The sequence below is a fragment of the Alnus glutinosa genome, chromosome 5 (assembly GCF_958979055.1).
Source record: "Alnus glutinosa chromosome 5, dhAlnGlut1.1, whole genome shotgun sequence".
Taxonomy (NCBI): Eukaryota; Viridiplantae; Streptophyta; class Magnoliopsida; order Fagales; family Betulaceae; genus Alnus; species Alnus glutinosa.
The window spans coordinates 22,454,193-22,517,653 of record NC_084890.1 but is presented as its reverse complement, the minus strand read 5'-3'; the positions used below and the strand labels follow the sequence as shown (position 1 = coordinate 22,517,653).

The 63,461-nt window shown below is 35.3% G+C and overlaps 5 protein-coding genes across 9 annotated transcripts; all 5 read right to left on the bottom strand.

The window, feature by feature from the left end:
- Positions 1-7,052: 7,052 nt before the first annotated feature.
- LOC133868072 (disease resistance protein RUN1-like) lies at positions 7,053-17,499 on the bottom strand. 4 transcript variants are annotated; one of them, XM_062304878.1, is made up of 13 exons: positions 17,146-17,499; positions 16,936-17,048; positions 15,751-15,847; positions 15,114-15,477; positions 13,429-13,602; positions 13,092-13,356; positions 11,891-12,249; positions 10,618-11,351; positions 9,728-9,872; positions 9,376-9,590; positions 8,372-9,262; positions 7,465-8,235; positions 7,053-7,345 (listed from the first exon to the last, which is right to left on the bottom strand). In XM_062304878.1, exons 1-12 carry the CDS (start codon positions 17,245-17,247, stop codon positions 7,702-7,704), a joined length of 3,993 nt encoding a protein of 1,330 aa, XP_062160862.1. In that variant the 5' UTR covers positions 17,248-17,499; the 3' UTR covers positions 7,053-7,345; positions 7,465-7,701. The 4 variants fall into 4 exon arrangements, with proteins under 4 accessions (XP_062160862.1, XP_062160861.1, XP_062160859.1 ...); XM_062304877.1 differs by having other exon boundaries at positions 13,092-13,602; positions 15,751-15,825; positions 16,935-17,048; XM_062304875.1 differs by having other exon boundaries at positions 13,092-13,602.
- A 3,368-nt stretch (positions 17,500-20,867) lies between these two features.
- LOC133869097 (protein FAR-RED IMPAIRED RESPONSE 1-like) lies at positions 20,868-23,691 on the bottom strand. Its single transcript, XM_062306067.1, has 5 exons — positions 23,586-23,691; positions 22,767-23,476; positions 21,282-22,544; positions 21,053-21,166; positions 20,868-20,927 (listed from the first exon to the last, which is right to left on the bottom strand). The coding sequence occupies exons 1-5, from the start codon at positions 23,689-23,691 to the stop codon at positions 20,868-20,870; spliced, it is 2,253 nt and encodes a 750-aa protein (XP_062162051.1).
- Positions 23,692-24,791: 1,100 nt separating this feature from the next.
- LOC133869096 (proline-rich receptor-like protein kinase PERK9) lies at positions 24,792-26,639 on the bottom strand. Its single transcript, XM_062306066.1, has 2 exons — positions 26,460-26,639; positions 24,792-25,430 (listed from the first exon to the last, which is right to left on the bottom strand). Exons 1-2 carry the CDS (start codon positions 26,637-26,639, stop codon positions 24,792-24,794), a joined length of 819 nt encoding a protein of 272 aa, XP_062162050.1.
- A 2,586-nt stretch (positions 26,640-29,225) lies between these two features.
- Positions 29,226-30,676, bottom strand: LOC133869095 (uncharacterized). Its single transcript, XM_062306065.1, has 5 exons — positions 30,448-30,676; positions 30,263-30,355; positions 30,067-30,168; positions 29,411-29,966; positions 29,226-29,281 (listed from the first exon to the last, which is right to left on the bottom strand). The coding sequence occupies exons 2-5, from the start codon at positions 30,338-30,340 to the stop codon at positions 29,226-29,228; spliced, it is 792 nt and encodes a 263-aa protein (XP_062162049.1). The 5' UTR covers positions 30,341-30,355; positions 30,448-30,676.
- Positions 30,677-49,977: 19,301 nt separating this feature from the next.
- On the bottom strand, positions 49,978-59,043 carry LOC133868073 (disease resistance protein RUN1-like). Of its 2 annotated transcripts, XM_062304880.1 has the most exons (9): positions 58,646-59,043; positions 58,430-58,543; positions 57,344-57,439; positions 56,693-57,056; positions 54,656-55,160; positions 52,700-53,792; positions 51,817-52,089; positions 50,811-51,701; positions 49,978-50,696 (listed from the first exon to the last, which is right to left on the bottom strand). In XM_062304880.1, exons 1-9 carry the CDS (start codon positions 58,778-58,780, stop codon positions 50,193-50,195), a joined length of 3,975 nt encoding a protein of 1,324 aa, XP_062160864.1. In that variant the 5' UTR covers positions 58,781-59,043; the 3' UTR covers positions 49,978-50,192. The 2 variants fall into 2 exon arrangements, with proteins under 2 accessions (XP_062160864.1, XP_062160865.1); XM_062304881.1 differs by lacking the exon at positions 51,817-52,089.
- Positions 59,044-63,461: the final 4,418 nt, after the last annotated feature.

Sequence of the window (63,461 nt, the reverse complement as noted above, 5' to 3'; positions counted from 1 at the left end):
TGCCAAAGGGAGAGTTTGTTAGGTTTTTAGTTATTGGTGAATTCGGTGTCAAAATTTAATTGGTTTATTCAAGAAATGAAAGTGCCAAGTAAAAAAGAATATTGTAGAGTATTCTTCAAGAAAAGGAAAGAGCCAAGATAGAAAGAATATTGCAGAATATTCTTCAAGAAAAGGAAAGAGTTGAATGGTCAAAATATTGTAGAATATATTAATCAAGAAAGTAAAGATCTGTGATGTGGAAAATATTCTGCATAATTAATTGTTCCTAGTTGGTTCTTATTCTGCTGACAAAAAGATTCCTTATCTATGCATTGCTTAATCAGGGACACAGTATTTCAAAAGATATTTAGATATTATTGCAGAATTTATTCTTCAACATGGAAAGGACTAGACAAGGCAAGATCTGCAATATATTACTCAAAAAAGGAAGGTTTCTGGTACATGGAAGATTCTGAAGACTTCACAACTCAGAAAAGGTGATTTTCCCTAGTGACCGTCCGGACAGCCAGAGGAAGCGTACTGACGCTCACTAGCGTTCGAAGAAGTGTCCAAACACTTCAGCAGACACCAACCACAGGGAACACATGTACACACAAATGTCCGGACAGCCCAGCGGACACCTAGACTTAAGAGCTCCAGTTCGATGAGGAGTCTGAACAACAAACTGAAGGCTGCAAACAGAGAAGACAGCATGCAACCGTTCGGATGCTAGGGCTATGTCGCCCGGACTCGCTACTGAAGACTTTTGAAGAAAATTGTGTTATTTGAAGTTGGTTGCTACTTGACGTCTAGACGCCCACTTACCTAGTCCGGACGCCGCCTAGTGAAATCTGTATTAGTGTTAATTTAGGGTTTTTGAAGTCTATTTAAAGAGGCTTTTAGGCTATTGTTTTGTAAGGAGTATCATATAAACTCTAGTGTGCTAAGAGAATGGTTTAGGCAGAGATTGTGAGATCAGCTAACTCTCTTAGAGTATCTCTTTGTGTGTGATTTTTGATCAACTTGAAGTCTAGTTTAGGGAGGAGCCCTATGCTAAAGGAGTCCATTGAATACCCCTTCAGACAGAAGGTCCGGTTGGGAAGCTTTCACATATAGGTACATGTTAGAGTTAGAGGTACGATTACTGCATCGAGTTATGTGTGTACTACTGCCTTGAAACTAGCTTTGTTTTTTTGAAAGTAGATTTCCTGATTAAGCAGTGCACAGATAAGGAATCTTTTTGTCAGCAGAATAAGAACCAATTAGGAACAATTAATTATGCAAAATATTTTTCACATCACAGATCTTTCTTTTCTTGATTAATATATTCTACAAAATTTTGACCATTTAGTCCTTTCCTTTTCTTGAAGAATATTCTGCAATATTCTTTATTTCTCGGCTCTTTCATTTCTTGAGGAATACTCTACAAATATTTTTTCTTACTTGGTTCTTTCCTTTCTTGAATAAATCAATTAAGTTTTGACACCAAATTTGCCAATAATTAAAAACTCAACACTAACAATCACATGCAATCCATGTTGGCTGGAAATTAAAGAAGAGTTAGAACCACAAGAAGAAGCACAAAATAGACCTAATTTGATTGCATGAGTCTTTAGAGCAAAATTAGAAGAATTGAAGATTGAGTTATTCAAGAAACAAATATTTGGTGCAGTTGCCGCATATGTATATGTAATTGAACATAAAAAAAATAATAATAATAATAAAAGGGATAATTACACTTAACCCTCCTGATTTATCCACGGTGTGGCGATTTACCCCCCAATGTACCAAAATTGGTATATGACCCCCCCAAACTTGCCAACGTGTGGCAAAATCAACCTTCCATCCAATCGACCGTTCGTTTGGACGAAAAGTCGGTCACGTGCAAGTCACGTGACTTGGGGAGGGTCTCTGTCTTAAACGGTCACGTGACTTGCACGTGACCGATTTTCTGTCCAAACGAACGGTCGATTGGACGGAAGGTTGATTTTGCCACACGTTGGCAAGTTCGGGGCGGTCATGTACCAATTTTGGTACATTGTGGGGTAAATCGCCACACCGTGAATAAATCAGGGGGGTTAAGTGTAATTATCCCATAATAAAATAAAAAAAAATATATAAAAAAAAGGATAAAAATTTCTTATAAACTGGTTTGTATGAAATTTCCTACAATCCACATATAAAAAAAATATGTGTCCTTAAAACATGTGAGAAACACGTATTTTTTTTTTATTAATGCTATTAAAAAAGCATGTAAGAAGCACATGCTATTTAAATAACAAGTGTTTTTCACATGACAAAGTATATATGCCAATCTTATAAGTGGGTTGTAGGAAATTTCTTACAAGTCGGTTTGTAGAAAATTTATGTCCAAAAAAAAAAAGGACTTCCTCATGCTCATTTCTTGATCATATTAAAAAGGGACTAGAAAATAATTGCACCGGAAAGCTTTGATGATATTGTATTAGCTGGGTTACCAAATACACATGAAAACTAACAACTGTACTCAACTTCTGTAAAGCACATGATGCACATATGGTCCTTGTGGTACACTTACTCCAAATAACATATGTATGAAAAAAGATGAAAGCTGCAAGAATTATCATCCAAAACAATTTTGTGATGAAATATAAACGGTGAGATAATGGAGCAAGTGCTAAAGCTAGAGGACACAATTTAGACAACCGTTGGGTTGTACTAACACTACAAAAAAAATTGTTTTTCGCCACTTGCAGTTCGCCACGTGTACGGTCACTGTACACGTGCGAACTGTTGGCCGCGTGCAAGTGGCCACGTAAATACACGCGGTGGATCCAATTGACACTAACTGCACAATTGGCCGCGTGTATTTTAATACGCGCGGCCAATTAGCAGCGTGTATTAAAATACGCGCGGCCAATTGGCCGCGTGTATTATTATACACGTGGCAATATTTTTTTTTTTTTTTTTAAAAAAAATAATTTTTTATTTAATTTAAATCTGTATTTAATTATTTTTTAAATAATTGATTGTATTTTTAATTTAATTCTTTACTTTTAGAGGAAAAAAAATATAATAACTGAAAAAAAAAAAAAAAATTGAAGTGGAAAACACGTACGAGCAAGTTCAGTAGGGAGAGAGAGAGAGAGAGAGAGCGAGAGAGAGAGAGAGAGAGAGAGAGAGAGAGAGAGAGACAGAGAGAAATAGAGAGAGACAGAGAGATACAGAGAGAGAGAGAGTGAGAGAGAGAGATACAGAGAGACAGAGAGAGAGAGAGAGAGAGAGACAGAGAGAGAGAGAGAGAGATACAGAGAGAGATAGCGATACAGAGAGAGAGAGAACACACTGTGAGAGAGAGAGAGCGAGAGACAGAGACAGAGAGAGAGAGAGAGAGAGCGAGAGACAGAGAGAGAGAGATACAGAGAGAGAGAGAGAGCGATACAGAGAGAGAGAGAACACACCGTGAGAGAGAGAGAGCGAGAGAGAGAGACAGAGAGAGAGAGCGAGAGACAGAGAGAGAGAGCGATACAGAGGAGAGAGAGAGAGAGCGGTATAGAGAGAACACACCGTGAGAGAGCGAGAGAGAGAAATAGAGATAGAGAGAGAGCGATACCGAGAGACAGAGAGATACAGAGGGGAGAGAGAGAGCGAGAGACAGAGAGATACAGAGGAGACAGAGAGAGCGATACGAGAGACAGAGAGATACAGAGGAGAGAGAGAGAGCGAGAGACAGAGAGATACAGAGGAGAGAGAGAGAGCGGTACCGAGAGAGAGAACATCAGAATATGCATGTATTTAATGAATTTTTTTTTTTACATTTGAAACTACTGTGCAGTGGCGCGCGGGAATTGTCCCGCCCGCCACTGCTATCTTCACAAATTCTGGCCGCGTGGCCTAAAGCCACGCGGCCAGTTATCTTATACGTATATATACATAATAAAATTTACTTTTATTAATATATATTTAATAAAAACAATTAGCCACGTGTATTTAATACACGTGGCCATATACAAAACTTAATAAAATTTGTTTTTATTAATATATATTTGATAAAAACAATTGGCCACGTGTAAAAAATACACGCGGCCAACTGTGATGCGCATACTTCTAGCCACGTGTACTGTATACACGTGGCTAATTGGACGCGTGTCTACAGTAACAGGTACTGTAGACACGCGGCCAATTGTAGAGTTTTTTGTAGTGTAAAAAATCCTTGTCTCCTTGCAAATTTAGACACCTATTGGTGGTGACTCAGCCTGAGTCACCTTCGCGTGGGTCTGGTTGTGACTCACTTTGGGTCACAAGGTGACTTAATAGTGGGCACCTTGCCATGGGTCAGCAGACCGACAGCTGTAGGTCTGGTGACCCACAGCGAGGTCTTCTGACCCAAAACGGGTCACCATCAGACCCTACCGTTGGTATGGTGTTGATCCACGTGGGTCACCTATGCTGGGTCACAAGGTGACCCAGTCATGGATCACCAGACCCACAGTGGGGTCTAGTGGTGACCCATATATGATGGGTCACAAGGTAACCTAGTATGGGTCTTTTTTTTTTTTTTTTTTCTTTTTTTAAAAATAAAAAAGTGTAAATTTGAAAGTAAGGGTAAGTTTAGAATTGTATGAAACTGAGGCATAAAGATTATTTCACCCATTTCGTGAAGCTGCTTCGTTACATGGACTATTACAAACAGACAATTAATAGTTTAGATAAATGTTTGGAAGAAGCATTTTCATATCAAATGCTTTAAAGTCTAAGGCGTTTATCTGCCACAATATTAGTCTACTGTAATCCTAGCAATCCTAGAACATTATGGGAACAATTCGAGGAGAGCATGTCTAAGGATTTCAAGAAGTCAAAGGGCCTTATACCAGCTGTTAGAACTAAAGTATTGCAAAGTATTGCTTCTACACTTGAATCCATGGCAAGAGATATAAATACTTATCGTTTGGTTGACTACAAAATTACTTTTTATAAAACTTCCAACTACAATGATAATTCCATTCATAGATGATATGACCTCTTTGAATGCTTTGATAGATATCGTATTTCTAAACATTAATGAATATCCAAACAATTTGGACATTATGATAAATCAAGCTATATATTAACACCCAAAAATGATTGTGTTGATGAAATAAATAATTTGCTCACAAATTGATTTCCAGGAGAAATTACCCAATATTGTAGTTTTGATAAAACTATGCATGCTATAAACCACTAAACATCATCTTTATATATAGTATTTACTTCACTGGCAATCAACAAATGCTTAAACAAAATCCAAACACAACCGTGGCATGTAAATGATGCTAAATTTTAACACTTTTTACAGGGGAAATCAAGTTTGACTTCGACCCATAGGGTCGGAAGTCAATGGGTGGGTATTTTTTTTTTCCATATTTTCTTACCTTTGTATCAGCTAATATAAGCCTATGATATTTATCAAGGCTGTGGCCGTGGATTACAGTGCGTGTCATTGGGCTTGTTTGGCAAAGAACAGAACAGAGTAGTGAGTTGTTAGTTTTGAAATTAGTAAAAAGTAATGGTGTGATATAAAATAAAAAAATTTGTATAAAAAAGTGAAAAAAAATTTGTATTGTAGTTAATTTTTTTATTTGAATAGTAATAAAAAATTATTGATGTGATATAAAAAGTGAAAAAAGTGTGAATGTTTTGATGTTGATTGTTATTAAAAAATGTAAAAAAATAAAATAAAAAATTGTGAATAGTGTCAGCAACTATTATGTAATGTTATGTAGGTTATCAAACAAGCCTTATCTTCTCAGTAACAAATCCTTTGAGCTTCCATTCTCTAGTCTTTGGAGTAATCTCTTTTAAGGAATTGTAAAGTGTTCACATTTTATTTTGCTAGACATAGAGAAAAAAAAAATGGATGAGTTATATTACTCGTTACAATTTTAAAATAACAATATGCATTTTTGATGAAACATTGTGAATAAATATGAAAGAGAATGGGGTACTATAAAGAAAAGAAACCTTATAGATAAATTTAAAAATATTGAAGAAACAATGAATATAAAAAAGAGAATAAAAAGGATGTTAAATGTAATGTACATAATATTTATAACTTCCAAGATCTTAATTATCATTATTTTCACAATAAATAGAATAAAAAAAACATACCATAACCTATAGCAATAAAAGTCTTCTTCAAAGCTCAAACACTAGGAAATAGTTTCTCTCACTTAACCCTCTTAAGATAAACAAAGCTGATGGATATTGTACATATTTATAGGGTAGAAAGAGGACCGGTTTCCTTTTTTTTTTTTTTTATCACCATTAATTCTACTTCCTATCAAAGTTAGAATTAATTAATAAAAAACATTAACTTCTCGTAGTTAATTAACCAACACTTCATTAAGGTGTATTAATTAACCATTAACCAACAATTAATTAAGGAGGATTAATTAACCAACATTAAGATCGAGTCTAATAAGTTGTCTTATGTGCCAGGTCATGTGGGACATTAAATTCTTACAAAGGAAATTACTCTATCAGATATGTTTGGAATGTCATCACTTTCCTTATATGTTTAGGTAACAATTATTATTTTTTTATTATTTTTCAAAAACATGTTTGGATGTTTTTTAAAATTTAAATTCTACTAAGATTTTATCCAACTTATTTATTTGTTTATTTAATTTTTTTTTTTTTAAAAATTGTCTCAGGTTTTTTAAACCATTTCAACATAATTTCAAAAAAAAAGTTCTCGGTATTCACAGTTTTGAATATAATACAAAAAAATTCGCACACCCAAACGAACCCTTAATTTACTTTCATAAATAACATTATTTAGTTAACAGATAAAGCCCTTCAGAGCACCGGTCCACCGGTAGTTTCAATAACTACATAGAAATGCTATATACCATATTTTTATTCTACAATTATTTTACAATACTGATGTGACAGTCTTAATCAATCCTTAATATTTTTTTTAACAATGACTGATTCAAGGGTTGGTCGGAACTGTCACATTAGCATTATAAAATAGTTGTAAAATAAAAATGTATTTTTTAGCATTATTCTAAGTACACATAATCTAAGATATCTCACCACGACGACCGAAAAAATTCGAACACACTCCAAATCTCCATACATAATCTTGGAGTCCTTCATGTCTCAACTATACAACATGAGTAATGCTAAAAAGACGCATGTCTTCCTTAAACTCGCTCAAAATTGATATGACTTTTACATCAACAAAATGAACAGCAAAAGTTGCCATCAGCACCAATTACAAGATCCTTATGTCTCACATGCAAACGTCTTGTCGTTACACAATTTGAAATCACCCAACAAATGCTCAGGAAAAAAGAAGAAAAAATCACCAACACATTGCTTATATGAGTCAACTATTGAATCCCTGAAAAAAAAGAAGAAAAAAAAGAAGAAGAAAATTGAAATCATGAAATCCTTCTTATAATGTGACATTAAGAAACTTGATAATTTATATATGAGAATTACGTCATAAATTAAACTCACCGAGGCTACTTCACATCTGGCTATGACCACCTCAATCCAAGCTTCGCTATATATTCAGCATCGGCTTCCACTTCTTGATGTTTTGGCCCATGGGCGGTACAAGGGTAGATAGAGAGGGATGGTTTGGAAAAGAAATCGTGGTTTGAGGGGTAATATCCTTATTTCTACTACTGCAACGTACGTAGCCACTAAAACTAAAAGACAACAACTAAACTTCTTCTTCATCGTAACATATTCTTACGTTACTTTTGGCTCGTCAACTACTACATGAACTCCGCACTTCTTCACGTCAACATTTTGCCAATGTCCGCATCTCACCTCAATTTCTTCTCCACTTTCCATCACCAATTCATTAAATATGAGTCCACTTTCCAGCTCATATTTATTTCTTATGAGTGGCGTCAGAAATAGAAACAAATGATATTTTTCTCCTTTTTTTCTTTGTGGAACAGAGTAGAATCGATCCATAATAGAAACAGAGGAGTCCTCATCCTCAAAAGCGGCATTATGATTTGGCAGAAGCAATTTAGAGTTGCCTCTAGTTTTATTTCGGATGTTCACGCCAAGATGGTAACGATAATATCTTATATCAAAGGTTGCATTAAAAGAACAAACAACACAAATAAGCAACCGAAGGAATTGACCCTTTGAAATTGAAGGTACATGGAAGGATACTGAAACCCCATGTCCCCTGTGGCTGAACCAATTTGGAACCTCACTACCAGGGAGGAAAATGACACGAGACTCATCATCGCCCATGGTTAACGGACACTATTAAAAAAAAAAAAATGTTCAGAACATAAAATGTGAGAGAGAGAGAGAGAGAGAGAGAGAGAGAGAGAGAGAGAGAGAGAGAGAGAGAGAGAGAGAGAGAGAGAGAGAGAGAGAGAGAGAGAGAGATAGGAACCTGGAGATGACTCATAAAATTATATGCTTGATTGTGAATAGCAGAAATTTCCCGATTCTCCGAGCCTTGAATCTCAGTCAATTTGTGGCAATTACGAAGGTACAAATATAGTCCACTCTTGCGGTTTGATGAAACTGAGAGTCGTTCCATTGACGTACAATTGCTTGCATCCAACATAGCTACACTTGAGAAGAGTCCTGAAATTGATTGAAGAGTCGTACACTCTTGTAACTGGAAATTGAACAATTTCGAAAGGCGACCGATGCCATCAGGTAGGTTACGAAAATTGTTTCTTGATAAATCTAAAAACTTGAGTGAAGACAAACTCTCAAAATCAACAGGAAACATATCTTCAGATAAATTACGCCCAGAGAGATTTAGTTTTGTCAAAGAACGTAATCCAGAAATAGAAGGTGGTAGAAAACATAATGGGTTCAAGCTTTTTGGTGACATCAATGATAAGAGAAGTGACAACCAAGATTTTGAGGATTGTTCTTTAGGTCTAGATAATGATGCAATCTCAAGATTCTTCAAAAGACCAAAGGAGGATGGTAATTGCTTAATAGCAATTCCATCTGCAAGTAGCTCTGTTAAAGCAATCATACTCCCTACTTGATCCGGTAACTTGTCAACTTGTAAGCAGCCAGACAAATCTAGAGTTTTGAGAGATCTTAAGTTAGAAATGCTACTTGGAAGATTCATAAGACTCTTGCATCCGTTTAAATTCAGCAAAACAAGGTTTTTCAAACATCCAATGGACACGTGAATCTCAACCAAACTTGTGCAACCTTCAAGTATTAGTGTCTCCAGTTGTGGCATTTCAAAGAAGTTTGGTGATTTGGTGAGATATTTGGAATGGCTAAGATTAAGGACCTTCAACTTGTTGAGTATCTGTGAAAAAAAAAATAGAGAATAAATAAAGAAATGAAAAGTTCTTGTTAATTACCCATTTAACATTAATAGAGAGAAAGAGAGAGCAAAAAGTTTTGTAAGATTTGTTATACTTTGTTCTTCTTCCAAACTTGTTTGAGATTACTATACTGCATGTCAAGAATAACAAGGTTTTCTAGATGAAAATTTTGTGGTAGAAATTGCAAATGGCACTTATGCCACCGAAGCCATCTTAGCTTTTCAGAGAGATGCTCATAAGATCCTTTGAGATGAACACAGGGACGGAGGGAGGGGGGCGCTAACAGGGGCCATAGCCACCCCCAATTTCCTAAAAAAAAAATAAAATTATGAGGTGAGAAGAAAAAAATTCCTAAAAAATTAAAAAATATAAGGTAAAAAATAAAAATTAAGCCTATTGGCCCCTACCAAATTTTTTTTTTTTTTTTTTTTGCCATTGGCCCTTACCCATAAGAACTTCTGGCTCCGTCCCTGGATGAACATAATCGATTTGAAGTAATCTCAAACTCTTCATATTGGTAAATGCTTCAGTTTTGATGTGAATATCTTTGCCAAATACTTTTAAGATTAGACCCTCAACTGTTTCAATTCCCTAGCAAAATAGACAATTGGATTAGCAATGAACATGCTCATTGTCAATCTTTGTAAAGTGATCGGAAGAATGTAATTGTATTATCTGAATGAATGTACTTAATACAAGAATGAAGAGAAATTACATATATATAGACAGAGAACTCAAGCTAAACTAAATCCTAACTGTAGACTAAGCTGTGATAACTAGATAACTAAGATGATAGAATAACTAAACTAAATAACAACCCAGCTATACAAAGAACAGAGAAAAAAAGAGCTTTATATCCTTGATACTCATCTTGCATAAAACTAGAACAACTTTGACCTTAGAATAGGCGTATATACTCTCAAAGTAATTTTTTTTTTTTTTTTTTTTTTTTGACCTTAGTATAGGCGTATATACCCTCATTGTAATTTTCTTTTTTCTTTTTTTTTTTTTTGAAAAAAAAAAAAAATTCTAAATTGATTTAGACATTATTAGAATTATCTAAAACGTGATTCCATACCTTTTAAATAATGTTAAGTACTAGTTCCTGACTTAAGTTAGAGAATATTTGGATTTAAAATCATTCAATAATAACTATGATGTATGATTCGCAGAAAGGCAAAATGCTCATATATATATATATATACCTACATAAGACATGTTATGTGCCTGCGTATGTAAATTTCTTTATATATATATATATACACCTACATAAGACATATGTTATGTGCCTGTGTATGGAAATTTGTTTATATATATAAATACATATGCCTCTTACCGTATGTTCATGTAATACATTTGATGCATCCTCATGAAACCACAATCTACTACGTTTTCCTGGCAAATTCGGTGACTCTCCATGAATAATCTCCCTTCCCATATCTCGAATAAGACTATGCATCCTCAAAATCTTTTTGTCATCAATTGTCACAAGTGACTTCTGAATGAGAATAGGGATGCCAATCTTTGGAAAGAAATTACAACCATCAAGTATTTTCATAACATATTTTTCATCCATGTCAACAAAGAAACATGCAATATCAAGGAATATGCCCTTTGTATACTCGTCCAATGAATCAAAACTTATTCGAAGTACATTTTGAATCTTGTCATAAGGAGTTATTTCTAATTTTTTCAATTCACTTTCCCATTCAACTACGCTTCTATCTTTAAGAAAAGAACCCAAAAGCACAAGAACTAATGGAATACCTCCAGCGTAACGAATTGCTTTAATTGAAAGCTCTGAGTAATCTTCTTTTGGATTGATCATTTCGAAAGCATGCCAACGGAACAGTTGAAGAGACTCCCAATCATCCAATTCTCTGACCTTATATTTCTTATCTGCTCTCAATGGACTTAACACGTGTTCATCTCTGGTAGTTATAATGATTCTACTACCCGGACCAAGCCATTCCTTTTCAACTAACGAGTGTAGTTTTTCAAAGTCATCTACATCATCAACAACAACAAGAACTTTTTTTCCACAAATTCTTTCCGTAATTATACTAATTCCTCTATCTAGAGTTGGCAATTCGGGTTCACGGGTCGGGTTCGGGTCAACCCGACTGACCCGATTATATAAACGTGTCAACCCGAACCCGAACCGATTATTAATCGGGTTGTGACACGTGACCCGAACACGACCCGATTAATAATCGGGTAACCCGAACACGACCCGACAAACCCGACTAAAAAACGCGTCACCCGTTTACCCGACCCGACCCGACCCGACACGGCATCAATTTCACTGTTTTCACATGTTTCAACCTTCAATTTTTTTTTTTTTTAAATCGGGTTATAATCGTGTTGGCGGGTCAACCCGGGTAATCGGGTTATAATCGTGTTGGCGGGTAATCGTGTTATCGGGTCAACCCGTGCAATCGGGTCATAATCGGGTTGGCGGGTCAACCCGCGGGTTGACCCACCAAACACGATTATAATCGGGTCAACCCGATTATGACCCGAACCCGATTATAACAAACCCAAACCCGGTTTTTTCGTGTCGTGTTCGTGTCGGGTTCGCGGGTCGTGTCAAAAATTGCCAACCCTACCTCTATCACCATTATCAATCTTCAAATTCATTTTCAAGATATCATTAAGAAATTGTTCTTGTAAATGAACTAAGCCATCAGACTTTTCTAAGCTTTCTTTAAAGTTTGAAAGAAAACTACTTCCTTCAAATGCAGCACATATTTCATTATAGACAGCTTTTGCTAGGGTTGTTTTGCCAATACCACCCATTCCGTAAATGCCCACAACGCGAACGTCAGTTGTTCCAAGATTTAATAAATCTTTAATATCATTAACACGAGACATTATTCCGATTTCGTGTTTGGCAACATGCAAGGGAGCTGGGTTAACTTTACACAAAATTTCTTCAAGAATCTGTTTGATGAATTTTGATTCATACCTGAGAACAATAAGATAAGCCCAATGATCTATAATAATAATATTAAAAAAAAATATGACTCTTCAATACCATAAGGATATTATCATCTCAATCATTTAAAACTAATATGTCATGACAACAATTACATTTAATCAAATTTTGTGATAATTATGATTTAAATATATTTCTATGTAATTTCTTCTCTTGTTGACATGCCATGAAGCAATTTTTTTATTTATTTTTTTTTTCCTAGCAAAAAAGCCATTAACGGCTTCTTGCAAAGAATGGCTACAATATCATTCATCTGATCAAGTGAACGATATTTTATCTAAAAAGCAATCCTAGACTTGATAATTCAACAAAAAAAGTTTGTCTCTAGATAGCATGAACTCGATATCTAGAGTCTGTTTTAAATTACCACTTATCTGAAAAATGATTGTTGTTATATAGGAAATGATTAATTTATATTCGAACACTCTCCCTCACGTATGGGTTCAAATTCTCCCTTAATTAGTGACCCAACTCGTGGAATATTTAATTAAAATGAGAAGTGAATGACAGAGACAAAGTTCGAATTTATAACCTTTGAATCTGATACCATATTAAATCACAACTTATTATAAAATTTTAAATTGTTAAGAAATAGTTAATTTAATTATTTAATTATTTAATTTATATTCGAATAGTGGTCACCAAACAGAAAACCTTCAACTTTTTCAACTCAAAACTAATTTTGTTCAATCCATTTAGTATATGTTACTTTTTATAAATTTTTGCCTAAAATTTAGAAGCAAATATAAAGACCAAAAAAAGAAAAGAAAAAAGAAATGCATGAAAAAATACAAGAGTCTATAGCATAATACCCATTTGCAAGACTCTCGAGATCCCAGCCAGAACAATTTGCAGCTTCAGTAAGAGCTTCCCTCCACCTCTGCACCATCTTCATATCGGTTTGAAACTGCTCTTCATGCATAGCAAAGGCTTCCGCAAAAGTTTCGGTTTGTTTTCGAACATCCGAGGGTTTCACTTGATAAAATATGGGAAGAAGAGTGTGGCCTATGGTATTCTTATTCTCACACTGCACGATCTCCACAAGCTCATTAAGACACCACTTGGAAGAAGCATAGCCTTGAGAGAAAATTACAATGAAAATCTTTGATCCTCGAATCGCGTTGTGAAGTTCGGTTGAGATGTTCTCACCTCTTGGAAGTTCCTCGTCATCTCGAAATGTGCGAATTCCTTGTTGCACTAAAGCGGAATAAAGGTGATCAGTGAAGTTCTTACGAGTGTCTTCACCTTTAAAACTCAAGAAAACGTCATAATTGCAATGAGGTCTGGAAAATGAGGTGCTTGTTGTGGATGGGTTTGATTGGACTGCAAAAAGATACAAATCATGTGAGAAACAGTAGGGGTAGAGCCTGGATAATGCATGGGTGCAATCAATATATATATATATATATATATATTTTTTTTTTTTTTCTAAATTGAAAAATGAGAAAGACTTGCTAAACATGATACTAAATATGCAAATTATTTTTATAGATCATTCATTTAGTTTCTTTTTCAACTATATATATATATATATATTATTTTTTTTAAATGGCTTTCACTTCCACTGTGGCCAAGAACCAAACCAGTAGAAATGAAAGATTTCTTTCAGTCTCTCAAATGGGTCTTTTTGTTTCTCTCTCTCTCCATGTGAATCGAGGATGAAGAAGACTCCACTATATTTGAATTTCACTAGAGTTCTCTGTTAAATTTTGTAAGGGCATCTAGATCACACCAGTATGCCAAATAAATTACTCAATCAAAATGCTATTATACCCGCTCACGCACAAAAAAAATAAAAAAGACTAGAACTAAAACAAAACACATTAGAAAATATTTGACCACTCAGTCTTGTCAAGCCCAAGTAATTTATGATTTAACTGTTTAAGTTAAGGCTGTTTATTGGTCATATCTGCAACTACATCTGCATAATGTGATTACTAACCGTATTAGTGTGGTTATTGCGATTATTATCCTATTTGAATACCAGGTAATAAGCCTTTTAAGCATATTTTAGTCTTTTGGGCATTCTTTGGATCTCTATTAGAGCATGTTTTAAACAATTTTGAAAATAATTTGAACTTATTTTTAGTGTTTTTGCATCATTATACAATGAACCATGCCTCAGTCATCAACATACCCATGTTTATTGGGGTTATACTTTCAGGCTCAATGTGCCCTCCGAAGTTATTAAAGTAGTTAACAGAAAAAAAAAAATAAAAAAAAAATAAATGATTGAGAAATAAAGAAAGAGAAAAAGAGAATAATCTATCAATCATAGAAGAAACCCATTTTTTTTTTTTTGATAAGTGAAGAAACCCAATTATTAACACGACGAATGATTTACTGATCATAATAAGTCTTTCCAACGAGCTTGAAACCCTCTAATGTTCATTCACATTGGTGAGTGCATAGTGCATGGTTGTAGCATTAAGTCTGACCAGCACACGAAGCAAATAAATCCGATTAAATAAGAGTAGGTCCCAAACAGTTGTTATAAACAAACTAATAATCCAAAACAATTTCTATCTTATTTTGATATTAAACACCAAAATGACGTCTTTTTGGTGATTTTATTAAATACATATAAGGTATGTATTATACATACCTTAAATTTGCTATCCGCATCCGCATATGCAAATAATGGTTTTTACTAACCGCATCCACATATGTAGATAGTAAATAATTGCGAATAATATTCACCCGCATGTATAGCTAGCCCTACTTTAAGTCACATTTTCTGAGCTAATTCAGCCATAACACAGAAATACCTACATATGCATATGCATACACCTAACCATTTCTATTTGATCAGTGGAGTGCGGGAAAAACAATACCTTCTTTGTTTGGGTCTTCGACGACTAGAATCTTGGGAGCCTGGTTTTGGTCTTGGTCTCGCACTAGTGATTTGTCCACCATAAATTGAGGTGGATCGTCAGAGTCACTTGTAAAGTCAAGAACAATTCCTTTGGAAGGGTTAGGGTTGTTAGGGTTTATACTTTTGATGTTTGGTGGATGAGAAGACATTTTTATCATATAAGAACCATGATAAGGTTGGTAAGGAAGCGGAAGGGATGCTTGGGTGAAAGTGGAGGTTTCATTTGAAACAACAGTGGAAGCCATGACAGTTGGAAGTGGATGGTTGTGTTTACCTTGATACCGTGTTATGAGTATAGACATGTTATCACAGCATCTCTGCACCTACTTGCAAAAGATTAAAAGAACATGTATCAAAATTTAATACAAGGAACGAATGAAAACCCAGGAGAAGCAAAGTGAAATACTATAACAATAGAGAAATGATACACTTATTTCTTCTATACATTTATTGCACATCTTCATATAACCAAGTTTCAAATTCACTATTGAATTTGTGGGACCTAATGTGAGTCCCATACATCCAAAGGTAGATTTAAAAATTAGATGTATAGATGTAAAAATATCATTTCTCATAACAATAACATGTATGTGTACCTCTTTCCAAGCTGGGCATGCTGGAGCCTTGATGCACCTATAATGGTCTCGTGGAAAAGGATTTCGTGCACCAACCTTATGCAACCCATCGTTCAACCATATATAGCAAAAAATTCGATTAAATTAGATTCATGTGATTGTTGAGCTCATAAAAAATTGAGAGAAAACTATACTTATAAATATCCTTGATCCTTCATTACTTTTGAAAAAAAGTGTCTAATTAAACTTTAAAAAATGTCAATTTAGGATATCCATCTTTCAATTTTTTTCAATTTCAAACCCCTGTTAGAATTTTCCGTTAAATATTATCAAAATTTTCAAAATACTCCTGTATTTATTTATTTTTTTTAAAAAATTATAAAATTGTGAGAACTTCACTTATAACCCCTAAACTTTCACCATTTTTGAAAGAAGGTACCTAAACTTTAAAACGTCTCAATTTAGAGTATTCATTTTTAAGAAAGTTTCAATCTTAGGCATCCGTTAGAATTTTTCGTTAAATCTTGTCAAAATTTCTCAAAATACCATTCATTTTTTTAGGAAAAAAAAAAGAAAAAGAAAATTGCTAGGATTTAGGTATTGATTAGAATTTAACTGAATTTGCAAAAATACCCATGTCTGAATCTTTGAAAAAATTTTATAACTTTTAAAAAAAAAAAAAAAATACATGTAATTTGATAGGATTTAACGAAAAATTCTAACGGAAGACTAAAATTCAAACTTTCTAAAAAAATAGATACCCTTAATTGAGATGTTTTAAAGTTTAAGTACATTCTTTCAAAATGAGTGAACGTTCAGGGTTATAAATGAAGTTCTCCCCATAAAATTTTCAAAGATTCAGACATCAATATTTTTGTAAATTCCATTAAATTTTGACTAACACCTAAATGTTAACAATTTTTTTTTTCTTTTAAAAAAAAATGGTATTTTGAAAATTTTGACAGAATTTAATGGAAAATTCTAGTGGAATGTTGAAATTAAAAAAAATTGAAAGATGAATATTCTAAATTGACACTTTTTAAAGAGTACATTTTTTCAAAATAATGAAAAATGAAGGATTATAAGTGAAGATCTAAAAAAAAAAAAAAAATTATATATGACCATTACTTCATAAATTAAACACAATAGAAGCAAAGTGAAATATTATAACCATATTTAAATTCAGTTTTGGCATTTTATTGTACCTGTTTACTAACTGGGCTATCTGGAGTTGCTGCTTTGTAACTATAATAGTATTGGGCATCAATATCACTTGGACCAAGCGTGTCCTCCAAAGCCCATTGGCACCCATCGTTCAACTATATATAGCAATTTTTTTTGATTAAATCAGAATCATGTGATTGTTGAGGTCATCAAAAATTTATATATGAGAATTACGTCATAAATTAAACTCACCGAGGCTACTTCACATCTGGCTATGACCACCTCAAACCAAGTTGCCCTCTTGGCTGGAAAGATACGATTGCCTGAAGTTGATTCTGGCTCCAGCGTCCACATGATGTTTGTAAAAGAAATCGTGGTTTGAGGGGTAATATTAGGGGAGAATTGAGAAATGTACGTGAGGATGTCAACCAAATGGGTTTAACGCTCAGTTTCTGGGTTTTGATGGCCGAGACTTGGATTACGATTTCTGAGTAATGAAACGAAAATACAGAGATTTTTGTGTTGAGAGAGAGGGAGAGAGAAAGGATGGCGATGGAGATGAATAAAGCATCAAGCAAGGAGTGTTTTATATATATAATATTGCATTAATATCGATTGGCTTTGTCTTTCGGTGGTAATGATTGATTGCGTGGCAGCAAAAGTTGCCGTCCGTTACGTAGTTTGAGTGACAGCTACAACTGCTCTCATGCTCTTTCTGCGAAATTTCTCTCTTTTAGTTGTCAATCCCGTTTCTGGGTTCGACAAAAGATTTCTGCGTTGCGAGAGCTTCTACGCATGCGCAACGCATCCGTCCCTCTTCAGTCTTTTTTCCACGTGTCATTGTTTTTTCCTTTTTTTTTAAACAAACAAAAGAAGCAATCAAAACAAAGGGGTGTTGCCATTTACGTTCAAATTTCCGCCATTTTCCAAATCTCCCCTCTCCACCGTGCCCTCCCCCACCGACCGGAAATCCGACGCCGACGCCGACGCCGCTCGCTCTCTCTCGGAGTCCCTCGAAACCAGCAGACCGGCCCACCGGCCGGAAATCCGAATCCGACGCCCTTGCCAACGAACGCCGACGCGGCTCGCTCTCCCATCCGACACCCAGCTCTCTCTCCGTCGGACCCAGCACAGACCGGCCGCCCAGGTCTGACGCCGACGTCGAACCCAGCAGACCGGCCCACCGTTTCTCTTCCAGCTCTCTCACAGACCGACACCGGACCAGCAGACCGGGTTTCTTGACGACCCACCGATCGGCCGTCCCAGATCTCTCTCTCGAACCTAGAGGACCGGCCCACCGACGACCCACCCGCCTAGCTCTGTCGGACCCAGCATAGACCGGCCGCCCAGATCTGACGCCGACGTCGCAGTCTCTGTCGAGCCCAGCAGACCGGCCCACCAATTCTCTCCCAGCTCTCTCACAGACCGGCACCGGATCTCCGACGTTGCCCAGATCGACCGGGTTTCTCGACGACCCACCCGCGCGGACCCAGCTCTCTCACAGACCAGGAGCCGGCGACCACCATATTCTCTCTCTACGGTATCTTTTAAAGGGACCAAAGCCATGCTTTGTGGCAATGACCGTGCGCAGGACCAAATGCAAGTGTTGCCATTGTAGACTGAAGCTGCACAGATAATGACTGATTTTTTTTTTTAACAAAGATTTCATTTTGTGGTTGTATAAAGTGATTGAGCAGTTTTCCAAGCATGGAACATTATACCTCATTTATTCTGTTAGCTAAACACATTTTAATTTGATTTTATAATTTTGGTTATTCTGTTAGCTAAACATACTTAGGATTTAGGAATGAAAAATTCATTCGGTGAATGTTTGCTTCATTCATGTTAGCCCCAATATGTGCATTCCAATGATTATGATGACTTTGGGAGTGAAATTGAGATGCTTGAACAAGGACTTAAATTAGTAGTCAAGTTGGTATTTTAGTGGCATCCGAGTTTCTTTTTCTTTTTCCTTTGTTTTTCAACATTTCATTACCGTATGGGTCGGCAATGCCCTCTAAATTGTCATGTGATGCAACCTTCCTACCAACACCATAATAGAGTATAGAAGTGGGAAAATAAAATTGCATTGACAATTGACATTTTGGAAGCAAAGATGGATATGCATTCCCGTATCTGCATCTCTTGTGGACTTCCAAGACACACATCACATTACATAAAAAAAAAAAAAACCATAGATAATGACTCGACCCATGGACATATACAATGACTAAAACAAGCTGCTGGTCCCATATTATTGAGACCCTTTTTTCTGGAAGTTGAATTGGTCAGCATTTGGCTCTCCTCACTTCCTCAGTCCCTACTGCTTGATGACCAAAGACTGGTCTCTGCAGAAAAAAAACACTCGGTTGTTGTGCATGCCACAGCAGCTCCCATGTGTAACACAACTGCTATGCCAGTTGTCAAAGATTGCATGCCTACATTATCAACCATTGAAGATCAGCCACCAGTCAACATTAATTCAGCAGGTCAACCAACAAGGCAGTCGACTATTAAAGGAAATCAACATAACAAATATTCTATGCAAGGCAAATATTACCCAGATCAGTAGCTCAATATCTGCCCTGCCCTGCATTGATCACTCAATCATGATACCGTATTGTAAAGAAGAACAACAAAGCTATACCAAGACAATAACAAAAGCAGTGGAAGTTACATTGACAGTTACTAAGTTGTCCAATTCCTCTCACCTCTGTTATAACAAGTAAAACTCCAATTAGAAGGCAAAGAATACCACTGCAGATGCTACCCCATAGTCCATCAGCCACCCAATCAGGACACTATAATAAATACAATAATAGAAAACATAGTAGCAGAACACTATAATAAATACAATAATAGAAAACTGCCGGGTACCTTATAATTTCGAACAGCACAGTTGGGAAACTTGTAAAGAGATATAATATTATAAGGGTAGTTTGAATAGATGATCTCCTGCCTATTTGGTTCAAGAACAACAAAAACCTGTTGAAGAAAGATACATTACAAGACTTCTAGGCACCAAAAAAGTAGAAGACAGACTTCATATTGATTTATGATTTCATGAGGTTGTATCATCTGTTAGTTTATGCACTGGATGTTAGTTTCCAATTCAACTTTCAAACATTTCTAACCATTCAGTGAGAGTGCTATTAGCTTTTGTGTGACATGTTCTGTGTCTACTTAATTAATTGACAAAGAATGGGCATGAGAACCAGAGGATTTTGACAAGTCTTAACAACTAAATTATCCTTTGCCAAAATATAGGTACATACATATAGTTTGAACAAAGTCAGTGAAAGATGAGCTTAAAAAATTAGGGAAAAAGGATAGAATCCTCACAATCATTAGCCATTTCAGAGACAAACAAGGCATGCAGGCATACAGACCAATACAATATTGAAAGCATCTCATAAGGTAAAAAATCTACAAAGTCTAAGCTTCAGTCACACTACATCTTATCATTTCATGATTTATAGAACTGGATACAGAGGCTTTAAGGAACATTCCAAGAAGCACTCCACTCATGTTTGTTTAACAAAGATCAAGATTTGATGTCAAAGACAAGTAGATAGGATACCTCGTTTTCTTACAGAACTGGATACAGAGGCTTTAAGGAACATTTCATGGAGGAGGAAAGATCTTCCAGATTTCTTCAGTTTTATCCAACTTAGCCAATTCTAATGGCTACAAAAACTCACCTATAGTTTCAAGTGAGCATAAGATTTACTTGTGGTTTGAAAATTCTTTGAAAATAAATACAAGACATGGAAGGGGGGAAAAATTAACAATTAACTACTAACTTCTATTTTACTTACAAAGGAAGGGGGAAAAGGAAAATTGGACCACAACATCACCAAAAAAATTCCAGCAAGAATATCACCTGAAATAGCATGCAAGTACACCTTAGAAAATAGCAATAAAAACGACCAAATTTGAAGAAAATGATAAAAAACCAAATACTTACCAAATACTTATGTCAAGTAAATGAAATCTCCTTCAACAGGACATGATGGCTGTGAATTCCCAAAAGTCTGAAACAAAAACTTTGTATGATTAACATATTCGTCAACATGTACAAATCAACATACACATCTACGAACATATATATATATATATATATATATATATATATATATATATATTTTTCTCTCCATACCTGTGCAACAACACTACTTTGAGTTCCAATTACTTGGTCACGCTGAAAATCAGTTACAAAAGTGAATGGATCTTCACTTGTGTCTAGTTCATCTACTAGTGATCTTTGGCATGTCTTCAATAAACAAAAATATGGAATAACATGTTACATATAATATTAAAATTACAAATCAAATATGTGAACATAATTTGTAATGCGCATCAACATCGGCTTTCAAATATTTTAATACCTTTTTTTTTTTCCTCTGCCGTTTGGGATTTGTGGCACTCTTGTTTGATGATTTTGACTTTTTGACCGCTTTTTCAACTGCGGACTCCTTTCTGTTTGATGGTTTTCTCCCTTTAGTATGAGCCACTAGAGGACTACACACCTCTACTCCATCGCCGGTCATAGATGCACTTGGGAGCAATTTTGCACTTGGAAGTGATTGGGAATGTGGACTTTGTTCACATCTTGGACCACTAAATTTTGTAGTTAGCATATCAACATAATTTTCCACTTCCGTGCAATGGTCCACGTTTGGTGCTACGATTGCGGCTAACTTCAACATTTTTTTGCTCAGTTCAGCATATCGATCTGCATTAGGGTTGCCACTCAAAGGATCATAACTACTTTTAATTAACTTATATGGCCGCTCCAAATCCTTCCTCCATCGATTTAGAAAATATTTCTCAGGCAACAATTCCACATCTTCACATATAGTCAATACAGCCATGACATGTCTGCACAAAATTCCTCTTGATTCAAACAGATGACAACTACAGTTCACTTCGCATGAAGACCCATTATAGTAAACAGTAAAGCTTACTTTCTTCATGTAGGAATCACTAATTTCAACCCGTTCGATCACTTGATAGGTATTAATTCCACCTTCACTTTCTAAACGAGAGCAACCGCAATACATAATCTCTGAAATCTCTTTTTGAACTTCTTTGAACTTTGCATGGGTGTACATTTTCTGAAATTGCTTCTCAAAATGATACCTGCTTACACATGAAATCGTGGTATGAAAAGAATCAAAATCAGCAACATTCTCAACCTCAACCTTCCTACGCAAAGCGTTATCGTATTCATCCACAAATTCTTTCAATGAAGTAGACGAGTGCACATAACCATCAAAAAATGCATTCATACTCTCACTACGTTGTGTGGTAGTCATGCCGGCCCAAAATACACCATTCAAATATGCCGGTACCCAGAAATTCCGCTCGCTATATAAATCATGTAGCCATGCATTCTCCTCCAAATTATAACACTCAAGTACACTCTTCTGCCAATTAGCATCAAACTCGTCACATGTTTGAGAATTATACACACAATTTCGTATGGCATTCTTAATGGCTTTGTATTGTGAATTTGATCCAAATTTTTCTGGAAGTTTTTTTAGTATGTGCCATAAACAAAATCTGTGTCGAGTGACAGGAAAAACCTCTTTAATTGCATTTTTCATAGCCCTGTCTTGATCTGTAATAATTGCCATTGGAGCACGGCCCTTCATGCATTTTAACCATGCCTCAAACAACCAAATAAATATCGTTGTATCTTCACTTGAAATTAATGCTGCTCCAAAAAGAATTGACTGGCCATGATGATTTACTCCCACAAAAGGGGCAAATGGCATTTGGTATTTGTTGGTTAAATATGTTGTGTCAAATGTAACCACATCACCAAAATCTTCATATGATGCCCTACTTCGTGCATCAGCCCAAAATACATTTTTTAGTCTAAACTCATCATCCACGTCCATTTCAAAATAGAAATCACTATCCACTTTCTGCATTCTATCAAAGTAGTCACGGAGTGCTGTAGCACCTCCTGTGCCAAGGCGAAGACGTCTTGAGTTCGCAATATAATTGCGACATTCTTTCTCTCCAAATGTAAGATTCTCGTATCCCCCCGCTTCAACGGCTAACGAGTTATAGATCTTATTTGTACGAATTCCAGCTCTATCATCTATATCAAGCTTTCTCTTTGTAGCAAGATCCAACTTCTTGTGGCATCTAATATATCTCGCTTTACCTGGGCTTAAATTGTGATTATGCCCTAGCTTTACATTTGTCACATACCACATTGTATCCACCAATGTTGCACTCAAAGTAGCCTTACACCCCGTTTTGCTTGTTTTCATAGGCTTACAAAGGTTATTGCTTGAGCTGGATGATGCGTTGCCTTGACGAGCACATGCTAAAGTGATGTAATGTACATCTCCATTTTTATACTTTTTCTTCTTCTTCTGCACCACACCAAATCCCTCTTGCTTTGCATAATTTCTATAATGTTCAAGAAGTTCCTCTATGGAGCCAAATAACATACCCTCCTTAGGTTCCTCAACATTTTTATCTTTATCTATGAACTTGTGCTTGGAACCACAATTGACCAAACTATCATCTTTCAACTGTTTATCAGTCACAATTTCATTTCCATCTGCATCAAAACAAATGAAACATAGTGTAAAGAACTTAGCTATGAATAATAACATTTATTTTAAGATATGTTATAGAAATTAAAAGTAAGCATGAAACAACCAACATACCATTTTGAGGGTCCATTTGGATGGGCACAACATCATCAACTTGTTCGTGTGTCAACGAACATTCATTTTCGCATAGTGAAATCAAGGGCAGTTGTGGTAAGTCCATGGTAAAAGTTTCTACAACAAATAAATATTCATATTAGTGCAACAATTTTTAAGTGCTTGAGGGCCATACCCTAAACAATGGTGACAAATGTCACCATTAGCTGTTTGACATATCCCATTCTCCTCTCATGTAAATGTAATTTGTCATAGTATTGTTACATTTTAAGCTAAAATTCAGCTTCTATTAGCATTCTTTTTTTAGATGAATAAGCATATTATTAACAACTAAACCATCAAAGCAAAGTTACACAACTACAAACTCAACAAAACAATCAGCCAACTACAGAAAAACAAGCAACTGCAGCTAAACTATCTACAACAACTCACAACTACATAGCTGCATGATGATATAAGTCCTTGGAAATCAACTTTTAACAGATAATTCTACTGCAATATCAACAATTGAAAGTATATAATAAGGTGTATATTCTATTACAAAGATTTCTATTTCGATAAAATCAAACAAACAAGTAAAACACAAAAGCTACATGTTTGCACCTTTGTCACAGCAAGATATATTTGTCCGGTAATTCCCTATGCTCATTTAATTTGAAGACTATAACCCATAGACCTCTTTGCTAAACATAATATGCCTATTAGGGTCATTCAATCAAACACAATCATGCAGCCAATCACTCATGCATATCTTCTATTAAAGGCAACTTACCAAAGCTCAAAACAGCAAGCTTTTCATTGACTTGCTCTTCACGCTCACTGCACCTCAGACATGGACCGCATATATTGGAATTGCAGCATCTAAGGAAAGTCTGAAATAGACTTTCCCTCTAGACTTAGTCCGGTATAATTTTGTTTCTATTCTAAAAGATATTACCTTCTATGGCAGCATGTACAACTAGTATATAAGACCATGTAACTCATTCAATAAAATTAATATACACATTTCCGGTATTCAAAAATTCTACAAGCAGCATGTACAACTAGTATATAAGACCATGTAACTCATTCAATAAAATTAATATACACATTTCCGGTATTCAAAAATTCTACAAGCAGCATGTACAACTAGTATATAAGACCATGTAACTCATTCAATAAAATTAATATACACATTTCCAGTATTCAAAAATTCTTACAGCTCTGTCAGAGAGCTGGGAGAGAAATGGTGGGCTGACGCCGGTGCCGGTCTGGGTGGTCTGCTGGTCTGGTGCCGGTGGTCTGACGGCGGTGCCGGTCTGGGTGGTCTGCTGGTCCGGTGCCGGTCTCACAGGCGAGCTGGGTGGTCCCTGGGTTTCGAGGGAAATAGAAAGGGGGGTGGGTGGTCTGCTGGTCCGGTGCCGGTGGTCTGACGCCAATGCCGGTCTGGGTGGTCTGCTGGTCTGGTGCCGGTGGTCTGACGGCGGTGCCAGTCTGGGTGGTCTGCTGGTCCGGTGCCGGTCTCACAGGCGAGCTGGGTGGTCCCTGGGTTTCGAGGGAAACAGAAAGGGGGGTGGGTGGTCTGCTGGTCCGGTGCCGCTGGTCTGACGGCGGTGCCGGTCTGGGTGGTCTGCTGGTCCGTGCCGGTGGTCTGACGGCGGTGCCGGTCTGGGTGGTCTGCTGGTCCGTGCCGGTGGTCTGACGGCGGTGCAGGTCTGGGTGGTCTGCTGGTCCGGTGCCGGTCTCACAGGAGAGCTGGGTGGTCTGCTGGTCGGGTGCCGGTCTCACAGGAGAGCTGGGTGGTCTGCTGGGTTTCGAGGGAAACAGAAAGGGGGGAGAATTTTTGGAGGGAAATGGTTTTGGTTCCTGAAACCCGTGATATTGGTTTCAAATATTTTTTAATAAAATGCCACTGCCACGTGGAAAAGTGGCTGATGGAAGACGGACAAAAGGCTTCTCTATAGCATTTCCCATTCAGTAGAAGACCTCGAAACTCATGAGGAGATTGCTTAATTAATTAATTAATTAATGGAAAACCTTGTGATGGCCAAGTTATCTTCTGGACAAGCATGATGATGGCCACGTCCTTTAATCTTTTGTTTTTTCGAGTGGTCCCGCACGACAAGCTTTATGGCCTTCTTGTCCCCATGTTCACTAATTTGTTTCATTATCTTTTAATTAGGTAGAATTTAGGTATGTTTGGTAAGCAGTTGTCTTGTAGAATATTTGTTTGAATAGTAGTAAGAAGTGGTTGATGTAATATAAAATTTGAGAATATTTTATAAAAAAGTGAAAAAGTTTTGTTTTGTAATGAGTTTTTTTTTTCTTTGAATAATAATAAAAAATGACTGATGTAATACAAAAAGTACAAAAAAGTTGAAATATTTTTAATTTGATGGGCAAAAAGACAATTATGAGTAATTAGCAATAGCTTGCCAAACAGATCTAACTCTCATCTAACTTTCAACGGCCACAAAATTGTCGGTGTTTAAGAATTTTTATTCATTATTCGTAGTTTTCTAGACTTCTTGGCTGGAGCTCCATTGAAAATTAACTAAGTAGTCCAGGAGCACATTTTTTTTTTTTTTTTTAATGATTTAAAACCTTTATAGAACAAAAACATCATTCTACAACTCATTCCAGTAAAAACTGGATGCACCATAAGTAAAAACCAACTCTTAAGTCAATAAGATATTCTCAACAATACTTCTTTTGGGAATGAAAGAACCCTAATTAAGACTTATAACCTCATCCAAACCAGGTAGAAGCCGATTAGCCAAAATCTTTGTGATGCACTTGTATATATATGAAGTTGCAACAAGAAATTGGTCTATATCCACTCATAGAAGTAGGATTCTTCTTTTTAGGCACTAGATTGATAATAGTAGAGTTCACTTCCCTAAGAAGATTTCCAATCTCAAAAAACTCAAGGATAGCCTCCACAACCCCATTCTCAACAATCAGCCAGGCCTTATGAAAAAACTCGGCAGAAAAACCATTTGGCCCAGGAACCTTATTCCTATTCATAGAGAAAATAGTCTTCTTAATTTCTGCCCTAGTAACTGCAGTCCTCATCCCCTCAGTGCAGGCAGAGGAAATTTTTTTCTGGATTAGGGAAGAAACTTGAGCTACTTTCTCACTTGAGAATGAATGATTGGAAGTGCCAAGAAGGGCCTAATAGAAGCTGATAGCAATCTGCTTAATCTGATTGAAATCTTGCACCAAATTGCATCTCTCATCTCTTAAGCTCTTGACAAGATTGCTAGGATTTCTGATCTTCACTAGCTTATGGAAATAGGCAGTGTTCCTGATGTGGTCGTTTTGTGTACAAAAATATCAATAATAAAATTCAATCATAGATTTAATAAATTATTTATTTGGAGATATATAAGAAATGCACAAATATTATTTGGATACCTTATAACACAACTATAAACCACCGTTTTTTTTATTAAAAAAAATCTATAAAACCATACCTTAACCCATTTATATAGTTTCTTGAATTTTTTTTTATTAATAATAATAATAAACTTTTTTAAACAAATGAACTAAAAGTGATCGATAGTTGTGCCATGGAGGAAATCTCCCGTCCCTGATTTTGTTTTAGAGTCTTTGTACCTCTAATCATTTGACATTTCAGTCTCATATTTATAAGAATGGCTCTTTGTTTTAAAAAACACTCTCAAAATCCCTCTTACTCAACTTTTCCTGTCAGACAAACAAAGGCTTGATTGATTGCAACCAAAACGCCCCCAACTACCTTTGCATTTACACATATACATAAATATATTCACAAAATTTAAATAACTCTTGATGGGTAGATCAAATTAAATTAATATTAAACAAATAAAAATACAGTCATAAAATACTATTTCAAATAAATTTAGTCACCCTAGAAAAAAATTTATATCTTAATTTTTAGTTAATATTGTTCAACCTAGCTAGCTACTTTTTATTAATCATTAGTGAATATATATGCAAGTACGAAATTCCTGCAAAGTTTTGACTCATTTAACAAAGTAAGACACTAAAACCATTTAAAACATTCAATTTGGGTTATTATGCAAGTAATATTATTGTTTTTTAATTTTTATATCATTATTTAACAATTTTTCTTTAGTACTGGACCACTAGTAATTATTATTTTCATTGAAATATTTGGACTTAAGAATGTTTTAAGTTCTTTAAAGTCAAAACGACACAACTTCTGATCATTTGCCTTGTTTGGAAGCCAACTCAATTAACTTAATTATATCCAAACCCACAATTTCAAAAACCCATAGATGTTTGAGTGTACGTTGATCCGTTTAACTCAAAATTATTTTGGGTTTCAATTCTTGCAAATTGTACTCTAATATTGGAGTCCAAGTCTTTTTTTTTTTTTTTTTTTGTAAGTTGGAAACAAATAGCATGCAAAGTTGAAACTCGAAGCTACACATGAATTTAAAACTTGAACATTTAATATTGGGCTCAACTCAAATATAGCATCCTTATCTCATTATTTCCGGCATGATGTAATGCATGAGGAAAGCCTGCATTCTTCTCCTCACGATCAACGGCATTGAATCAGTCATTATTGTATCCTACACGAAATTGCAACTTATTATTATTATTATTATTTTCATTTCTGTCTAGACTTACAAGGAGTGGTTCAAAAAAATAAAAAATATCAAAGTTCAAAAGTTGAGTGGCAAATCTTCGCAAAAGATAGTGAAGAAAACTATACTGGTCTGGGCCCAGAAGCAATAGATATTTTTAGAGCCATTGCACTGAAATTAATTATTAATTATTGGTCTTGCTTCTTGGCCTAGACCAGTATAATTTTCTACCTTATCTTTTTCGAAGATTTGCCACTAAACTTTTGAACTTTGATATTTTTAATTTGTTTGAGCCACCTTCCGTAAGTCTATACGGAAATAAAAATAAACAGTTACTATTAAAAAATAAATAAAGAAATAAATAAAAAAAAGCATTTCGTGACGTGTATATGGGTCAGCACTACAAAAATTGAAGTGTTTTGTGACTAACTTTTAGTGGCCTTTTAGGGTGTCTGAAAGGCTACTAAACATTAGTGGCGTGTGATTAAAAGTCAGTATTTTTAACTTTGTGGCATGTCATTGACTGACGCGCCATAAATTAGTGGCATGTCAAACAGACATGCTACTATTATATATAGTGGCATATCAGACAGACACAATATATAGTAGCGTGTCAAACAGACACGCCACTAATTAAGGTGTTTTTTTTTTAAAACAATAAAAATTTTGCAATCCTAAAAACCCTGCAATCCGAAATTCTGTATTGATCTACTACAATTCTATCAATCCATGATAATCACAATTGCAACAATTTGAATTTTTATCAATAATCACAACTACAAATTCATATATATATATATATATATATATATATATATATATATATGACATAGATTCATAACAATCAAACTAAAACTTACAACAAACAAAATATACAATCAATCTTTGTCCTAGATAGATACCAAAAAGTCATTCCAAAAGTTTCAATAAACATATGTCATAAATTCATAACAATCAAAACAAAGGTTTCAACAAACAAAATATACAATCAATCTTTGTCATAGATTGATAACAAAACCGGAACATATTTGCCAACTAAAATAAACATAAATGTTACCCAATATCAATCGTTAGCAAGATTTTCATGATCGGGTAACTGCACAGCATTTTCCGTAGGATCTACGAATGATAAAACAAATATAGTTAGCAAACAATATGATCGAATCATATCAAGTCCTAAGCATTCAACAAAGTGTGAATTTAAACAGACGTAATCATACCACGAAAAAAAAATCCATTAATTATTACCTGATCTACTATCAACAGATGATAAATTCATATGATGTGCGGAATTTTTGTCTGGCACTGCGTTATCATTAGAGACTCCGGGCACAGATACTGATTGGCGCCACAATGACTCGATTTGGCTAAAACGGGACATAATCTGAGATTGTGCTGCCAACACCTCATCCATTTGTAACTTGTGTCGTGCCTGCTCACCCTCAAGTACTCTCTCGATCTCAGAAGCTTGTCGTGCCCGCTCAGCCTCGAGTGCTCTATCCATCTCAGAAGTGTGTCGTGCCCGCTCAACCTCGAGTGCTCTCCCCATCTCAAAAGCAAGCATTTCTTGCGGAAAGACGGCCTGCCCTTGATTTTGTGAAAGTGGCTGTGATGGTGTATGGTATGAGCGTATGGACCCCACACATGCCAAATATTTGGCCCAACCTGCCCAAACTCTGCCGGCGTACTCCGGCTTATTGCCGAGCGCTTGGGCATATTCATCGTCATGTCTCCAGCGTATCGTTCCTTGTGTTATGCTTGACGATTCAGCAGTGTCAGTTGGCATTAGCATCACCATCCTCTCCTACATGTTGTATTAAATGTTAGTGCGTCAAACTAATGTGCATCGTAAATAAGTAATCACACATATAAGTAAAACAATATATGAAAGGTGAATAGCATACACATCTCTCTTTTACTATATCATTTGGATAGCTTCCATCCTTCCTCGTGTGATTTTTTATGTACGATTGTGCTCGCGTAGGAGGAGTGTCATCCTTGACAGTCTGCCAAAAGAATAAAACATTATAACACATGTTTATATATATATATATATAAAATGTTTACATTTATATGTACGAGATAAATTGGTGCACATACTTCTTCGTGTGACAACCTCGCATAACTTTTGGTCCCTATGCAATGAGGAGTATTTTGCAATGCTCGTAATTGCTTCATATGGTCAGCATACTCTTACACAATTAACATTCTTATTATGTAAACACTAACACAACTAAATGAAATTAATGAAACTACACAAAATAGTAATATAATTCATGACTGACCTGATACTCCTCGTCACACTATTTATTCAACAACGCATCCAAGTCCTCGGGGTGGTAGTCGGAGAGTCTTCTGGCCCCTACTCTTGCTCGTACCATCTTAGGAGTATCGCCCCGTTGAATGCCTAATTTAACTTTTGTGTTGTGTCTCCAATTCTTAAGCTTTACAACCATATCCCGAAATGCATCTCGTTTTACTTTTTGTAAATCATAACTTGGCGGGATGTAAAAGTCCACCTACACAAGTTGGAAGTTGATAAATAAAAATTAAAAAAAGAAAAAAGAAAAAAAAGAAGAGCTTGGCAGTATGTAAAGGTCCACTTACCATTAGGGCTTCCCATATATCCTCCTTTGTACAAGCCGGTACATGCGCCCAGTCATCCCATAAATGCACATAGTTCCCGCTCCTTATTAGCTTCCCGGTTTGTCGTCTAAATTTATTGGCGCTAAATCCTACAGGTTTCCAGCTTGGATTATAATCCATCACGACCCTCTTCCCCCCGGGGATCTCCCATGCCTTGTGCGGGTCTGTAATGGTCATAACTTCAAAACAAGTGCTGCCATCCAGATTAGTACCTATAACATTAATAGATATCGATGTTAATTATTTCGAAATGATACAAAACAATAAATACGTATATATCCTTTAAATTTATAAAAATATGTACTTATCGTCCGGATTTGATATGCGCCCAACACTTGTGTAGCAAGCTCATCCTCGGGCTGTGCATCATTCAGGCCCTCCGGAGCTTGTGTCTCACTATAGTTTGAAAGATGTGTCTCGGTATCATGAGAACCCAATATGCTGTACTCAAATAGCCGTGCCACGTGACCAGGGGAATACGCCTCTAACTGGCTCACCGTCTGCTGCATATGAGGCAGATGATCAAATGTATTATCTTGCATGTTGTACTGGTATCCTGAGTGATCATCTGTGAATACTGGTCTGTACCCTGCCTCTGTGTGCGTAGGGTCGCTCTCTATGTGCGTAGGGTCGCTAGATCTCGATCCTTGGCCGCTATTCTGCTTCATAACACTTGGGATTCTATAACTCATTGTACCCTGCAAAATACATCACGTATTTATACATTATATATCAACCATATGCACCATAGTATTTAAATGAGTCACATATTTAACAATCACCAATCAATGTAGAGATAAATAATTTAAAATTTCAAATATATATATATATACATATATATTTTTAACACATACGCTGGGATCGGATCTATGTTGGGTCGGATGTGATCGAAGTCATCTTGTAGATCATGGTCATTATTACTGGTAAATAGGAGAGGCTCGCACTCGTGGTAGTTAGCACATGCATCATCATGCCCTTCACCACCAACATCGTATACGTTCCTAGGTGTAGTTCTTAGAGCGCAAGCCCAACTTAGGTCCCATTCATCTTCAATGTAAAAACCTTGGTCAACTTGTGTAGTTAGCACGTACGGCTCATCAGTGATCAGCTTTCCCGTGTGGACAAGATTTTTGAAATTGACAAGCACTAGCCCATACTCATTCACCTTGTACCCTAGGTCCCTCGTGGTGTCCTCCCAATCACATTTAAACAAGACGTACTTGGTCCTGTCGTAGCACTCGACCTCAATTATTTCTGTTAACTTCCCGTAGTACATTTCGCCATCAACGGTCGGCACACACACACCGCTGTTCTGAGTCCTCTTTCCCGCGTCATATGCTCGAGTGCGAAACAATGTGCCATTTACAATATATCTGTTATATCTTATTGCTATCTCTTTCGACCCTCTACAATGCACCACCAATTTGTCACCCATTTCCTTCCTACCTCGATCGTCCACTCGATCAACCAACGAGTATATTATGTACAATGTAAAATGCACAAAGCTAGTTTAGTTAGTTATATGATGTACAAGTTCAACGTTTAATAGTTAAACATGATGATAAATTGTACATATTCACGATACCAATCGCAGAACTGTTCATGATGTTGGGCTTCTAACTGATCATCCGTAGTTCGCCCCCTATTATGTGATCGCCTAAGCGTATCCATGTGCATCCTACAATTGTAAATTAGTCGCATTATTATTCACCCTAAGGCTATAACATAATTGAACATACATATTTATGTAACACAACTTCCACCCGGAGCTGAAGGAACTCGTCAAAGTTCTTCGTAATATATCGGTGAATCTGTGTCAATGTGATATGGTCGAGGATGACTCTTGTTCCCGCCCCCTTTGAACCATCAGGATTTCTTTGGATTTTGTTGTGAAATGTTGGTGCGTTATCTAGATACCTCGAGCAAAATGTCATCAACTTGGTCGCTATGTAGCCTTCCGCAATGCAGCCCTCAGGAGCTGCTTTATTGCTCACATTAGATTTGAATCCCCCAAGGCTCCTACATAGGAACATCATTCAAGAAATGCTAGTTAGCAATTGTATTCTAATATTGAAAAAATTAAAATAATTATTAAGCATGCACAAATTTTACCTCTTTGCCAGATACATCCACCTATACTGTACGGGTCCCCCGATTTGGCATTCACGGACAAGATGCACGACCACCAGAACCATGCTAGTAAAAAAATCAGGGGGGAATATCTGTTTCATCTTGCACAAAGTGACACAAACGCCACCTTCTAGTCGGTCCATATCCTCTTGTGTTAAGTTTGTACAGCATAAGCCCCTGAAGAATGCAGAAATCTCAACAAGAGGTCTAACCATGTTATCTGGCAGTGATCCGTGCAATGCAATAGGGAGAAGTTGTTGCATCAGTACATGGCTGTCATGACTCTTTAAGCCCGATATTGTACATTCTTTAAGTCTTACACAACGAGAAACATTAGAGGCATATCTGTCGGGCACCCTCACATTTCGAATCACTTTCAAAAAATGTGTTTTATCATCCCTAGACATCGTGTGGCATGCTGCAAGTTTATGTCTCAAACCCATTTCCATCAACTCTGTGCGGGCTGCAAGGTCGTCCTTTGTCTTCCCTGGGATGTCAAGAATTGTGCCAAATATGTTGTCCATCACATTTTTCTCTATGTGCATAACATCAAGTTTGTGCAGCAATAAATTATCTTTCCAGTACGGTAACCTAAAAAAAAATACTTTTCTTCTTCCAAACTACATTTTCAGTCGATGTTTCTCTCTTCTTCCGCTTCTTCCTTTTTTTCTTTTTATCCTTGTTTGCCATGCCCGCGTTCTCATCCCCAAATACCATACCCTCTAACTGTCCCAGGATTTCATCTCCATTTTGCACATGAGGGGCACATTCTGATTCTTGGGTTCTGTCAAATGTTTTTTTTTTGTTTCGCCTCCACGGATGATCCATGGGCAAGTATCATCTGTGCCCCATATAACATTATTTTTTACCGTGTTTTAACCATTTAGACCGTGTTGAATGCATACAACAAGGACATGCGTATTCACCCTTGTTAGGCCATCCGGACAAATCTGCGTATGCCGGGAAGTCATTTATTGTCCACATCAACTGCGCTCGCATCACAAAATTATTTTTCTTCGAGGCATCAAATGTGCGTACCCCTACATTCCATAGTTCTTGTAACTCCTCAATCAATGGCTGAAGGTAGACATCTATATCCATTCCAGGTGAACTTGGGCCCGGGATAATCAGGGATAATATGAATGATGTTTTTTTCATGCACATCCAAGGAGGCAAGTTGTATGGAACAAGCATTACTGGCAAGTGCTATAGGAAGTGCTCATGTTCCCAAATGGATTAAATCCATCTGAGGTTAGACCAATCCTAACGTTCTTGCCGTCGACAGAAAATTCTGGATGTAAGAGATCAAATGATTTCCATGCTTCACTGTCAGCCGGATGCCTCAGCACGTTGTCTTTAGTGCGGCCTTCTACATGCCATCTCATGTGGGGCGCTGTATGTTCCGACATAGAAAGTCTCTGTAGCCGAGGGATGAGTGGAAACCACTGCAATACTTTCACCGGACGTTTCTTTCTCGACGATATGGGTTGACCATCCTCGTCCAGATGAATTTCATCCTTCCATTTAGATTCTCCACAGACGATGCATGATTCTAATTCTTGATTGTCCTTCCAGAATAACATACAATTATTACGACATGCAGGAATCTTCTCATAACCAAGCCCCATGTCACTAAGAAACTTTTTCGCCTTATATATATTAGCTGGCAAAGTGTCATCACATGCATGCAGCAACTGGATGATGAGCTCAAGCAAATCCAAGAAAATCTTGTTGCTAAGTCCGCCAACACACTTCAAGTTGTACAAATGTACAATAGCACTCAGCTTACTATGTTTAGTACCCCCATGAAGTGGCTTCTCCGACTTTTTAAGCATGTCGTAGTACTTCTAAGCGTTCCCTTCAGCTGATTCTTCATTCCACCCAATTTCTTCACCTCCCTGAACCACGATCTCAGGCTCACAATTGTCTTCTCTAACTTCGTGCATGCTGAATGCATCACGCAACATTGAGTTCATGTCGCCACCCTGTTCTGTGCTTCCACTAGCCGCATCTACGGCCGAGCGATTCGAGTAAGAACCTGCAACAGCACCCTGAACATGCTTCTCACCGTGCCAAAACCATGTAGTGTATGTAGTCATTATTCCCTTACTCCCTGTCAAGTGGGCAAGTACGACGCCGGGCGGGTGGCGCTGGTTATTTCGACACGATTTACAAGGGTAGTGTATATTTCCATTGGGGATTCTACTGTTACTAACTGCAAAGTCAACAAACAATCTACACCCATCTCTATATTCCCTCATACCCCTAGACTTTGTCATCCAAGTCTTGTCCATCTTCTTCTCTACATACAATACAAAATAGTAACAAAAATAAAGCAAACAATATATTAGGTAAGTCATTATTTTCTTCATCATTAATATTAAACATGATCAATTGCAGGCAGCTTTTAGATTTTAAATTATGATGGAAGATAAAGAATAAGACAAATGCATGAAAGTTCGACCATGGATGAGGGCTTTTCTATGTAACATAATGGAGCTCTATTCATTTTTTCAGCGATCGACCATCATGCTTATCTCCAAGTTGTTTGGACAACTTGTAAACTTGATCTACTTAAAACCTACGTCTACTGCCCCAATTTAAGGAAGATCTATGACAACCTAGTACACTCTTCCAATCGTGAGTGTACATGGTCCCTAGGAAACCTAATTCTTGACTAATTGTAGCAACCATGAAGATCAAAACACATCTAATACTACCTCTTTAACTTTGACCAATGCAGATGGATAACAATTCCTAATATGTCACAAGCTAATTCATGTTAAGTACTAAATGTAAATTTTTTATTAAAATTGTAACCAAAACAAACTTTTTTTTTTCTTGAATATATTTTTCAAAAAGAAAAAAAGGGTTATAAGTAAGAGACTACATATAGTATTTGCATTTACATGTGTTCTCTAATAACTTCGTTAAAAATATTAATAATAGTAATAATTTGTTGCCTTGGATTGAGTAAAAATATTCTCCTCCAAAGAGAAAAAGTAAGATCATAAAATAATTTGTTGCCTTGGTGGTGGAGATTGAAGTTTTTGAATGTTTTCAATCTCCCCGTTATAGATATTCTGTTGATACTTGACTTCTTTCGGCGGCTCGGCTGGAGCATTGGTATGGTAGCCTGGTAGGTAGAGGTTGATGTTTCGGTTTTTTTTAAGGCTTTGCGAGAGTTGGATCGACCTAAGTGAAAGAAATGAGGAGCCGAGTATTTTTCGAAAAGAGCTAGCCGGGAGAGAAGAAGAATATATATTTTCCAACTTTTAGATTTTTGTAATGCTTTTACCATATGGTAAGTAAAATTTACAATCTTAGACATGAATATTAGAAATAAGCATTGTAATCACAGTCCTCATTTGGGCAAATACCCTCCAATGCCTCTATGTACAAGTCAGTCACCTAAAAATGTTTTAAATTTAAAGTCACTTCTCCATAGTATTTTATTTACTAATAAAATTGTAACATTTAATGTTCCAGATGTAATGGCTCTTGCAATAGATGCCTAACCACCTCTAGAACTTCAAACAAAGAATGGTGCATCCACCATCCAAGAGCTTATTCTTGTCGACCGAGAGTAAAATCTACCAATCAATTTCTCTTTCTATATTAGACCTTCCGTGTTAAATTGCATTTTCAAGTAGCCTTTCTTAAATGAATTTCTGAAATATTAAAAAAAAAAAAGAAGCAACAACACAAATTATGATTTTAAACATTTATTCTCTACAATATGGAAGACTAACAAAATAATCTTTCATAGACACTAACTACTGTAACTCTATTTTTATGCTATAACCTTAAACCAATATGCTTAACAATGTGGGACCATGTTGTCAAGAATCTGATGCTATTTCAAATCTTATTAAAAGCAAGCTAGTTATTGTCGAAGCAAGATTGAAAGTCGTTTTGTATAATGGTATTGTGATGTCCCAAATATTCTTTATCATTTTAAGAGTAAAATTTAGAGGATAAATGACTAAGGTTTATTAGATGACTAAAAAAAATGCAATAGGACGCACAGTAAATATTTTTAGAGTTCAAGAATTAAAGAAAATAAATGAATAATATGTGGTGTGTCCGGACGGCCTTAAATGGTCCCGTGTCCGGACGCCATACTTGATGCATTCGGAAAGCATGCCTTTGGTGCACGTTCTAATGGGGCGCGCGGTCAGATGACACTTGAGGCCCGTTCAGACGAGACCTGATTTAAAGAGGCAGGTCGCCTTTTTTCTTTTCATCAGCTCAGTTTTTTACCCCTCTCTACGGTTTTTCACCGAAAAACTGTGATTTCTTGAAAGCCAGCCGTCCAATCTTAGATCTGACTTCAGTAACGTAATCCTCAAAGCCCGATCTACGTTTTGACCGAATGTTTTGAGGTAAATCGCTAAACTCACATTTTTTTTTTAGATTTTTAATAAATCTTGTAGAAATGAGTTTAACTTAGTATTTTCTCTAGATTTTGTGTGGTTTAGAGTTGCAAGGAGCTTCCCGAGCATTTGGTCTTAGCTTGACAAACTTTTGGTAAGTTTTTCATAGACCCTAACTTTTGGGTATTTTGTTAAAGTGTTATTTTTGGTGTGATTAACCCTAAGTAATGCTTATGGGTTAACAATATTGTGTTTAAGAAAGTGATTAGAAATTATGAAAAAATATTTAGGAATTTTAGGATTTAAAGGGTAAATTAGTAATGTAGCTTTTGAGCAATTCAAAATGCTACCTAGAGTGGTTATTGGTTAGAATTCTAAATAATACAATGTGTTGTATTTTAAGCGGCATATTACTGTTGAACTTATAGTCATTTAGAGTTGGGAGTACAAGCAATCTGAGGTGAGTATTTTACTCACTGAGAAAATGTACTTTTATGTATTTAATAAATTGGTAAAATATATATATTGTTTTATGAATCCGAACCGACCATATGATAAAATATATGTTTTAGATAATTTAAATAGGTTTGATTATGTTCAAATTATATTAATGATGTTTAAGAAATGATGCATGAGTGAAGAGTATTGAATTGATTTAAAGTGTTTAAGTGTGTGTTGCGGTTTGGATTTAAATTATGCAAAATTGTTTGAGAACATGTCATGTTGAATTGTTTATATTTTATGAAGAAAACATGATTTGAATGATTTCAAAGTGTTTGATGAAATGTTGGATTGCTTAATTTTATGAGAACATGATTTAGTAAAGCATAATTTACAACATGATACAGTAGTGAAACATATACTGATCAAGCACAGAGCATAGACCATGTAGATAGATCATACATATAGCAGCAGCAAAACGCAGTAAACACAGTAAAACCACAAGAAACGTAGTAAACAGTAAAACAACAGTTTATCAACAACGGGGGGACCCAAGCCTCACAGTAACCAGTTTCATGCATAGCATATATAGCATTGTGTTCATGAGTGATGTTTTTATGTTATGGGTAGTTTTACTAGACGTGTTGGTATGCATAAAAGTCTTAAATGTAAAGAGCTTATGTATATTCCTATCTGATGGTTGCATGTGTTTAAGAAGCATTGAACTTGAATGTACAAGGATGTTCATGTTGCCCAGGTGCGAGTAATGGTATGTCTATGAGTAAGTAGGTTGACTGTTATTGTTCTTCAAGAAAGACGTGCTTGCATATTAAAGTTTCACTCTAATGCTCACATGATTTACCGACGTTCAAGGCATGAAGCTGAAATACGATTAGAGATGGTGTTGCAAGTATTTTGTTGAAGGATGATATCCTAGTATGGAAGAGTAAGATGCCATGTTTTCTTACTTAAAACCCATGTGTAGGCATGATTTTTGTAATGGAGTGATCGTGTATGTCTGAGCCACTGTTCAAAAGTATTATTGTAGAGGGATCTATATGTAGAAACTTCCAAGCGGTAGACTGGAACTTCTACATATGTCCACAGCTATATAGTATGTCTTAAATGTTTTCTGGATAGTCGGTATTTACTGTATTAGCTATTGGTAAATTGGCGGCTGATATAGTACTCGCATGACTAAAAATAAAGAAAATGTTGGTTCTTTGTGAAAGCTCAGTTAGTTTAATATTACTGATGTCTTAGTATGTTTTATACTGAGACCGTGGACTCATTCTTTCACCTATGCAGTTGTGGATACCACCAAAACCGTGTAGATGATGCTCTTATGATTGCAGGTACTCCTGAGGCAGATGATGATCCGGTAGCATTATATTTGGGTTACTATGATTGAAGCCCGTAGCGATAGTCATAGTGGGATGGACTATGGTGTCCTTGTTTTGAGTACTTTTGTCTCTGGCTTGTGACGTATGTGTCACATATTCTTTTGTATAAGCCATTATTTTGTAATAGTTATATGTTCTTGAGCCTTAAACATTTAGACTTGTGTTATGGCTCACTTTTGTTTAGACAACATGTTTATTTATTGTTATGTTTTTCCGTTATGATTGATGGTATCAGATGTATTCTACTGTAGATATAACTTTGATTATCAAGTGCATGTTATGGGAAATGTGCCATATGTTGACTGAGCGACATATAATCGTGCCACTGTGATGACTTGTTTTACGTTTGTAAAAAAAAAAAAAAACGGGTCGTCACAAGTATGATCTCTTATGAAATAATAAGCATTTGCATTTGATGAAGCCATCTAATGAAATATCTATATTTATCATAGGTACGTCTCTTTCAACAAGATCGTCTAGCTCCTTTATCAACCCCAACAACTCTAAAGCAGCTGCACTACAAAATTGGTAAAATATTTTCTTTCATGATTTCACCTCTCCTTACTTTTCATTTTAACTTTACTTGTTTAGATATGTTATCTCTTTATAACTAATTAATCATTTTTCTTCTTCACATAGGGCCATTGCAAATCAAAGGGTGTTGAACGAAATGATTCAAAAAAAAAAATCCTACTTGAAAGCTTCATCAAGTTCAACCGCAGCATCTAATAGAATTATTACACAAATTGCTACATTACCAGACTTTGCTAAATCGGTAACACATCTTTTGCTATGTCAATTAATCATACCATAATACATAATATGTTAAACATTCATTCTTACAAACTTATATATAATCAACTTCCTATATTTACATTTTTGCAAAAGAAAATTGCATCAAAATTATAAACTCCAACTAACAATCAATGCAGCAATTCAATTCAGCTTCTAGGTAAAAGCAAAAATCATTGGTTTCAACTTGCATCAAAGTTTTTGGTATAGGGCTTGCAACAAATGTAGCAGAAGTACAAGTGTACATAGAAGTTGATGAAACCTTTGCTTGTTTACATTGCAAAGAAAAAGATGTTGTTGCACAACCATGATATACACAATCTACTTAAAAATGACTTTTCTTTAGCTTAGAAATATGAAATGAACAAATTTAATGCTTTTAACATCAATCTCCCTATATTTTTTCTTCTATGTTTCATTATTTGATTTTAGATGTCGCGTGGAACTAGAATTACATGATCCAAGTGGTTCGTTTGTCGTATCTTTGTTTGGGGAAGATGCAGAAATTTTTTTGGAATGCTCAACAAAAGAATTAATGTTATACAACACTGAGGTATGAAAATTAACATCAATGTCTTATTATATTTCTAAGAAAATTAATATAACAATAACTAGACTCAATCTAGGCTCTATTTTTCCTTATTCTTGAATGTTTCATTTCAACTAAGTAAATACTTAGTGTTTGTGTAATTATTTGGTTCAATTGAATCAAACCATAACTTTTTTTTAGGCATTGTTTGGTTCACGGGAAAGTGTAAGAAAGAGAAGAGGACAATTATGTGTTTTGTTTGCTTGAAAAGATTTGTTCTTGTCTCTAAATCTGGGGTTGTGTGCTTATTATGGATTGTGTTTTGGGTTCTATTTGGTTCCTAACTTGATGGTGTAGAAGAAAGAAGAATTATGTTGAATGTTGTAATATATGTTTGAATATATAATTTGGTGTATAGATTGCGTTTTGAGTTTTATTGAATCAGATAGGTAAAATCTCTTTTATATAAAATATTGGGTTGCCCTTTTGAATGGACTCTCTGTTTGGGGTTTTTTTTTTTTTTTTTTTTTTTTTTTGATGAAAAGAAGTATTTGAAAAAAAGAAAAGAAAAATAATCTAAGCCTTGCAGGAAAAATATATTGTATAGGTGGCATTGAATTCAAATTTTGTAGTGGAAGTCTATCTTTTTGTTTGTCTTCATGATATTATCATTACTGAAATCAAACTACCCAATAGATCAAACGTGAATCAAAGTAGAAACCAATTCTAGCTTTGAACTTCCCATATAACCAATAACGAACAATCCCTACCTTCATGTATACCATGCCATTCTACAACATCATGATGCCAGCTATTTTATCTAATACCTATGATCAATGATCAAATATTACCAAGAGAATGAACTAATGGTTGTTTCTTGTAAGTTTTACTCAAGGTCAATAATACTAAACACAAATTGTGTATCCAAGTCACATGCCCAGATTAATTTATGATCACCAAATGCTTGAGCTATAGGGAAAAAAAAATATATTGTATAGGTGGCATTGGATTCAAATTTTGGAGTGCAAGTCTATCTTTTTGTTTGTCTTCAAGATATCTTTTCTGTATCTTATTTATTTGTCTAAAACAAAAAACACATATGTTTACATGATTCATTTGCTATCTTGTTGCGCACATATTTTTCATTCATATTTTCTCTTATTAAGTTTCTTTGCCTTGCAGTTGCATGTGATTCAACTAAACTATAAACAAAGAAGAAAAGTTTAGTTTTATCTTCCTTTAATTGCTTAGAAAATGAAAGAAGACAAAAGGAAAGGGAAATTTTGAGCTTTACTTCCACATAATCATGTTTTTATACTAACGTTTTCCTTCTTATTCTTTTATCATTAAAGATATTCCTTAAATTACAATACAACATTGTTCAATTATGTAATTTTAAATATAACAATGAGAATTTTATGTCAACTCATTTTTCTGCATTTTTCCTTTTTTTTTTTTTTTCCTTTTATATACTATTAGCTATTATTATAACCGTTTTTGGTACAGTGCGAATGATACGTTCTTCGATGCTCTTCATGCTCCCACGATCACTTCAAAACAACCGAAATTAAGAGACCCTACTGAGGGTCTCACTCTGATTCCTAAGTCAGTCTCTGAGAGAAAAGAATGCTCAATGCATAATAATTCAATCTTAGGTTTATATCTGGTATAAAGGCATATTTACAGGCTTAAAGGTGGAGTCAAACCTATATTAGGTCTTCTACTCCAATTTAACATAGGAGTGCTGGGAGTTTGATTTGGATTGGGAGTCCTATCCCAATTCAATTGGGAGTACGATTGTTGACCATATTCTTTAAGGAGTCCTAATTAGACCTTGACTGTGACTCCTACCACCCCAATTCAGCGTGGAGTAGGGTCTTAATCCAGACTTCATAGGATGAGACCTAGTCCCAGAATTTCAAGGGTTGAGATCTGGTTGTATCCTTCTGTGGATCAAGGAGTGAACATCCTCGACATCTTCTGTGATGAGACCGATACCTAAGTTCCCGGGACATGTTTGTCCTAAGCCTTGCCTGAAGAAGTTGAATCTTGGTCCCGAGATGTGTCCATTCCCGGAACTCCATCTAGATGAGCCACCTGTCATTTATTCCTGGAAATAGGCTTTTTTGGAGACGACTAGTTTGGGTGTCTATCTCTCGAGATAGGCCTATCCGGGAGTCTTGCTATCTTGGCTTGAGGACCACAATTCTCCGTGGGTTAGTACTGGCATTGAGGCACATGATTCTTTAGATCGGTCTGTTTGAGTAGGATTATTCCCAACAGTTACACTCCAATTCCCTTATCCGAGACATGCTTGAATAATGGAAATTTTGTGTCTCAGAAATTCGAGCCTTGACTTCTTCTGAGGCTTGAACAATCTTTACCTTCCGACCTTTGAATGTCTTGGGTCTGAAGCTACCGAGGGTGGTGCTCTTTAGTGAACTTTGTAATCTTCTTCTAGTGATGAATGAAAGAGGCTTTTTTTTTTTTTTTTTTTTTTTTTTGTACTATCGTCCTAAATTATGTGATGCCTTTGTGATTTCTACAATCAAACTTGTTACCACGCAACATAATATATGTACCCCTCAAGGGTCAAATCTGACATCTAAACCTATAACCTAAAAACTGAGGGGAGACTCCCTTTCCTCCGGTGTTGGCTCTATGCCTTATCGTTTTTTCCTCAGGGTTTTCTCTACAAGGTTGTCTCTTTAGATTTGCCTTAGTATTTTTTCTCTGCCTTGTTTTCTCTGCAGGGTTGTCTTCCTGGATTTGCCTTAGGGTTTTCTCCCTGGATCCATGGGTGGCTGCATGACTTCTTATTTTTCCTCAGGGTTGTCGTTGTCCTCCTTTCCGTAAAAGAAATGACATCAACAGATCCCCGGTCTCTAAACCGAAGACACTCATTTCATCAAGTATCTTTTTGTTCTAGAGACATCTCATTTACTAGCCTTGGGTATCTTGTGTGAGTCACTGAGCGTCACGGCTCCTTCAGGGATTTGAAAGCAGCTTATTGCGGTAATTCTGCTTCCTGCACTGAGAGCATCCTCAATGGACTCTCTACTTCAAAAATTTCACCAAATTTTGGTGAAAGTTGTCAAAACACCCCTTGCATCAAACTCTTTAAAGCTTATCTAAAATGGTGAATGGCAAAAACCCTCTCTACATTTAACCCCCAAGATCCTTTCTCTATTTATTTTTTAATTATTTTATTTTTGTTTCCCATCAAATCTTTGCAAGGGGAATCGATCCCCTTCAATTTTCGATGTTTAAATAGTTAAAGTAGTTGCTCCAAAACCAATAAAAAATAACATTTAGTTAAAATAGATAAATATTTAGAGAGTTTGATGTAGAAAATTTTTTAAAAGTGATAATTAAAAAAAAAAGAAATATATATATTCTTTCACTAAAATTTAGTGAAATTTTAAACGGTCCACACTGGCCACCAAACGGTAGGCAAATAAATAGAGTAAACACTCTGAGTACAGCAATAAACTCAACTTTGTAGCTGCTTGAAAATTATTGCACCTCTCTCTCTCTCTCTCTCTCTCTCTCTCTCTCTCTCTATATATATATATATATATATATATATTGTTGAAAATTCTGACAAATTGGGTGAAAAGGCAGAGTGAATTGATTAGATTTTTCCCATGTTTAATGAACACAATTAACAAAAAATGGCCTACGAAGACCTAGGTTGCAGATCGATAAGCATCCCTGCATCATTCCTCAATGCTTTTTTATAGAAAAGCTTTTTTTTTTTTTTTTTTTTTTTCTTGTACTCAAACTTTTGTCTCTTTCACCTCTTTCATGTGAAACCAATAAGCACAATAAGATTCCCATACATCATTACAATGCGGTTTAACAAACAATAGTGAAAAAATGAACTTATCTCATAGATCCGGTGAAGGCGAACACCGACGTAGTGTTATTGAACACATATACGTTACAGTAAAATGTGATCACCAAGCATTAGGGTAAATCAGTGCAGAATTGTCATACATGAGTTTTGGATCTGCTATGTGCGCTTGGGGATCGTTCGAAGTCCCCACATCATCTTGAGTAGTCCTAGTTCTTCTAGCATCTTCTGAGCGCATGTTTATCACCATGATATATATATATATTTTCGCGAGAAACAAATAATTGATTCCAACAGACAACGCTAAACTGTTAGAACGGTTTTCGGTACTGTGTGAACGACACACTCTTCGATGTTCTTCACGCTCCCACGATCACTGTAAAACAACTAAAATTAAGAGACCCTGTCGGGGGTCTCACTCCGATGCTTAAATCAGTTTCTGAGAGAAAAGTATGCTCAATGCGCAATAATTCAATCTCCGGTTTATACCTGGTATAAGGGCCTATTTATAGGCTTAGAGGTGAAGTCAAACTTGTATTAGATCTTCTACTCTAATTTAACCTTGGAGTGCTTAGAGTTTAATTTGGAGCAAGAATCCTATCCCAATTCAATTGGGAATTAGGACTGTGACTCCTACCTCCCAATTCAACTTGGAGTAGGCACTTAATCCAGATTTCATGGGATGAGACCCATTACCGAAATTTTAGGGGTTGAGACCCAGTTGTATCATTCTATGGATCAAGGAGTGAACATTATTGACATCTTTGTTAGCATATATTTAGCCTTGATTATAGTTGTAGATATTCTGTAATTATAGGTTGGTGATAGTTACCTTATTTGATTTCCGAGAATCGTGTAATTGCTGATATTCAGTATTGTAATTAACAGATTTATTTTCTATATAATACGAGAACCCTCACAATGAGAGGCATTCGATCCAATTGACATGGTATTAGAGCCATCATCTATATTAGGGTTGTTCTAAATTTTTTCGGTTCTTTTCTGTGAGTGAGTGGCAGAGTGTTGCTCTAGGTTTTCAGTGGGTGTTTCGGTGATTACCTGGGTAGTAGACAGTTTCTGGGGTGTCGTGACTATCGGCAGATTTTTCTTGATCTCCGGTCGTTCTGGGGTGATTTCCTGAGGGTTCTAATACTGCTCTTCGGCAGTTTCCGGTGGGTTCTTTGTTGTGAGATTCTGTGTGGTGCAGAATCCTTGGTGGGTGTCGGCGTGGAAATCTTGTGGGCTTTCTGTGGTGATCGGTGTTGCTGTTCGGCTGGGTCAGTGTTGCTGTTGGTGTTGGCGTGGAATTCTGGTGGGCTTTCTGTGGTGATTAGTGTTGCTGTTCGGCTGGGTCGTGGTCTCGTGGGTATCTGCGTGCAGCGTGGTGCCATTCCTCTGGTGCGGTGAGCGTGGACGGTGATTTCTGTGCTTCGTGTGGTGGGCTGGTATCACACTTTCGGTGGAATATTCTGTGGGGTTAGGTGCTGTTTGGTGGCTGTTTTGTTGGCGTTCAGTTGCTGTGTGGTGCAATTCTGTGCAATCTGTGCCATACTCGGGTTCTGGAGGAGTTTTTTTTTTTGGTAAAATCAGTCCAAAATTGGATGTAGAATTATTTTACCAGCCTCTTTCATTGGTGGTCTAAGTGATATATAGAAGAGATATATGGGAGCTATGGCATTAGTTCAGCGTTTTGGAAAACCGAATCATTTCCCAATTGTGTGAATTACTCTGATAGGTGGAGTACTTACTTTGATTGATCCACAAATGCTAATGTGTTCAATGATCCGTCTTTATGGCAATCTAAGATTTGCTACTTCAAATCTTTATGCATTTAATTGTTTGTTTATGTTTCAGAGAACATGTAAGATTTAGAGCTTGCCAGTTTTTGTTGGATCTTAATTGTTCTTAACTTGAGCTTCTTGTAATAATAAGTTTTGTCACCGAACTGCCAAAGGAGGAGTTTGTTGGATTTTTAATTATTGACAAATTCGGTGTCAAAACTTAATTGGTTTATTCAAGAAATGAAAGAGCCAAGTAAAAAAGAATATTGCAGAGTATTCCTCAAGAAAAGAAAAGAGCCAAGAAAGAAAGAATATTGCAGAATATATTAATTAAGAAAGTAAAGATCTATGATGTGAAAAATATTTTGCATAATTAATTGTTCCTAATTGGTTCTTATTCTGCTGACAAAAAGATTCATTATCTATGCACTGCTTAATCAGGGACACCGTATTTTAGAAGATATTTAGATATTATTGCAGAATTAATTCTCCAACATGAAAAAGACTAGACAAGGCAAGATCTGCAATATACTACTCAAGAAATGAAGGTTTCTTGTACATGGAAGATTCTAAAGACTTCATAGCTCAGAAAAGGTGATTTTCCATAGTGACCGTTCGGACAGCAGAGGAAGCGTTCGGACACTCACCAGTGTTCAAAGCAGTGTCCGAACACCTCAGCAGACACCAACTACAAGGAGCACATGTACACACGAATGTCTGGACAACCCAACAGACACCTAGACTCAAGAGCTCTTGTTCAATAAGGAGTCCGAACAACAAACTGAAGGTTGCAAATAGTGAAGACAACATGCAATCATATGGATGCTAGGGCTATGTCGTCTGAACGGTCTACTTAAGACTTTTGAAGAAAATTGTGTTATTTGAAGTCGGTTGTTACTTTACGCCTGGACGCCCACTTACCCAGTCCGGACGCCGCCTAGTGAAATCCGTATCAGTGTTGATTTAGGGTTTCTGAAGTCTATTTAAAGGGGCTTTTAGGCTATTGTTTTGTAAGGAGTATCATATAAACTCCAGTGTGCTAAGAGAATGTGTTTAGGCAGAGATTGTGAGATTAGCTAACTTTCTTAGAGTTTTTCTTTGTGTGTGATTTGATCAACTTGAAGTCTAATTTAGGGAGGAGCCCTAAGCTAAAGGAGTCCATTGAATACCCCTTTAGACATGAGGTCCGGTTGTGAAGCGTTCACGTATAGGTACGTGTCAGAGTTAGAGGTACGACTACTGCATCGGATTATGTGAGTACTACTGCCTTGAAACTAGCTTTGTCTTTTGAATTATAGATTTCCTGATTAAGCAGTGCATAGATAAGGAATCTTTTTGTCAGCAGAATAATTAAGAACCAATTAGGAACAATTAATTATGCAGAATATTTTTCACATCACAAATCATTCCTTTCTTGATTAATATATTCTGCAATATTTTGACCATTCAGCTCTTTCATTTTCTTGAAGAATATTCTGCAATATTCTTTCTTTCTTGGCTCTTTCCTTTTCTTAAAGAATACTCTGCAATATTTTTCTTTACTTGGCTCTTTCCTTTCTTGAATAAGTCAATTAAGTTTTGACACTGAATTTGCCAATAATTAAAAACTCAACACTAACAATCACATGCAACCCATGTTGGCTGGAAATTAAAGAAGAGTTAGAACCACAAGAAGAAGCACAAAATAGACCTAATTTCATTGCACGAGTCTTTAGAGCAAAATTAGAAGAATTGAAGATTGAGTTATTCAAGAAACAAATATTTGGTGCAGTTGCCGCATATGTATATGTAATTGAACATAAAAAATAAAAAAAATAAAAAAAGAAGAAAAAAAGGATAGAAATTCCCTACAAACTAGTTTTTTTTTTTAAATAATAATAATTTGAAAGTAAGGGTAAGTTTAGAATTTTATAAAAGTTTCAGAGGCATAAATGTTATTTCACTCGTTTTGCTGTTTGATTTAACACCAAACCCTGACGGATGAGGGACATTGCATCAAATTCGAAGTTCGAGGGGTGAAATTGAGAGTTTCTTTTAACGTTGGGGGGTCATTTTGAAACGAGTGAAAGTTCATAAGGTTTTTACGAAGTTTCCCCATGAAAAATCAATGTTGACTGAATTTTTCTCCAAGAATACAGTAGATGAAAATGCACAAAGATTATTGTATGGAATATCCTGAGCTATATGTTTGGAATCAACGGGACAAAATATGTACGGCCAAGTCTCCAAGAAAAGAAAGAAAAAGTGTGATTTGTAGGATTGTTGCAGCAAGTCCAATTGAAGGTGAAAGATATTATTTGCGATTTCTCTTAAAGATATCATATAAGGGGACCATCATCATTGGAAGACTTAAAAAAGGTTTGTGGAATTGTGTCATCTACATTTCGTGAAGCTGCTTCGTTATAAGGACTATTACAAACAGACAATAGTTTAGAGAAATGTTTGGAAGAAGCATCTTCATCTTCATATATATTAACTCCCAAAAATGATTTTGTTGATGAAATAAATAATTTGCTCACAAATTGATTTCCAGGAGAAATTACCCGATATTGTAGTTTTGATAAAACTATAGATAAATTTGAAAAAGGCCTTATGGAAGATTTCTTAAATAGCTTAACACCAAATGGACTTCCTTGATCCTCATGAATTATTCCTCAAAACCCAGTTGTCCTATCATTTTACTTAGAAACATTGATTCTTCTGAAGGATTGTGTAATGGGAACAAGATTAGTTTGCAATGACTTTAAACTGAATGTCATTTATGCAGAAATTGTGGTTGGTCATTATCGCGGCAAAAGAGTATTTATATATACCAAGAATACCATTTTTACCAACCCAAAATGAAAACAATCATTTTCCTTTCAAAAGAACACAATTCCCTGTTTGATTAAGCTTTGCCATGACCATAAATAAACCCCAAGGACAAACTTTAGATTATGTAGGCATATTATATATTTATCTCGACCCGTATTATCTCATGGACAACTCTATGTATACGTAGCTCTATTTAGACCATATTTTTATTCCACAATTATTTCACAATACTGATGTGACAGTCTTAATCATTTCTTAATTTTTTTTTAACAATATATAACAGATTCAAGGGTTGGTTGGAACTGTCACATTAGCATTATGAGATAGTTGTAAAATAAAAATGTATTTTTTAGCATTATTCTAAGTACACATATTTTGAGATATCTCACCACGACGATCAAAAAATTCGAACACACTCCAGATCTCCATATGTAATCTTAGAGTCCTTCATGTCTCAACCGTACAACATGAGTAATGCTAAAAGAAAGACTCGTGTCCTCCTTAAACCCTCTTAAAATTGATGAAACTTTTACGTAAACAAAACGAACAGCAAAAGTTGCCATCAACACCGATTACAAGATCCTTCTGTCTCACATGCAAACGTTTTGCCGTTACACAATTTGAAATCGCCCAACAAATGCTCAGGAAAGAGGAAGAAGAAATCACCAACACATTGCTTATATGAGTCATCTGTTGAATCCCTGAAAAAAGAAAAAAAAGAAAAAAAAAAGAAGAAGATTGAAATATATATATATTTTGTAATATTGCGATCAACCAGAGGACGTACTACTTCTTTCCAACATTGTCATTGAGCACGATGCATGCCTTCAGCTCGGCGAACTCATCCCCACCTCTCCGAACGCAGACATGGCTAATTTCCTATCCTTCAATGTCTATGATATTGATCTTTCGAAGGTTATGAATGATTTCAATTTGAATTTTGTTTTGTTTCAAACGACGAGCATCTATCATCGTTGTGGAAGACCTCGATCGGTTTCTAACGGAGAAATCAACAACCGTGAGTTTGTTCGTCGATGTTCATATCTATTTTCCTTTCTGTGAGTTTTTTGCATTCAAAACGTTGGCCAATAACTACCTGAGCTCAAGGATCACAAACTTTTCTCAAGTGACAATGCATATTGACTACAATGTAATATCCTTATTTCTACTACTGCAACGTACGTAGCCACTAAAACTAAAAGACAACAACTAAACAACTAAAAGATACGTCCTCCAAACTTCTTCTTCAACGTAACATATTCTTACATTACTTTTGGCTCGTCAACTACTACATGAACTCCACACTTCTTCACTTCAGCATTTAGGCAAATTCCGCAGGACACCTCAATTTCTTCTCCACTTTCCATCACCAATTCATTAAATATGAGTCCACTTTCCAGCTCATATTTATTTCTTATGAGTGGCGTCAGATATAGAAAGAAATGATCTTCTTCTTTTATTCTTGGAAAAATAGAGGAGTCCTCATCATTAAAAGGGGCTTTACGAGTTGGCCAAAGCAATTTCTTGTTGCCTCTAGTTTTATTTCGGATTTTCACGCCAAGAGAGTAACGAAAAATCCTGAAATCAAAGGTTCCATAAAAAGAACAAACAACACAAAGAAGTAACCGAAGGAATTGCCCCTTTGAAATTGAAGGTACACGGAAGGATATCGAAGACCCAATTCCCTTGTGGCTGAACCAATTTGGAACCTCACTACCAGGGAGGCAAATGAAACGAGACTCATCATCGCCCATGGTTAACGGACACTGTTAAAAAAAAAAATGTTCAGAACATAAAATGAGAGAGAGAGAGAGAGAGAGAGAGAGAGAGAGAGAGAGAGAGAGAGAGAGAGAGAGAGAGAGAGAGAGAGAGAGAGGAACCTGGAGATGACTTTTAAAATTATATGCTTGATTGTGAATAGAAGAAATTTCCCAATTCTCTAAGCCTTGAATCTCTGTCAATTTGTGGCAATTACGAAGGTAAAAATATAGTCCTCTCTTGTGGTTTGACGAAACTGAGAGTCGTTCCATTGATGTACAATCCCTTGCATCCAACACACCTACACTTGAGAAGAGTCCTGAAATTGATTGAAGAGCCGTACACTCATGTAACTGGAAATTGTACAATTTTGGAAGGCGACCGATGCAATCAGGTAGGTTACGAAAATTGTTTCTTGATAAATCTAAAAACTGGAGTGAAGACAAACTCTCAAAATCAACAGGAAACACATCTTCAGACAAATTGCGCCCCGAGAGATTTAGTGTTGTCAAAGAACGTAATCCAGAAACGGAAGGTGGTAGAAAACATACTGGGTTCAAGCTTTTTGGTGACATCAATGATGAGAAAAGTGACAACCAAGATTTTGAGGATTGTTCTTTATGTCCAGATAATGATGCAATCTCAAGATTCTTCAAAAGACCAAAGGAGGATGGTAATTGCTTAATAGCAATTCCATCTGCAAGCAGCTCTGTTAAAGCAATCATACTCCCTACTTGATCCGGTAACTTGTCAACTTGTAAGCAGTCAGACAAATCAAGAGTTTTGAGAGATCTTAAGTTAGAAATGCTGCTTGGAAGATTCATAAGACTCTTGCATCCTTTTAAATTCAGCAAAACAAGGTTTTTCAAACATCCAATGGACTCATGAATCTCAACAAAACTTGTGCAACCTTCAAGTATTAGTGTCTCCAACTGTGGCATTTCAAAGAAGTTTGGTGATTTGGTGAGACATTTGGAATGGCTAAGATTAAGGACCTTCAACTTGTTGAGTATCTGTGAAAAGAAAAATAGAGAATAAATAAAGAAATGAAAAGTTCTTGTTAATTACACATTTAACATTAATAGAGAGAAAGAGAGAGAGCAAAAAGTTTTGTAAGATTTGTCATACTTTGTTATTCTTCCAAACTTGTTTGAGATTACTATACTGCATGTCAAGAATAACAAGGTTTTCTAGATGGAAATTTTGTGGTAGAAATTTCAAATGGCACTTGTGCCACCAAAGCCATCTTAGCTTTTTAGAGAGATGCTCATAAGATCCTTTGAGATGAACATCATCGATTTGGAGTAATCTCAAACTCTTCATATTGGTAAATGCTTTAGTTTTGATCAAGCATACATCTTCAAATACTTTTAAGATCAGACCCTCAACTGTATCAGTTCCCTAGCAAAATAGACAATTGGATTAGCAATCCACATGCTCATTGTCAATCTTTGTAAAGTGATTAGAAGAATGTAATTGTATTATCTGAATGAATGCTTAATACAAGAATGAAGAGAAATTATATATATATATATATATATATAGACAGAGAACTCAAGCTAAACTAAATCCTAACTGTAGACTAAGCTGTTATAACTAGATAACTAAGATAATAGAGTAACTAAACTAAATAACAACTCAGCTATACAGAGAACAGTGGAAAAAAAAATAAAGAGCTTTATATCCTTGATAGAACAACTTTGACCTTAGAATAGGCGTATATACTCTCATCGTAATTTTCTACTTTTTTTTTTTTTAAAAAAAAAAAATCTAAATTGATTCAGACATTATTAGAATTATTTGAAACATGCTTGAATACCTTTTAAATATTGTTAAGTATAAGTTCTTGACTTAAGTTAGAGAATATTTGAATTTAAAATCATTCAATTATAACTATGATGCATGATTCGCAGAAAGGCAAAATGCTCATATAGATATACCTACATAAGACATATGTTATGTGCCTGTTTATGTAAATTTCTTTATATATATAAATGCATATGCCTCTTACCGTATGTTCGCGTAATACATTTAATGCATCCTCGTGAAACCACAATCTACTACGTTTTCCTGGCAAATCCGGTGACTTTCCATGAATAATCTCCCTTCCCATATCTTGAATAAGACTATGCATCCTCAAAATCTTTTTGTCATCAATTGTCACAAGTGCCTTCTGAATGAGAATAGGGATGCCAATCTTTGGAAAGAAATTACAACCATCAAGTATTTTCATAACATATTTTTCATCCATGCCGACAAAGAAACATGCAATATCAAGAAATATGTCCTTTGTATACTCGTCCAGTGAATCAAAACTTATTCGAAGTACATTTTGAATCTTGTCATGAGGAGTTCTTCGTAATTTTTTCAATTCACTTTCCCATTCAGCAACGCTTCTATCTTTAAGAAAAGAACCCAAAAGCACAAGAACTAATGGAATACCTCCAGCATAACCGATTGCTTTAATCGAAAGCTTCGAGTAATCTTCTTTTGGATTGATCATTTTGAAAGCATGCCAATTGAATAGTCGAAGAGACTCCCAATCATTCAATTCTCTGACCTTATATTTTTTATCTGCTCTCAATGGACTTAATACGTGTTCATCTCTAGTGGTTATAATGATTCTACTACCCGGACCAAGCCATTCCTTTTCAACTAACGAGTGTAGTTTTTCAAAATCATCTACACCATCAACAACAAGAAGAACTTTTTTTCCATGAATTCTTTCCTTAATTATACTAATTCCTCTATCAACATTATCAATCTTCAAATTCATTTTCAAGATATTATTAAGAAGTTGTTCTTGTAAATGAACTAAACCATCAGACTTTTCTATGCTTTCTTTAAAGTTTGAAAGAAAACTACTTCCTTCAAATGCAGCACATATTTCATTATAGACAGCTTTTGCTAGGGTTGTTTTGCCAATCCCACCCATTCCGTAAATGCCCACAACGCGAACGTCACTTGTTCCAAGATTTAATAAGTCTGTAATATCATTAACACGAGACATTATTCCAATTGGGTGTTTGGCAATATCCAAGCGAGCTGGGTTCACTTTACACAAAATTTCTTCAAGAATCTGTTTGATGAATTTTGATTCATACCTGAGAACAACAAGATGAGCCTAATAATCTATAATAATAATAATAATATTAAAAGAAATTATGACTCTTCAATACCATAAGGATATTATCATCTCAATCATTTAAAACTAATACGTCATGACAACAATTACATTTAATCAAATTTAGTGATAATTATCATTTAAATATATTTCCATGTAATTTCTTCTCATGTTGACATGCCATAAAGCAATTTTTTTTTTTTTTTTTTTTTTTTTATCTATTTATTTATTTTATTTTAAGCAAAAAAGCCATTAACGGCTTCTCGCAAAGTATGGTTACAATATCATTCCTCTAATCAAGTGAACGATATTTTATCTAAAAAGCAATCCTAGACTTGATAATTCAACAAAAAAAGTTTTTCTCTAAATAGCATGAACTTGATATCTAGAGTCGGTTTTAAATCATCACTTATCTGAAAATGATAAGTTGTTATATAGGAAATGATTAATTTATATTCGAACACTTTCCCTCACGTGTGAACTCAAATTCTCTCTTAATTAGTGACCCAACTCATGGAATATTTAATTGAAAAGGGAAGTAAATGACAGAGACAAAGCTCGAATTCGTAACCTTTGAATTTGATATCATATTAAATCACAACTTATCATAAAAGCTTAAACTGTTAAGAAATAGTTAATTTAATTATTTAATTTATGTTCTAACAGTGGGCACGAAACATATAACCTTCAACTTATTCAACTCAAAAACTAATTTTGTCCAATCCATTCAGCTTAATGTTACTTTTTATAAATTTTTGCCTAAAATTTAGAAGCAAATATAAAGACCAATAAAATAAAAGAAAAAAGAAATGCATGAAAAAGTAAGAGTCCATAGCATAATACCCATTTGCAAGACTCTCGAGATTCCAGCCAGAATAATTTGCAGCTTTAGTAAGAGCTTCCCTCCACCTTTGCACCATCTCCATATCGGTTTGAAACTGCTCTTCATGCATAGCAAAGGCTTCCGCAAAAATTCCGGTTTGTTTTCGAACATCTGAGGGTTCCACTTGATAAAATATGGGAAGAAGAGTGTGGCCTATGGTATTCTTACATTGCACGATCTCCACAAGCTCATTAAGACACCACTTGGAAGAAGCATAGCCTTTGGAGAAAACTACAATGCAAATCTTTGATCCTCGAATCGCGTTGAGAAGTTCAATTGAGATGTTCTCACCTCTTGGAAGTTCCTCGTCATCTCGAAATGTACGAATTCCGAGTTGCACTAAAGCGGAGTAAAGGTGATCAGTGAAGTTCTTACGAGTGTCTTCACCTCTAAAACTCAAGAAAACGTCGTAATTGCAAAGAGGTTTGGAAAATGAGGTACTTCTTGTGGATGGGTTTGATTGGACTGCAAAAAGATACAGATCATGTGAGAAACAGTAGGGGTAGAGCCTGTATAATGCATGGGTGCAATTATATATATATATATATATATATATATATATATATATATATATATATATTTTTTTTTTTTTCTAAATTGAAAAATGAGAAAGATTTTCTAAACATAGTACTAAATGCAAATTATTTTTATAGATAATTCATTTTGTTTCTTTTTCAACTATATATATATATAATTTTTTTAAAATAGCTTTCACTTCCACTGTGGCCGAGAACCAAACCAGTGGAAATGAAAGATTTCTTTCAGTCTCTCAAATGGGTCTCTCTCTCTCTCTCTCTCTCTCTCTCTCTCTCTCTCTCTCTCTCTCTCTCTCTCTCTCTCTCTCTCTCTCTCTCTCAGTGAATATGAGGATGAAGAAGACTCCAACTATATTTGGATTTCACTAGAGTTCTCTGTTAAATTTTGTGAGGGCATCTAGATCACACCAGTATACCAAATAAATTACTCAATCAAACTGCCATTATACCTGCTCATGCAAAAAAAATAAAAAAAATAGAACCAAAACTAAACGTATTATAAAATATTTGACCACTCAGTCTTGTCGAGCACAAGTAATTTATGATTTAACTGTTTAAGTTAAGGCTGCTTATTGGTCATATCTGCAACTACATCTGCATAATGCGATTACTAACCGTATTAATGCGGTTATTGCGATTATTATCCTATTCGCATATAAGGTAATAAGCCTTTTGAGCATATTTTAGTCTTTTGGGCTTTCTTTGGGTCTCTATTAGAGCATGTTTTAAACGTTTTTGAAAATAATTTGAGCTTATTTTTAGTGTTTTTGCATGATTATACAATAAGCCACGCCTCAGTCGGCAACATACCCATGTTTATTGGGGTTATACTTTCAGGCTCAATGTACCATTTGAAGTAATTAAAGTAGTTAACAGAAAAAAGGAAATGATTGAGAAATAAACAAAGAGAAAAAGAGAAAAATTTATCAATCATAGAAGAAACCCAATTCTTAACACGACGAATGATTTACTGATCATAATAAGTCTTTCCAAAGAGCTTAAAGCCCTCTAATGTTCATTCACGTTGGTGTAGTGCATAGTGCATGCTTGTAGCATTACGTGTGACCAGCACACGAAGCAAATAAATTCGATTAAATAAGAGTGGGTCCCAAACAGTTATTATACACAAACTAATAATCCAAAACAATTTCTATCTTATTTTGATATTAAACACCAAAACGATGTCTTTTTGGTATTTTATTAAATACATATAAGGTATGTATTATATATACCATAAATTTGCTATCCGCATCCGCATATGCAAATAATAATTTTTACTAATCGCATTTGCATATGTAGATAGTAAATAGTAGTGATTAATATTCTCCTGCATGTATAGCTAGCCCTACTTTAAGTCACATTTTTTGAGCTAATTCAGCCATAACACAGAAATATCTACATATGCATATGCATACACCTAACCATTTTTATTTGATCTATGGAGTGCGGGGAAAACAATACCTTCTTTGTTTGGGTCTTTGACAACTGGAATCTTGGGAGCCTGGTTTTGGTCTTGGTCTCGCACTGGTGATTTGTCCATCATAAATTGAGGTGGATCGTCAGAGTTGCTTGTAAGGTCAAGAACAATTCCTTTGGAAGGGTTAGGGTCGTTAGGGTTTATACTTCTAATGTTTGGTGGATGAGAAGACGTTTTTATCATATAAGAACCATGGTAAGGTTGGTAAGGAAGCGGAAGGGATGCTTGGGTGAAAGTGGATGTTTCAACTGAAACAGCGGTGGAAGCCATGGCAGTTGGAAGTGGATGGTTATGTGTACCATGATACCGTGTTATGAGTACAGACATGTCATCACAGCATCTCTGCACCTACTTGCAAAAGATTAAAAGAACATGTATCAAAATTTAATACAAGGAACAAATGAAAACCCAAGAGAAGCAAAGTGAAATACTATAACAATAGAGAAATGATACACTTACATCTTCTATACATCCATTGTACATCTTCATATAATCAAGTTTCAAATTCACCATTGAATTTGTGAGACCCAATGTGAATCCCATAAATTCAAAGGTGAATTTAAAAATTAGATGTACAAGAAATGTATAGGAGATGTAAAAATATCATTTCTCATAACAATAACATGTATGTGTACCTCTTTCCTAACTGGGCATCCTCGAGCCATGTTGCACCGATAATGGTATCGTCCAAAAGGATTTCGTGCACCAGCCTTATGCAACCCATCGTTCAACTGTATATAGCAAAACATTTGATTAAATTAGAATCATGTGATTGTTGAGCTCATAAATTTTTTTAGAGAAAACTGTACTTATAAATATTCCTGATCTTTTATCACTTTTGAAAAAATATATCTAATTAAACTTAAAAAAGTGTCAATTTAGGATATTCATCTTTCAATTTTTTTCAATTTCAAACCTGCGTTAGAATTTTCTGTTAAATATTATCAAAATTTTCAAAATACTCTTGTGTTTATTTTTTTTTTAAAAAAAAAATTATAAAATTGGGAGAACTTCACTTATAACCCCTGAACTTTCACCATTTTTTAAAGAATGTACCTAAACTTTAAAACGTCCCAATTTAGGGTATTCATTTTTAAAAAATTTCAATTCCAGTCTTCCGTTAGAATTTTTCGTTAAATCTTGTCAAAATTTCTCAGAATACCCCTCCTTTTTTTAGGAAAAAAAAAGAAAAAGAAAAAAAACTTGCTAGGATTTAACAGAAAATTCTAACGAAATACTGAGATTGAAACTTTATAAAGAAATGGATATCCTAAATTGAGATGTTTTAAAGTTTAAGTACATTTTTTTCAAAAGGAGTGAAAGTTCAGGGTTATAATGAAGTTCTCCCTATAAAATTTTTCAAAGATTTAAGCATCGGTATTTTTGAAAATTCCATTAAATTCTGACCAACGCATAAATTTTAGCAGTTTTTTTTTTCTTTTTTTTTTTAAAAAAGGTATTTTGAAAATTTTGAAAAAATTTAATAAAAAATTCTAACGGAACGTTGAAATAATAAAAAAAAAAATTAAAAGGCGAATATCTTAAATTGACACTTTTTAAAGAGTACATTTTTTTTCAAAATAATGAAAAATTAAGGATTATAAGCGAGGATCTAAAAAAAAAAAAATTATATATGACAATTACTTCATAAATTAAACACAATAGAAGCAAAGTAAAATACTATAACCATATTTAAATTCAGTTTTGGCATTTTATTGTACCTGTTTACTAACCGGGTTATTTGGAGTCGCTGCTTTGTAACTATAATAGTATTCGGCATAATAATCACTCGGATCAGACTCGTGCCAACAAAACCATTGGCACCCATCGTTCAACTACATATAGCAATTTTTTTGATTAAATCAGAATCATGTGATTGTTGATCGAGCTCATCAAAAATTTATACATACGAGAATTACGTCATAAATTAAACTCACCGAGGCTACTTCACATCTGGCTATGACCACCTCAACCCAAGCTTCCCTATTGGCTCGGCCGATACCATCGTATAAAACTGATTCTGGCTCCCGCTTCTGCTTCGAGCTTGGTATAAAACTGATGTTTTGGCCCATGGGTGGTACAAGGGTAGACAGAGAGGTATGGCGGGGGGTAGTTTGGAAAAGAAATCGTGGTTTGAGGGGTAATATTAAGGGAGAAGTGAGAAATGTACGTGAGGATGTCAACCAAACGGCTATCAGTTTAACGCTCAGTTTCTGGGTTTTGATGGCCGAGACGAGACTTGGATTCCGATTTCTGGGTAACGAAAATACAGAGATTTTTGTGTTGAGAGAGAGGGAGAGAGAAAGGATGGCGATGGAGATGAATTAATAAAGCAGAAAGCAAGGAGTGTTTTATAAACACATTGAGCATATATATATATATAATGCAGTAATATCGATTGACTTTGTCTTTCGGTGGTAATGATTGATTGCGTGGCAGCAAAAGTTGCCGTCTGTTACGTAGTTTGAGTGACAGCGAAACACGCTACAACTGCTCTCATGCACTTTCCGCGAGATTTCTATCTTTTAGTTGACAATCCCGCTTCTATCTTTTATTATTCCTCAACGGCGTGCAAGTGTATATATTTGTTAAATACACTGCACCACAGGTCCACATTCAGAGCATCTTTATAGTAATTAAATTACATTAAACAGCAAACCAATAATAGACCCATCAATATAATATAATATTGGACCTTAAGGCTGCGACGCAGAAATGAGAAATTTTTTGCTGAACCCAGAAACGGCATTGAATTTAACCATTATGTTTTAGTTTTTTTTTTTTTTTTTTTTTTTTTTTTTTTTTTTTAATATATATACATATATATAAAATTAAAAAATCAATCGACTATATATACCTACTTATATTTTTTCAAAATAAATATGTAGAGTATTTATTTATTTGAAAACACAGCTAAACAAATGTTCAGTCGTCCAATTTTAGTGAATCATGCGTACAATAAAATAAAATCTTGAAATGAAACGAAAAATTTTATTCTAGCCGAGTGACAAGAACATTTGGGCATTTTGTCAACGAGATATGATATGTTTATAATTTTTATATGATTCTTGTATAATCTTTTTTGAAACAAATCATTTGATCTATTTTTAATTAAACGAGTCAAACTCTTAAATTCTAACCCTTTAATTTTGTGTTGGGTTCACAAATCGTGTCAAAAGTTGTCAATCATGTCATACATCCTTCAAAGTCAAGTCTTCTAAATTTTTTATTCATAAAAAATATATTTATATTTTTTTAAAAAAAGACTTTAAAATTTTCAAAGTCCAAGTCTTTTTTGGTGTGATATGGCAACACTTAACCGGTGATCATGTGGCTCTTTTAGCTTTGGTCATTGCTGCAGCTGGCATTCTAAAGTTTAAAAGGACCAACCAACAAACTTTTGTCGGTGGGCAAAGTTGGTTTTTCTTGTTGTCCTTTTATAGCTGCACCTACATTCTTCAATGAAGATCTAAGTTTATTTTGTTTCTCTATTCTTTTTTTTCTTTTTTTTTTAATAAGTTGCAGATTAAGCCTTGCTGCAGTTGTGTACCATCTCTGGTGGCAGAGAAATGCTCTTCCGCATGGCAACACGCCTAAAACGGAAGAAGATATAGTAAGAGAAATGCTCTTCTGTACGCGGCACACAATAAATTGGAAGATAGAAGTTGGCTTTTCCAGGAGCTCGACGGCAGAAAAAATAAAAAATAGAAAGAAGAAGAGTATAAAAGAGAAAGAACATTAAAAATATAAATAATTTTGGGCTCTTTGTATTTAAAGAACATGAAAGCATGAAGAAGATTTTGTTAAATGACATGTTTGGTGAGTTTTGTTAAATTGTTTTTAAAAAAATGTCAAAAATAAAGAGTTCAATGTGAATTCTCCATGTTATAAAAAATTTTAGAGGGGAGGGAGGCAAAATAATAAATAAAAAAAAATTAGATGGTAAAATTTTAATTTTTAAAAAATTATAATAATATTTTAATTTTGGGGGCCCAAGCTCTCAAGCTATTATGCAGCTCTACATCTACTCATAATCACCTGTTTGAATTTTTTTAAATTAAAAAAATAATTATAGATGACATCCAGGTTAATGTAAATCATATAATTAAGAGGAATACCCATTAAACCCGTGTCACACAATAATTGCAGAGAAAGTCTAAATAGTAGTTGATTTTTTCTAATGTGAGGCCACGTTCGAGCATGAAATAGTCCATTTCTTGTCAACTAGTTTGCTGTGCATCGTAACAGTCCATTTTTTGTCAACTACATGCTTTGCTATGCATCGTAACCCGCCACTTTTTTTTTGTCAACTCGTTTGATGTCGCTTTACTTTTCCAAAGATTCCTTTTGTTGTTATTATTATTTTTTTTATTAACCTTTTGTTGTTATTATTGGTTCTGCAAATTATATTTGTAAACTTTTTTTTTTACATACTTTGTACGTACTTATATTTAGTGTGAGATTCATGCACGTCAGGTTCATCCCATCCCGGCCATATATAGTCTTACACACAAATTTGGCTTACATGATGTTTAAATAAAAGCATATCTGTTTTACTTTAAACCAACGGTCAAGATTAAAAGTCTATATTAAATATAAAAAAAGTTGATTAATTTCCAAACTTTAAAGGTTTTGCCTGTCACTGTTTTTCCTTTGGCTCCATTTCCTTCTCTTCATTTTACTCTGTTTTTTTGTTCGTGGAGCCTTCTATTGTGAAGATTGTTTGCCTCTCCAGAGTGAGATGTTTACCCAGTGTATATGTTTACCATTGAGGAAACAAGACAAAATGCCATCCCAAATATGAAGCAGGCACACAAAAATTGAACTTTCTCATCTCAAATTTTTTTTTTTTGGATGAATCAAAGACTTTTATAAAGCAAAACACAATCAGTACACCCCTCCAGTAAAAACTGGACCACTTCCAAAAGGAACACTTCTAGGACACAGCACTGCTGCAACAAGGTACAAACAGCCGAACAAATCAACACCTATACATCTGCAACACCAAAGCAGAATAGAAAACCAACACAAACAAGGCAAACTGCATCAAACAATAGCAGCCACCCAGCAACAAACCAGAAAGCAAAATACTACAAGCTAACTGTAACGAGTAGCAGAATTACAATAGAGACTGTAAATTCCACCTATACACAAGATCTAAGTGGTTAGACAGATTCTTGAAGTTCCCCTTCGCCAAAACTCTGGATCTAACTTTCCACATGATGTGAGATAAAATAATTTCTTTCGATCTAGGAGTATTCCCATGCTGAAGGTCATTACGTTACATCCAAAGATGGTAAACCACAACTCCAAAACAAAGTCTACCCAAGCAAGACTTTAGGTTCTTTCCATGCAGCCTAGTAATGCCCCACTCTACAATATCATACCACACTACAAAGAAACATGGGAATACTAACTTGTAGAATTTTACACGAGTGATTATAGTAATGTAATAATTATTTGACGCGTTACTAAAATCTATAGTAACATGTAAAATTTATTTCGTAACTCCGTTATAACGTGAACATTTTATAGGTTATTGGACAGTAACGTAAATATATATGCGTTACTACACACTAACATGATAAATTTACGGGTTACTCCAGAGTAACATGTAAATTAACCCGTTAGTGTAGTAACGTGATATTGTTCACATTACTCAATATATAGTAACGGGCATATATATATCACGTTACAATTATAGTAACATGTAGTTTTATCACGTTATTGTGTTTGCCACGTGTTAAAATTGAATATTTATATGCATATAAACCTCCCTTATTAACCATATATACCCTATGTTTTGTAATAGAGATATCTCTAAGCAGGTTGTTTGTTGGCACTTTATTACCTATTGCAAATGCAACAGTTTATCTCTTTTAAATAACCACATGTAATGTAGATATCTTACGTTGACATACCTTCACAAAGATGTCAAATTATACAATGATTTCATCACACAATATGATACTGCAAGAAGGGGTACCAAAAAGCACTTCATGATTGAGCTACCAACAAGAACTTCATGATCAGCTATTCAATTAATAAAAGGGTAAATATATATTACATCTTCCACAAAATGGGAGTACCAAAATATACACTGTCAAGGGGTTTGTAGACCAAAACACAAAAAGTAAGTACCATAAAATTTTACTTTCCTTGTAACATATTACAAAACAAATAAACTTAATGATCACACCGGCATACATACAACATGTAAACCTCTCATCATCGTCTTCTATATAGTCCCTGGATGCCACCAAAGAATTTGGCATTCGTCCATTGCGGCATGTTTCTACATGGCAGTAGGGTTCTTGACCCCTGGCTATGCAATTGTTGATCCACATGTCTTGAAAATGACCTTTTATTCTCCTTCGACATTCTTTTATTCTTGAGCCTCTTAGCCAGCAAAAAAGTAAAGAAGACAAAATCTGCAAGCCCTGATGCTTTAATTGACCCCCATAATAAATTAAAATAACACTATATATATACGTTGCTTTAATGTGTCCCTTTTCATAAGCTTTTTCCAATAACTTAAGCCCTAGTTCCGGATTCTTCGAAGTAAAGTATCCATGCATGCATTCTCTAAATATTTCATCTGGGTTTAACCCTCTCTTTGCAATGTCTTAAGCCTTTGGCATTTGTACACCAAGAATGCGGAATCTTCTCCAACGACACTTGTTGAAAGATATGATCATCTTCTCCAACCGGCATAAATCTCTGTAAGTGAGTTTTGCCTTGAAGAGGTCAATG

Coding starts and splice junctions, on each gene's coding strand:
- LOC133868072 (XM_062304875.1), bottom strand. CDS start 17,247: ATGTGGACGCTGGAGCCAGAATCAACTTCAGGCAATCGTATCTTTCCA. Junction 17,049..17,145: donor CCAGATGTGAAGTAGCCTCG/GTGAGTTTAATT, acceptor TGCTATATATAG/TTGAACGATGGGTGCCAATG. Junction 13,603..15,113: donor CGAAGACCCAAACAAAGAAG/GTATTGTTTTTC, acceptor ATCTTTTTGCAG/TCCAATCAAACCCATCCACA.
- LOC133869097 (XM_062306067.1), bottom strand. CDS start 23,691: ATGGACTTACCACAACTGCCCTTGATTTCACTATGCGAAAATGAATGT. Junction 22,545..22,766: donor ATGAGTTTAGACTAAAAAAT/GTATTTTGGGCT, acceptor AAATGCATGAAG/GGCCGTGCTCCAATGGCAAT. Junction 21,167..21,281: donor GGCAGAGGAAAAAAAAAAAG/GTATTAAAATAT, acceptor TGTTTATTGAAG/ACATGCCAAAGATCACTAGT.
- LOC133869096 (XM_062306066.1), bottom strand. CDS start 26,639: ATGAGGACTGCAGTTACTAGGGCAGAAATTAAGAAGACTATTTTCTCT. Junction 25,431..26,459: donor TTGGAAATCTTCTTAGGGAA/GTGAACTCTACT, acceptor CACGGGTTTCAG/GAACCAAAACCATTTCCCTC.
- LOC133869095 (XM_062306065.1), bottom strand. CDS start 30,340: ATGAAGCAATTACGAGCATTGCAAAATACTCCTCATTGCATAGGGACC. Junction 30,169..30,262: donor CGAGGTTGTCACACGAAGAA/GTATGTGCACCA, acceptor TTCTTTTGGCAG/ACTGTCAAGGATGACACTCC. Junction 29,282..29,410: donor ATCTGTTGATAGTAGATCAG/GTAATAATTAAT, acceptor TATCATTCGTAG/ATCCTACGGAAAATGCTGTG.
- LOC133868073 (XM_062304880.1), bottom strand. CDS start 58,780: ATGGGCCAAAACATCAGTTTTATACCAAGCTCGAAGCAGAAGCGGGAG. Junction 58,544..58,645: donor CCAGATGTGAAGTAGCCTCG/GTGAGTTTAATT, acceptor TGCTATATGTAG/TTGAACGATGGGTGCCAATG. Junction 50,697..50,810: donor ATTTTAAAAGTCATCTCCAG/GTTCCTCTCTCT, acceptor TTTTTTTAACAG/TGTCCGTTAACCATGGGCGA.